Raw genomic sequence first — 57,866 nt, 5'->3', positions numbered from 1 at the left:
TTCTTCCCCAGAGATAATTGCTAGTACTGTTTTGCTGTTCATTTAGTCTTTTTTTCTATGGTCACACACAGAGACACAAACACAAACAAGCTCACGCTAGATATATTATTTTGTGGCTTGTATTTTTTCATTTAATATATCCAGGTCATCTTTCCATTTCAACAGGATTAGTTCTATTTCACTTTTGTAATGTTTACATAATATTCCTTCGTGTGGATATTGCTGAACATATTTAATCAGCCTCCTATCTCTATCTATATATATAAAAGCCTAAGCAACCAAATGACTGAACGACTGAATGACCAGTCGACTGGTCGCTATGATGCTCACTGACCACCAGGGGACAGACGCTTAACCAGGAGCTGCCCCCTGGTGGTCAGTGCACTCCCACAGTGGGAGCGCTGCTCAGCTGACCGACAGGCACCAGAGGTAAGGCTCACAGCTGGCGAGCGCCACTGCAGTGGTGTGAGCCTCTCCTGATTGGGACTGACTGGGCGCAAGCCCGCACAGTTGCAGTGGGGCTGGGATGAGTGGAAGCAGAAGGCAGGAGTGGCAGGCAGCGTTGGACAGCTGATTTCCACCTGATCCCCACAGGCCACACCAAAGGACCCCAGTGGTGCTCAAATCTGTGCACTGGGCCTCTAGTGTGTATGTGTGAATTTATATATATTTATATGCCTAAGCAACCTGCTGACCATTCAGTAGCTATGACACTCACTGACACCAGGAGGCAGATGCTCAACACAGGAGTGGCAACCACAGGCATGGAAACATGAAACAGACTGATGAAACTCAGAGAGAAGGGGGAAGGGGGAGGGCAGGAAGAGATTAACCAAAGATCTTATATGCATACTAGAGACCTGGTGCATGGATTCGTACACTGGTGGGGTCCCTTGGGCTGGCCTGCAGGGATCAGACTGAAACTGGCTCTCTGATATCTCCCAGGGGTCCTGGGTTGTGAGAGGGCACAGGACAGGCCAAGGGACCCCACCAGTACACGAATCCAGGCCTCTAGTTAATAGATACTAAGAGAGATGACTCTTGCAAATTGTGATAAGCATAACTTATATTTCCTTATCCTACCTTATAATAGAGAAACATGCAAATTGACTGCACTTCCGCTACGCCCACAGCCAATCAGAGCGAACAAGATGGCGGTTAATTTGCATATGCGGGCGCTGAGCGGACTGGGTCCAGGAAACATCCTCCAGACCCAGGCCACTCCTAGCCTGTAGGCCCGTGCTTAGGTCCTGAGCGGCAGGGGTCCCAGAACACCCCCTGGCCACTCAGAGCCTATGGGTGTAGGCGCCAAGCAACCTGGCGGGCAGGAATATCCCTGCATTGCTATAGCTACACGGGGATGTTCCGCCCCGCCCCCAGCGGCTTGCAAAGGCTCCTACACAAAGTGGCGGTTTAGGGCCATGCCCCCAGCCAGGCGCTGGCCTCTGGGGTGTGCCGAGACCCTGGCGGCCACTGCTGTGTGCTGCCCGGGGTCCCTGCAAGCCTCGAGCCTGGGGCCCATGGTGGGGCTGGCTGCTGGCCTTGGGGCGTTTGGAGACGGGGATGTTCCCACCCCGCCCCAGAGGCTTTCCAAGCTCCAGCACCAAGTGTCCATGCCCCCAGCCTAGCGCCCTCCACAGGGGGATGGCTGCTGGCCTCTGGGGTGTGCGGAGACCCCGGCAGCCACCACCGGGTGGCAGGGACACGCCCCTAGGCCAGTGGACACAACCCAGGGGCTGCATGAGCTGCAGAGGATACACCTTTTTTAAAAATTTTTTTTATTGATTTTTTTTTTTTTTTACAGAGAAGAGGGGAGAGGGATAGACAGTTGGAAATATCAATGAGAGAGAAACATCCATTAGCTGCCTCCTGCACACTCCCCACTGGGGATATGCCTCCAACCAAGGTACATGCCCTTAACAGGAATCAAACCTGGGACCCTTCAGTCTGCAGGCCCACGGTCTATCCACTGAGCCAAACCAGTTTGAGAGTAAATACCTTTTCTGACAACTCATTGGCTAAGCTCCCTGTAGGCCACCAATTGCAGTGTTCTTGGTAATTTGGGTTATAAGAATCCAAGAAGGTAATCTAGGGTTTTTCCACCACACTCTTGAAGGAAAAAATGAAGGTCCCTTGAGGGGTCCAAGATTGGAGAGACTGCAGGCTGGGCTGAGGGACAACACCTCCTGCTACCCCCCCTCCCCGCCGTGCACGAATTTCATGCACCGGGCCTCTAGTGTTCAAATATTTGGAGAAAATATATTACTAACATTGGTTATTTTCTTTCCTTTTTTTAAAGACTAGCTTATTGATTTTTTAGAGAGAGAGGAAAGGAGAGGGAGAGAGAGAAACATCCATGTGAGACATCAATCGGCTACTTTCTGCACACACCACCACCGGGGACTAAACCCACAACCCAGGCATGTGCCCTGACCAGGAATTGAACTGCTAACCTCCTGACGCAAGGGGCAATGCTCAACCAACGGAGCCACACTGGCCAGGGCTGGCATGGGTTATTTTCACATGACATTTATTAGTATCTCTTAAAATGCTAATGTTTTGCGGAGCATTGGGAAGCAAATCGAAATACTTCAAAAGCTGTAATTAGCTTCGGTTTGTGAGTCCCTCCTTTTGTGTCACAAGGCCACGGTCATGCAGCAGAACCACCTGTAGCCAGTCTCCTGCCCCACATCACCAGCTCATCCCCACACACGCAAACATCGCGCCTCCTGAAAGGCAAGACGAAGGTATCAGGCAGCAGAGAGGCAGAGGACCCACACTTTCTCCAGCCTCAGGCCCAGCGTGTTGATCTCTACGTTTTTGACCCGAGGGGACAAGACTTCAGTGGGTGGGCAAAGCATTGATGAGCCAGGAAAATTGGCTCAAGAAGACGTGAGGAGATAACTACCAGATGTTGACAGCAAGATACATGGGGACTTTGAAAATGTGCCCATCCATCAGCTTTGTCAAATCTAAATATTTTTGCTGTATTGAAAATGAAGAAAAGAAAAAGAGGAAAAAATAGTTCAGATCTGGGGTGGGGGTAGGGGGTGGGGAGCTTGTTATCTCTTACATTCTGTTAGATGGAAGTTTACGAGTAAAGCATACTATGTAACAGCAAAATTTATATATAATGCCATGTGTTAGTTTTCTTCTGTTGGTCCTTCTATGTTACATAAATCTCTAAGTGATAGAAACCTAGTGTTTTTATGTGCATTTTTAGCAGGGGGAGGGGGGAGCCATTTGAAGTGCCTAAATTCATACATAGAGCTAGATTTTTTTCTGTGATTATTTTTTAAAAGAATAGTTTATTGATTTTTAGAGAGAGAGGAAGGGAGAGGGAGAGTAAAAGAGAAACATCAATGCGAGAGTGGAACATCCATTGGCTGCCTCCTGCATGTCCTTACCAGAGATCAAGTCTGCCACTTCGGCACGTGCCCTGACCAGGAATCCAACTGGCAACCTTTTGGTGCATGGGACAATGCCCAACCAACTGAGCCACACTGGTCAGGGCTCTGTGGTTATTATTGCAAATTCTCAAAATTAGAAAATGTTAGGTTATCTATCTATGAATACTATATATATCTATATATATAAAAGCTTAACTGACCATCCGACCGTTTGACCATGTGACCAGTAGCTATGACGTCCACTGACCACCAGGGGGCAGATGCTCAGCAGAGGAGCTGCTGAGCGGTGGTGACTTGGCAGCTGTGGTTCTTGGGTGACACACCTGGAACCAGAGAGGAGAGAGCCCGATTCCGGGGTGTGTTACCTGAGAACCGCCCTGTCGCAATCCGGGACACCTCAGGGGATGTCGGAGAGCTGGTTTCAGCCCCACCCCTGCAGGCCAGGCCGAGGGACCCCACCTGTGCACGAATCCGTGCACTGGGCCTCTAGTTTAAATAAAAGATTGCAGACGTATCTGAAGCCCCTTACCAGTATGCTAGGTATGAATGTATTTGGTTGAGATTTGCATTTCTTTGAACACTAGTGAAGTTGAACAATACTTATGTGCCATTGGTTTTTAAATTTTCTTGTTTGTGAATTTCTTACCTATAACTTGCCAATTAAAAATGGCTTGGCCTTTTAATTATTTATAAATTCTGGCTACTAAACCTTTACCAGTTATATGCATTGCCTATGCCATCTCCCTGTCTGTGCCTCATCCTTCCCTTTATTCCTGGTGTCTTCTTTTGTACTCAAGTTTTTCATATGAATGGAGTCAAATATCTTACATCCCCCCTTTACAGTGTGTGCTTGTGATGCCTTGCTGAAGAAGTCTTCCTGCACCCTGAAGTCATAAAAACTCTTACATTTTTGTCTAAACATTTTATTGTTTGGCGAACGACATTGGGTTTAGAATTGATCTTTGTGTAAGCCATAGGTAGGAATCTCATTTTCTTTCCTCCCTGTGGATAGATAGTTGTGCCCTCTCCCTGGGGCAGGGGAGCAGGAGAAACCCAAGCTCTCTTATTTGAGGCCACTGGTTCATCGGGAATCTCTCCTCTTGACTCCCAGCTGAGTCAACCACACCCCTACGTCCCCTCTGGGCTCCTGGAAGCGCCTATCAGAAAAAGCTGTGATGCCCCTTCCCCTCCCAGCACCTTTACCATTCCTCCAGCTGTAGCCATGATTGCTTTGTATTGCCATTTTTTTTTCATACATTTATCTACTGTGTACATGTGTGGGAACACACACACACTGCAATGAATTCTTACAGGACCAGAGACCTAGAAGCATTGTGGTTACTAAAACTTCAGGATCTACCATTGACTAGCTGGGTGACTTTGGGAAGTTACCTAATCTCTCTGTGCAACTTCTCCATCTGTAAAATGGGGGGGAAAGTACTGATCTAGGAGGGATGTTTAAGCCACTAGAGCATGTGGAGGGAGGCGGCCCACAAGAAGCACTCCATAAATGCTGGCTTACTAGAGGGATTCTCTGTATCCCCAATCCTGAGCAGTGTCTGGCAGTTGGCAGGGACCCATGAGAACTTGTCCAGTGAATATAATTATAGGAGCTCTAGTCTGAGCACATCCTTTGGGTTTTGTTAGTTTGTGAGGAACATGACCCCTGGATGGCTACTGAGGCTGCGGCCAGAGCAATGCCAGCAAGAAGCCCACATCGGGGAGATGGTGGTGAAGAGGGGCTTTCTTGTGGGTTTGTAGACTGCAATACCGACCAAGACAGAGCGCTACCAGGAACCCGGAACTATGAAGGAGCAGAGGTCAGTGAAGTGTAATTAATGCCAATGACCTTTTCAAAGCCCGGTCAGGCAGCTGGGAGGTCGGGTACAGCAATGGCCCTGCCTCCAGCAGGCAGACCTGGTGGCAGGAGGAGGACTCGGTGGGAAGGGCGGTGGGTAGGGCAGCGCTGAGCGCCGAGGAGCCAAGGTGACGCTCAGAGTATCTGCGCCCGCCATGCTCCCGCCTCCCTCACCCCTTGGCCCTTCAGGTCTGCATGATCACACTCCCCTGGAGCCTCAGACTGAGGACAGACCGCGTCCTCCAGGCCGGGAACCTGGGAGAAGGTGATGTCAGCAGGGATGTCACAAGCGACAGGCACTTAGCCCACCTCATCCAAGAACAGACCTCCTCCTTCCACACAAGCCTGCAGACCACAACACCTCCCCCTCAACTTCTCTCCCTCCCATTTCTCCCTTTCTGGTCCTCAGGTTCCATCCTGCGGACAAGGCTGAGGTCCCATCATGACTGAAGGCGAGCAAGGTAGTGATGGAAAATTCCCAAACCAGCCACCTGAGCAGGAGGCAGCGAGCTCCCAGTCCTGGGAGAGACAGGAGCAGAGAGCACCCCGTCTGCCCACAGGGCCTGGAGTTCCCGGGGCTCAGGGTTCCCCTTTAGGGCCTGTCTCCAGAGGGCCCTGTGTGCGTGGACTTCAGGGAAGCAGGCGCCTGGCTCACCGCTCTGTCTGCCTGAGACACAGTGGGCAGAGGGGTTGCGGTTTCCGGGGAAGGCAGAGGCGCCTCGGGCAGTTCCGATGAAGCTGTGTGGGCCACAATAGGAAGGGACACTCCGGTACCACGCCCTGCCTGGCAAGGCCACGGCTGAGGGGGACCCCTGAGCAGTGGGCACTGCCAGCGTCCTGAGGGTCGTGAGTGAGGATGGATTAGAATTAGGAGGCTAAGAAGGAGGAGAGGAGCTGGGGTGGCAGATAGAACTTTGCAGCCTGGCCTGGAGGCCCTGTGAGGACAGTTAAGGGGGGCGGGGGGGGGGTGCTCATGGGGACAGTCACCCGCAGAGGAACTTTCCTAACCGTCAGGATTTCACAGCCTGCTCAGGAAGGAAGTGAGACCAGAGAGGGAGGTGAAGACTGGGTTACTCAGAAGCACTGGGTCCCAGACCTTCTCCAGTGAGAGGGGAGTAGGCCGGTATCCAGAAACCCCTTGGCCCCCACAGTCCGCCCCGCAGCCCTCAGACTCAAAGCTTCTCTCCTCTGGGTGATAAGGCTTTTCTTCCCCCGCTCCCCCTTCCTCATCTCCGCTGCAGGAAGGGATGGCCCTTTCCAGTTTGGGACCGTCTCGGCCACAAGAAGTCACCCGTCCCTGGGAGAGCAGCCCTGTGCCTCACACAGCTGCTCACCGCAAAGTGACTTCTGCCTTCAGATCCTGGATTCCTCCAGGGCAGCCGGCTGGGGCGCTGGGCTCAGTTTTTAGTGATGCTGGCATATTCCACATCCAGAAATGGGTCAGGTGTGGGCTTCGGGCTGGGGCGGGTGTTGACGTAGATGGGGTTCTCGAGGCCGAAGGGCTCCAGGTGGGTAAATGAGGCATAGTGGATGTCCCCAGTGTCCTTGCCAGAGCCTATATGCTGATCGGAGCCCTGGGAATCAAAGACAGACAGATGTCCATTGTATGGATCACAGCTGGGAGTGGTCAGTGGCCCCTGGGTGTCCAGAGTTGTGCCGAGGATAGGGACAGGGATAAGGTATGGGACAGGGTGTGGATCCTGCAGAAACTCTGGGGATGGCAGAAGGCAGCCAGGGCACCATCACTGAACATGATTAAGAAGAAGGAAGGTGAAGAACCAAGATGCCAGCGTAGGCAAACATGGTACTTGTAGCCTCCCACAACTAAATCAAAATTATAACTAAAATACAGAGCAACCATCATTCAGAACCACCAGAAAGCTGGCTGATGGAAGTCCTACAATGAGAGAAGTAAAGAAGAAAGCACACTGAGACTGGTAGGAGGGGTGGAGGTGTGGAACAGGCTGATCCAACACACACGTGCGGCGTGTTTCTAATCGGGAGGGATATCTTGGCTGTGGAGGCCTCTCGTGAGGAGAAGCCTCACATCAGACCCTTCAGCTCAGGTTTCCAGTGCCGGGAGGAGAGGTCTCCTTAACTTTGGGCTATAAAAACCAATGGGGGTTGTAGCTGAGTGACACCGAGGCTGCTGGAGTCCCTCTTAAAGGGCCAGTGCATGAACTTACTCAGATTTGCTCCCTCTGAGCTACCTCAGTGCTCGGGTAATGGCTTAGGTGTTTCCAGGGACATACAGAGAGGAACTGGATTGCCTGGCATTGGAGCAAGAACTTGGGAGTGGCTTTCTCCCAGATAGGGGTGCTCACAAGGTTCATGGTTCCTGTGCTGAGGCCGCCACAGTCACAGAGCTGACTAGCAACCACATCTGAGTCTCCATCTACCTGGTTCACACTGTTTGCTCAGGTGATTCCCTGAGACCCTGCCTCATCCAATTTGCCATCCTACTCAAGCTGTTTGCAGCTCTTTTTCCATACAATTGACCTGTCCTGGCTCAGGCTTTCCTAAACTCTCTCAAACAATCAGCAGCTGGTGTCAGCATGCTCCATATTTATCAATAAGCAGCCCAAGACCAGGCACTAGCAGCAGCCTGCCTTGCTTCACAGCTTGGCCTCTCCTGGCTACTTTCAAGCCCAACACAAGTAGCAGCCATCTGCAGATTACTCTGTAGTTCATGGAGGCGGGCAGGCAGTGGCTGATTTTGCACCTCCTGTGAGGCCCCAGAGCCAGTTTACCCAGTGGACAGCTTCAGACCACACCAGATTACAACTCTACACATCCATGAGTGACACACTAAGGAGCAGACTCAGTGGCCACCAAAGCCCCACTGAAGCAAGTCGTGCTCCACAAGGGTGTCTCCTGCACAGCAGCTCTTCTGCTGTAGTCACAGCTGGTCCTCACAGCCAATTGGCCTGGAAGTCAATTTCTCCCAGTGATGCCAACAGCAATCAAGGCTCAACTATAAGAAGACTACTCACACAGCCCACACAGGGGTGCCCCTAGAGTGCCTAGCTCAGATGACTGGGGAAACTGAGCCACTGGGTCCTATAGGACACCTACTACACAAGGCCACTCTACCAATTCCAGGAGACATAGTAGCTCTACCTAATACATAGGACAAACACAGAGAAGCAGCCAAAAATGCAGAAACAAAGAAACATGTCACAAATAAAAGAACAAAAGAAATCTCCAGAAAAAAAAACACACAAAACAACACTAAATGAAATGAAAGCAAACAAACTACTGGATACAGAGTTCAAAATAATGGTTATAAAGATGCTCAAGGATCTCAATGACAGCTTCAAGAAGCTTAATGAAAATTTCAAGAATCTAAATGAGAATTTCAAGAACCTTAGTGAGAACATAAAAAACATGAAAAAGGACCAGTCAGAAATTAAGCCTACACTAACTGAAATAAATAATAATTTATAGGGATTCAACAATAAAGTAGAGGACACTGAGAATCAAATCAGTGGCTTGGAATATCAGGAAGCAAAAAATACCCAGTCCGAAGAGCAAAAAGAGAAAAGAACCCAAAAATATGAAGATAGTGTAAGGAGCCTTTGGGACAACTTCAGCATGACAATATTCTCATTATGGGGGTGCTAGAAGGAGAAGAGAGAAAGCAAGATTTTGAAAAAGTATATGAAGAAATAATGACAAACACTTCCCCTACTTGGTGAAAGAAGTAGACTTACGAGTCCAGGAAGTGCAGAGTCTTAAACAAGAGGAACCCAAAAGAGACCCTCACCAAAGACACAACCTAATTAAAATGCTAAAGATTAAAGACAGAGAGAATTCTTAAAGCAGATAGTTACCTACAAGGGAGTGCCCATATGACTGTCAGCTTATTTCTCAACAGAAACTTTGCAGACAAGAAAAATTCAAAGTGATGAATAGTAAGGACTTACAACCATGATTACCCAGCAAAGTTGTCATTTAGAATTGAGGGTGAGATAAAGAGCTTCACAGACAAGAAAAAGCTAAAGGAATTCATCACCAACAAACCAGTATTACATGAAATGTGGACGGGCATTCTTTAAGAAGAGGAGGAGGAGGAGGAGGAGGAGGAGGAAGAAATATGAACAAAAAATGGCAATAATACATATTTGTCAACAACTGAATGTAAAAATCAAAACACACAAACAGGTAATCTAATGAACAAAATAAACTGATGAATAAAATAGAACCAGAGCCATGGAAACATGGAATAGTCTGACAAATCTCAGAGGGAAGGGGAGAGATTAACCAAAAATGTACATGCAAATATGCATTACCTATGGAAACAGACAACAGGGTGGCGAAGGCCTGGGGCAGGGTGGGAACAGGTAGAGGGGGGCAATGGGTAGAAAAAGGGGGACATCTGTAATACTCTCAACAATAAAGATATAAAATAAAATAAAGTAATAAGGAAGGCTACACAGAGTGCAGTAAGGTCAGAGGGCCAGCACCACCATCTCAGTCTCCACCCCAGACCCATTAGCCCAAAGTCTCTGGGGGTGGGACCCAGAGTGGCTGAGCCACTGGCCGTCATGACCCGCAGATGAGTCGGCATTAAAAGCTGTCTCCCACAGAGGGAAGGTCAAAAGCTTGGTCAGTCAGCTTCTCCTTCCCTCTCTGAGGAGTTTGAATTGGGAAATATGGAAAAAGAACATGCATAGACAAGGCATTAGGGGCATGACCAGTCACAAGTGAGTCCAGGTTCAGAGTAAATAGAAACTGTAAGTAAACAGAAGCCAGGAAGTTGGAAAAAGAAGAAAAAGGAGGAGGAGGAGGAGGAGGAGGAGGAGGAGGAGGAGGAGGAGGAGGAGGAGAAGGAGGAGGAAGAGGAGGAGGAGGAGGAGTGGCAGCCGCTCGGCCGGTGTGGCGCAGTGGTTGAGCGTCAACCCATGAACCAAGAGGTCACCAGTTCTATTCCTGGTCAGGGCACATGCCCGGGTGTGGGCTCGATCCCCAGTAGAGGGCATGCAGGAGGCAGCCAATGTTTTTCTCTCATCGATGTTTCTGTCTCTCTATCCTTCTCCCTTTCTCTGTCTCTAAGATCAATAAAAACATATTTCTTAAAAAGAACAATAATGAAAACAAAGATACCCAGGAAAGCTGGGAGTCCCTCTGACGTGCGGGGGGATCCGTCCGATGCACCGTTTCATCCTCATGGGTGGAAATGTCATGGATGTGATGGGCTTTGCCCTCACCTGTGAAAAAACAGGTTTAAAGGAGAGACCCCTCTCTACCTCTCTCCTGGCAATTCGGGTGGCGCTGGAGGTCCTGGCTGGGTAGAAGGGACCCTGCCTGACGGGGGAGAGGCTGGGCTTGGCTGGGAAGTGCCATCCTGCGGGAGGTCCAGCACAGATCAGTGCCAGAAAGCAGACGTTAGTGCTAAACTAAGGAGCAAGTCCGATTGGCTGTCTGCATCTAATCTGCATCAAACCAGTAAACTTGATCAATTCTAGGTCCACGGACCCATCACTGGTATGTGGTTAATAAACACAGTGAGAATGTCCTGAACAAACCAACAAAAAACAAGGTAGGAATCATCAAAAGGCACGGGTACACTCATCTTGCACAACATGCCATAGATTTCACACGTGCTCAGTGCTAAAACTTAGAACTTGGAGATTAAAAAGTGCTTAGGAAGGCAATGTTTAAATGTGATAGCAACGATTAAAAACACAGTGCCACACACCAGAAAGGCCTTCGCATCCATTTGCTTTAAAATCCTTAACTACAAAACGATGATAAAATATCTGGTCTCAAATGGATACTAGAATACCCAGCGTTAGGCAAGCTGGCGCTGGCCTCTCAGCCTGTTTCCTGGTTGGTAACGGGGCATAAGCCTGTCTCACGGCTCGCAGGCTCCTCACATGGGGGGGCGCTGGGCGGCGTGCTCAGACCCGGAGGGTTTACCTGCCCTGGCTCGTCGCCGCTGCCGGGCTTTGATGACGAAGTACAGGATCACCAGGAGGGTGAGCGCCAGCAGCAGCGGGAGCACCACCATCGCGCTGAGGATGACCTTCCAGTGGTCTGGGGAGCTGTGGAACGAGGACCAGCCAGGTGAGGAGAGAAGGAGCCAGGCTTCTGGGGGAACTCATCCCACCCCAAGCCTGTGGTCTGGACGCTCCTGCTGAGCTGGCCAGGAGACAGCCCCTCGGCCAAGATCTCTGCCCTGGGGTCGGCCAAGGTCTCTGCCCCGGGCCAAAGGCCTATCCCGCCTCTGGGCATATTTCCTTCCTCCTCTGTAAGCAGGAATGCTGAAGTATCTCCAGGTTTGCTCTGGCTGCTTTCTGTCCCCTCTCTGGCCTTCGGGCCCCCTCTTTTGGGACCTGTGCTCACCTCTCCGGCAGCTTCCCTCAACTGCTCTTGGTCCCAGCCCCTCACCCTCAGCCCTTGGCTGAGAGGTGCAGTTAGCTCTCGGAGAATACCCGTGTCCTTTGACAAAGAGCTCTGTACGCAATAAACGCATTCTGACAGGCCCTGTCTTCAGTCAAAGGAAGAAAAGGTAGACTTTCTCACAACACAGCAGGCTCCTAGGGCAGCCGCCTGGCGTGTCAGGTGTCATGGGGTGAGGCAGCAGCTCTGGGGACACCGACTACTCAGCTACACTGACAGCACCCTTAGTGCCTGGTGTAACGCCTTGGAGAGGGAACTGGAGTTTGCAGGAGCTCAGGATTTGCAGTGACAGAGGGCGGAGAGAGGGTGGGAGGGCAGAGGTGGGAAGAAAACCAGCCCTCAGGCCAGTCGCAGGGCCGGGAGCCTGGGAACCACGCGGCAGAGGTAGAGAAGTCAGGCCGTGGGCTGAGGTCACTGCGATGAGCCTTTCCCTGGACCCCGTGGCTCCCCTGAAAGGCGGAGACGGGCTGGAGCGGGGAAAGGGAACGGAGCAGGCCAGGCACTGGGTCCTTTGTGTCCCCAGAGGCAAACTTGGCACTGTCTGGAGACATTTTCGGTTGCCTGGGTACCTGGCACAGTGGGTACCCGGGGGAGGTGTGTGCTATTACGGGCTGGTGGGTAGAGGCTAGGGATGCACAGGACAGCCCCTCACAACAAAAAATTGTCTGGCCCCAAATGTCAATAGTGCCAAAGGTAGCAAACCCTGACGTACGGGGGGGAAAGTCACTGACTCCATTTTGCAGATGAGAAAACTGAGGCTCGAAGAGGTAAAGTGACCTGGAAAAGGCCCCATTTCATCCCCTGAGGGCCAGGTATCCATGGGAACATGTAGTTGGAGGGATCTGGCACAGCTGGCAATGGATGGGAGGCAATGGAGGCCTAAGAGGACAGGGAGGGGGGACAGTACCTGTCAATGACAGAGCTGGTGGCAAAGGTCCCGGTTGTGGACGTGGTGGTCCCGGTGGTCCTGGTGGTGGTCAGGGTTGTAGCTGTGAGAGACGACAGTGAGGGGAGCACTCCTCTCTGTTTGTCCCACACTCTGGGGCTCAGCCTCCTAGCCCCAGTCCTGGGCGGGAGGAGCCCATGCTGGGCCCTGGACCACGTGAGGCCTGAGAAGCACCACGTGCCCCCTGAAGGCATGGAGGCGGGCATGCCCTCAGGGCAAGCGGCTTTAGAGGAGCCGTCACGCTGTCGCTTGTATGCTGGCTGTGTGCCATGGTCTCCTGTTTCCATTGCTTTTTAACATGTCGGGCACTTTCCACCTGTAATGCCGCCCTCCTCCCTTCCAAACCCTGTGCCTCCCCTGGATAAATTCCTGCTCGCCCACCCAGGCCCCTGCAGTGTCACCTCCTCTGGGGAGTCCTGCAGGCAGGTCCGTACTCCTGGCCTTCACCAGCAACCTGGCCCCTCCCTCCTCTGGGCCTCCATCCAACATGCCTCCTTTATGCCACCCACCACCTGCATCATAACGTTTTATTTATGTCTCAGGGTTCCCATTCCCCTTCCAGGGCCTAGCCCCATGCCCTACATGGAGTGGGCAGTGAGCCCAGGCTTGGGCAGCGAATGACCGAGCAGCTGATGTGGGTGCGCCAGGCTCCCAGCTGGGCAGGCTCGGCAGCAGGGCGGGGATCTTCGAAGGTACTGTTTCACCCTTGACCATCACGGGGAAATGTAGGGGGGCTTTGCAACTCTGAAGTTTTCAGGAGGCATATGGGGGAGGGGCTCAGGATTAGGAGGAGCCTCAAGCTTCCCACACTGAGGCTGAAGATCACTCAAGTATCAGGGGCGGGTGCAGGGTGGGACCCAGGCCCCCTGAGTCCTTGGGCCCTACAGCTCCCATCCTCACCCACATCCGCCTCCCTGTGGCTGTCTCCTGCCTGTCCACATTCCTTGAGCCCAACCCAGTCACCTGTGACCCGCCTCAAGCACAGCCCTTCGGGAGAAGGTCAGGGGGAGGGTGCCCCGGAATGGACCGATAAGACAGGCTTGCTCAAGCCTGAGTCGACGGGGAGTCCTGTGAGCAACAAGTGTTCGGAGAAGTGTGTGTGCTGGGGAAGGAAGAACCGACCGAAGCTGGCAGTATGAGTTCTGGTGCTGGTTCTGCCTGTAACCAGCGGCGACCTTGGGAAGGGGCCTGGGGTTCAGCCATGGGGGCTGGGGACCTGACTTAGGTCCTTTCCGGCATCCGCATCCTGTGGTTCAGGGAACCTGGGAAGCACACACAGAGGGAAAGGACTCACCCGGAGATACCACCAGACGGATGGTCCTGAGAATAAGGATCCCGGAAGATTCCAAGGTTCCACACCAATACAGACCCGAGTCCTTCTCTCTGAGCGCAGTCATGGTGACGGTGAAGTACCCCCATCGGGGTTGATCCCTGATGACATATCGCGGGTTTCCAGGCTGGCTCCAAAGCCTGGGACTGGTGACTAATATGATACAAGTTCCTGCTGGTGTTTCTCTGCACCAGGTTTTTGTCTTCGAGCCTCTCTGGGGTGGATACTCGCACCTTACGGAGACTTCCTCCCCTTCCCGTTTCTGCAGCAGCTGTGGCCGCTGCTCCCAGGAGCCTGAGAATTAACCCTCGGGTCAGGGAGCCCCCTGCTTGCCCCAGAGCTTAGAGGGGCCCCCTCCTCAGGAAGTCCTCCCTGCGCTATACTCAGTGCCCCCCCTTCCGCCCCCTGCCGCCTCACCCCTCCTCCCCACACCCCTCATGCCACCTCACTAGCATCCCTCCTCCTCCCCCCACGCCTCTGCCCTCACCTGAGGCCAGGAGCACCAGCAGGACAAGGGGCAGCAGGTGCGTGGCCTCCCAGGCCATGGCCCTCAGTGGGAGCTGGGGAGGCAGTGGCCGCCCTGAGGAGAGGTGCCCGAGCTGGCGGGTTCAGCAGCCGCTCAGCCTGTCTGGGAAGAAGAGCTGAGGAAGGCAAAGACTGCAGGTGGGAGGTGGGGAGGGGGGCAGGGAGGAGGGGAGGCCTGGGCCTACGCAGGACCCTCCCCTGCCCCGCTGCCTCTGGGCCTGGGTGGGGGCTCTCTGGGCCAAGCCTGCCCGCTGCCTCCCTCCCATGGGCGTGGGGAAATCGGTGAAAGCCCCGGAGGAAACGATGGTGAAATAAGAAGCCATTTCTCCTCCCCCTTTCTCCCCTCTGTCCTACCAATTCCTTCCCAGCCTCAACTTTCTCCTCGCCACCACGAAAAGCAGGGCTGAGGGTGAGTGACAGAGGCGGGGACCCTCTGGAGGCCCAGTGGTCAGAGGCCTCCTGCCCAGGCCTGCTGGGAATTGGGGCGTCCTGTGGGGACCGGAGGGGCAGGAGGAGGTGGGGAGTCATTTCCAGGGAAGGAGGTGCAGAGAAGGTCCTGGCAAGGGTGGGAGAGCAAAGCAGACCTTGGCGGGGGGGGGGGGGGGAGTGGGGGGCAGGAGATGGGTGCAAAAGGAGGGGATGGGGGGAGAAAGGGGTCTCTGCCCTCTGTGTCCCCAGCTCCCAGCTTGCCACTGTCATCACGCCGTAAGCATTTGCTGAAAGGCCATAGTAACCAAGCTCTCTTAGAAAATAATTTGTACTTTACATCCCCGTGACTAAAGGGCACCTAGCCAACAATAACTCGGTGTGGTGCCAGGGCGAGAACCGCTTTGTAAAGTGTGTGACTGTCCACCTCTATGCTGTACACCTGAAAGCAACACAAAATCACAGTGAATGCACACTGTGACTGAAAAGTAAAAATTGAACTGTAAAGGAAGGGAATCTGTCATCAGAGGAGCTACAGGAAAACAATTGTCACGGCTGCTTATAGTCACTAGACAGACAACCAGGTCAGAGAGCCCTGCACACACGGGGCGTGGCCGGCGGGGCTGGCAGGGGCAGACTCCCGAGGCAGAGACTGGCATGGGGGGAGGGGGGCACAGTGCTGGGACCAGGCTGGGAGGCAAGGGCAGGAGCAGCCCTCGGCCACCAGGAGGCTCCGGCCACCCTCTGAGGACAGGCTGCCTGCCCCCCGGGACCTTAGTCCCCTGCCTAAGGAGCGTGGGCTGCCCTGGGAGGGGTCACCTGCGGAGGGCCTTCCACCCTCACTGCTCCCAGCACTGGGGTGAGTCCCTCAGCCCTGCAGGAGGAGGGGGAGGCCGGCTGAACGGCCACCGACTGCCTGGCCCGCAGCGAGGCCACCGTGTGCAGCATTTGCAAGAGCCGGTAGCCTCGGGCCGCTGGCCAGCCTCACAGTGGCAGGTGGCAGGCCCACCTGCCGGCTCCTCAAACCTCCCAACGTGCCAGGGGTGCTGGGGCCTCCTCGTCCATCCTTCCCCCAGCCACCACAGGCCACCCTCGGCAGGGTACGCCGTCTCATCCCAATGCTCGGGAAGCTCGGTTCTCACCGCCTGAGGCAGCCGCGGCCTCGGGCTGCCTGACACCCGCCCCTGCCTGCACCCCTGCCTGGGTCTGCTGGGACCTGGTCCCCTGGAGCTCAGGGACAGGGGGGAGAGGAAGACGGAAGTGAGATGCTGGGATTCGGGGGAGGGTGTCCCAGAGGCCTGGCAGCTGGGGAGCTGGGGCCGGGTGTGCACCGCCTCTAGGTGCTGTGTCCTTCCTTGCCAAGGGTCATGTGGGAGCGGGCTCTACGGATGGGCAGCGTGCACGGGTCTGCCTGGCCCTGGGGCCCCTGATCCTGGGCAAGCAGGGACGGTGGCCACCCTGCCTGACACCAGGGCACAGCCTGGCCTCTGCCTGGGTCCTGCACCTGCCACCTAGGGACCATGTCCCCCCCTCCCCCCACCTTCCCTTTCCCCTTACAACCAAGGACAAAACAGAGAAATGGGGTCCAGAAGTCTTTAAAAACATAGAAGATGACACACAATATTAAACTTGAAACGAACTTGAGGACCAGCAACCACAGCGCACGTGCTCAGTTGCATAAAGTTCACGTTCTTTCGTTTTATTCTGAAAAGTCTTGAGGTAGGAATGAGTGTCCCCTTTCACAGGAGAGGAAAACTGAGGCCCGGGAGGGTTAGTGACATGCGCAGGGTCACCCTGGACAGGTGGCGACCCTGGTCCCTGGTCCCGGTCCTGAGCCCTGTGCACGCTCCACGGGACAGCCTGCTCTCCAAGGAGACAGGGCAGTCCGGCTGCTGTCAGGCCTCCATGGAGGTGGGCTCCTGGGGACCCGTTTTCCCCACGTGACTTAAACTCCCTCCAAGTTTTATAGCAGGTAGTAGCCACACCTTCCTGTGGGGAGGACAGATGTCAGTGTGTGTGTGTGTGTGTGTGTGTGTGTGTGTGTGTGTGTGCACCAGGCCAGCCAGTTCCAGTTGAGTCTCCCTCTGGCGCCCTCTCCAGGACACAGGGAAGAGGTGCCTCCTCCCAATGGTCCCATAGGATTACCCCCAGTTCCCTTCTCTCCCCATATCCATCTTGGAGTGGCCCCACTAAGGCCCTGGCTGTGTGGGTCTCCTGACCATGACATTTGCTCTCCCGCCTGGGAGGTCCCTGTCCCAGGGCCGAGTAGAGATGCCACATCTAGACCCACGTGTTTCTCCAGTCAGTCCAGGCTGCAGAACCCTCTTCAGGGGACAAATGCATCCAGGATTGTCCAGTCTTCCCTGCAGGAGGGGCCAGGCCTGAGCCAGGAGCCTGTGAGTCGGGGCAGCCATGGCAGGCCTCTGGGCCAGGCTCCTGGGCTGCATCTGCCCCATTGGCCCCGCCCACCCCCACCCCAGTCCTGGGCTGTGGGAGCCCTGAGCTGTCTCCCTGTGTCACAGTGGCTCCTCTCTCCCCAGGGGAGGACACCCTGGGAGGGAGGGTGTGGGGGGTGGAAATCCCCTTCCCTGAGCTGTGGCCCTCCCTTCAGGGGACCCTCCAGACCTGGAGCCCAGGTGGGGACTGGGGGAGACAGTCCTGAGTTCAGCCTCTGCACCCCAGTCTGGGGTCAGGCTGGTCCTGCCGCTGAGGGGCTGCTGGTTACAGCTGTCCCAGGAGGGGCTGGCCGGCAGGTGGCAGCAGTGAGAGGGTGGATTCTGCTGGTTCCCAGGACCTGAGGGACAAGCAGCCTGGCCAGGGCACATCGGAGGTCGGTCGGAGGGTACATGGCCGCAGGGCTGGGCTGGACATGCCCCTGGTACCTCCAGCTCTTAGTCACTTTCTCCTCCTCCTCCAGGGCGGGCCGCTGGACCCTGCTGCCTCTGGGACTTTCTTCCCCAAGTTCACGGGGAAGCTGGAGGGGAGCAGAGGGCAGCTGAGGACACAGGGTCCTGTTGGGGAGAGGGCAGCTGGCCACCCCGCCCGCTCCCCTCCGCTGGATGGCAGGGTCCAGAGGCCGTGGGAGCCGAGGCTCTGTTGGTAAACAGCACCAGGCAGCTGGGCCGGGCCCTGAGTAGATTCCCCCAGGGGCTTCCCGGGCTTCCAGTGAGGTACGCTCCGCGGGCCCCTCCCCAGGCTCCTGGCAGCCGGGACTGGGCGGGTGAGGTGCAGCCCGGGTTAGGGAGGCCTGAGCCCATCCGTGCACAAGTCCTCACCCCCCAACCTGGCTCCAGTCCAGACAGGTCCCCATCTTCACTTCTGTGACCTCCTGGGGTCCCTCGGGGAAAAGCTCCCCCACTCCGTAAGTGGCCTTAAACCACGCCGGCTTCCACGGAGGCTCCGGCCTTCCAGGTGGGACCCTCCAGGGCCTGGCAGGGCTCCTGCAAATGCTGTAGCCTGTGAGGACGGAGAGGGGTGAGGGGCGGGCTCCTGGGCTGGACCCCCCTCTCCTGGCCCTGCCCCCGCTGCCGCCAGGTCAGCCAGCGGGGATGCTGCGCTGTCCCCGCCTGCCCACCCTCCTCCCTCACCTGGGGCCTTGCAGCCCTCCTGTCACTCAGGTGAGGACGCACCACCTGGGGACCCACCGCCCTCAGGAGGCCGGGAGGAGGGGCTCTACTCACTGCCTACGTGTCTCTTCTTCCAGAAGCCATAGACCGCGATCATCATCACAGGCACCGAGAGCAAGGACAGCACGCCCGCCAGCACAGTGGGGTTAGCATCCCGGGGCCTGAGGAGACGGGAGGGAGCGGGACGTGAGCACCAGGTCCCCCACCCCCTCCCTCAGCCCCCAGCCACATCTTTACACACCACACACACACACACACACACATACCACACACACCACACACACATACACACCACACACACACCCCCCACACACCCCACACACACACACACACACCATACCCCCCCCCACACACACCACACACACATACACCATACCCCCACACACACACACCACACACACCACACACACCACACACCACACACACACATACACACACACACACACCACACACACCACATACACCATACACCACACACACATACACACACACACACACCACACACACCATACACTACACACACACACCACACACACCATACACCACACACACACCACACACACACACCACACACACACCACATACACCATACACCACACACACAGCACACACACACACCACACACACACCACATACACCATACACCACACACACACCACACACACACACCACACACACACCACATACACCATACACCACACACACAGCACACACACACACCACACACACCATACACTACACACACACACCACACACACACACCAGACACACCATACACCACACACACACCACACACACACACGTACACACACACACCACACACACACCACACACACCACACACAGCACACACACACAACACACACACACATACACACACATACATATACACACACACACCTCACACACACACCACACACACACACCACACACACCATACACCATACACACACCACACACACACACCACACACACCATACACCACACACACACCACACACACACACCACACACCACACACACACATATACACACACACACCTCACACACACACACACACCACACACACACCACATACACCGTACACCACACACACACCACACACACACACCTCACACACACACACACACACCACACACACACCACATACACCATACACCACACACACCATACACCACACACACACCACACACACCATACACCACACACACCACACACACACACCACACACACCATACACTACACACACATACACACACCTCACACACACATGCATACACACACACACATTCACACACACCACACACACAAACACACAAGAGGAGCCAGGAGAGGGGAACCCTGACAGCCCGCGGGAAGTGATGGCCTCTCTTCCGTGGGGACCCAGCTGCAGGAGAAGGCAGTGAGGCATAGGGGCGGGGGGGGGGGGTTCAGGGGAGGACGTCCCAGGTGGAGGGGAGCATCTCTCCACTTTAGCACTCCTCCTCCATTTCCCCCCCAATCTGCTCATGGTTGAGGGCAGGACTCCAAGAGAGCCCACTGGTGACAGAAGAGACCAGGGTTCTTACTCTCCTCATAGTAACAGGGGTGCTGGTCCCTCCCCCATCCTCTGTGTCAGAGGCCGGAGCTGCCCGGCCTGTATTCCTGGCCATGTCACTTCCATGTGCACCCGCCCGCAGCACCTCCATTTACTTTTTTTGTTTTTAGCTGGAGGATTTTCTCTTGCCACTGGCGCCCTTCATGCCACACATGGCCGGCAGCCCTCTGCCGATGGCCAACAGGAGCGGGAATATAAACACGCCAGCTCCCTGGCGCCCCAGGCGGCTGCTGGACCCTGGCGCCCAGAGTCCCCGGTGGGACCGAGCTCCGCTGCCCACAGAGGCCGCCCTGGCTCAGCACTCTGCAGCCGCCTTCCCCTCCGTCTCACTTCCCCCTGCTCTCCCATGTCCTGGTCTCAGAGTCTGCTTCCGGGGAACCCAAATTAAACCATCCCCATTTCCCACTCCCCGAGCCACCTCCTTGCCCTGTCCCCACCGTCTGCATCCACAGAGCCTCGTGCTGACCCCTCCCCTGCCCTCATTTCCCACTGCCGTGCTTTACGTCCTGGTTGTCACTTCTCCCTATCAGCTCCCAGCCTCCCTCCTCCCATTCAACAAGCCAGCCCGAACTTCAGCAAGGAGTGGAGGTCGGCTGTGACATGTGCACCGTGAGTTCTGTTCAGGCACCAAGAACTGTTGCCATGCCTGGTAGCATGTCACTCAACCCCCTGGCCCACGGGTACCTGATGGGGGATAATTTGTTGAGGAGCGATCTGCTGGTGTGGCACATTCTCATGGTGGGCGATGTGGGGCTCAGTGGCCCGGCCTTGGTGGAGATAGATGCAGGGGCCGCCGAGGAGGCTCTGGCATTGCTGGGAGACGCAGTCACCGTCTGGGCCTTGCTCCTTGTGGGCCCCGGGGTGGAGGGGCTGGTGAAGCTGTAGCCTGTCATGGAGCTCAGCCTGATGGTCCCCGAGGCAGTAGAAGGCAAGAGTCTGGTCAAGGTGAGGACTCCGGGCGTGAGCATCCTGACGCTGGTGGTGAAGGGGGCCCCCGGGCCCGAGGTGGGGGCGTGGCCCGTTGTGAGGACAACTCCACTCTTGAGGATGCCGGCCAGCTGTGTGAGAGGCGTGTTTCTCTCGGCTGTGGGGACTGAAGACCAGACAGGGAGGAACGTTAGAGGAGTTAGGGGCTGGGTGCTGCGAGCAGATCCCTCAGCCCAGATGGCTGCCTGGATGCCGGGGTGGGGCCTGTCCTGTCTCCCCTCCTGACCTGGGGCCTAGGATCTGCTCTGCTGAGTGACCAGGTGTGTTTCCTCGGAGGGTGATGTGAGGAGGAAGTAGGCCCAGTAAAGAAGGAAGAGACTTTTAGTCTCTTCAGCCTCCCCGCCAGGCCTCTGGGGCCCAGAGGACTCGCCTCTCCCCACACCCCTCTCTCTTGTCACTTCTAGACCCTCCTCATTTCTGCGGGTCGAAGAGATTCCTCTGCTGTGACGCTGGACAGGGTCTGTCCAGCTGCTCCATCATTGGTGATGGGATCCAGAGGTGAGGACAAGGAAGCATCGGGGGCCTAGATTCCAAAGGATGATGCAAGCAGCGGGTCGGACACCTCCCTTGGGGGCTTTCTAAGGACATCAGTCATGCTACCCTCACCCACCAACCCAGTCCCTTCCCTGCCCATTTTCTAGAGGAAGGTTGGCATTTGGACGGTGGGGGAGAAGGGACTTGTAATGCTGGAGTGCAATTCTAGGGGGCAGTGTTGGGTCTTCCTCTGCAGGGAACAAGAAACTTGGAGAGAGATGGCAGGGGACAGAGAGGGCTGCAGGGGACAGAGAGGGCTGCGGCATCCCACAGTTGTGCCTGACAAGGATGCGTTCCTGAGGGCCAGGCGGTCAGCACAGAAGATGCCCTTTTTTCTGGGCAAGGGAACCCAGAGCAAGCGGCATTGGTGAGGGTGGGCATAGAGGAGGGGCTGACCTGGAGCCAGCTCTCCCACATCATCCTGCTCAGCAGTGGGCAGACCCTCAAAGGACCCTACAAAGAACTCACAGGGAGGTGCCCTGGGAGAGCCAGCATGTGGACACTCACTTCATAGAGGCTCTCAAAGGCTGGGCAGAAAAGGAGTGGCATCCAACACTAACAGGGTCAGTGAAGTCACAGCCTTCGTTCCTGCCCCAAGGAGTTGGCAGGGGGAAGACAAGGAAAAGGTGACTAAGAGGAACCCCCCTTCCCCACCTCCAGAGAGGAAGGAGAAAGACTTAGACTTCCCCCATTTCAGGTGCCCTGGCCCATGAAACCTGTCTTCAAGGGGAGTAGAAGAGTGCATATATTGCTAGAAGATTCTGGTTTTAATTGGGCTGAGGATTTTTTATTTGCTAATGACTGAAAAGAAATGCATAGCTGGAATCTCCTGAAATTGTCATTAAGAGATGCAAGTTGAGATTTGACATAGTACAATGGTGGGGGTGGGAGGGATATGCTGAGAAAAACAAAACAATTTCGTGCTTGTATCCCTATAAATTGAGACTTCAGTAAACTGGTTTCAGCTACTTCCCTGGGACTAAGTCGGAACTAGAGAGAGGAGGAGTGAGATGGGGCTCCACACCTGAGAGACAGTAGGGTCCCTAGTTCAGAGCCAACAGAAGATGGGGATGCAGGTGGGTCAGGGACCAGCGATGGGTGGGTAATGAATCCCATCATCATTGGCTACTTTTTCAGGCTCTTTCACTGGCCCCTCACCCTCTCCTGTGTACAAACGTGGGAGGACCGTGGCACTAGGTTCTTGGCCCACCTTCTTCGTTTTCTACACTCAAGGGAGAGCTTTTATAGCTCCTTGGGTTTCTAAGAACTTTATTGAGATATAATTTACATCTCATGTAACAATTCCACTTAGTGTCAATTTCCATGATTTTTAGTATACTCACAGTCATGCATGTGGTTATATTTTTGGTATAACCACAGGCAATTTTAGAAGTTTCATCATCTCAAAAAGAAACCCCTCACCCTGTAGCCATTATCAGCCCTAAGCATCCACCAACCTACTTTCTGTCTCTATAGATTTCTCTAATCCCCTTGACTTTAAACTGTCTTTACAGAGACACTTCCCAGCCTCTCATCTGAGCTTCAGGCGGATACGTCACCTGCCTGCTTCATTCCTCCATGTGAGGTTCCGGGAGGTATCTTAATGGTCATGGGACACAATAGAGCTCTTCACTTTTCTCCTCTAAACTAGCTCCCTTACCCAGTGCACAGTCCCGCCGTCCACCTTGCTGAGGAAATGGAACACCTTGGAGTCATCCTTGATTTTTCACTTTTGCTCACCTCCCACATGAGCAAATCCTGTCTTGCCTCAAAAAACGTACAGGGTGGGCAGGAGTCTGACCATCGTCGATTTGAGCCCCTCTTTTTTCCATCTCCAGGGACCACATCCTACTCCAAGACACTGTCATTTCCAGCCAGGACACCCACATGCTCTTACCCTCCACAGTCCCTCCTCCACACAGCAGCCAGTATTGTCTTAAAGACACACACAGCACACCCCGCTAAGCTCTCCAGTAGCCATTATACTTAGAATAAAACTCAAACTCCTTCATCATGGACTTCAGGGCTTCTGTTTGACTCTCCAACCTCATCTCCTATCATTCTGCCCCACACTCAATATGGACCTGCCTGTAAGGCAGGCCTGCCTTATACAGCCCTCACTCCTTCTCACCTTGGGGCCTTTGCACATGCACTGCCCCCCCCCCCAAGGAAAGACCTTCGGAGCACCCCCATTTCAACAGAGTTAGAAAGCTCTCATCATTTAGGGCTCTGCTTGTTCTCATCTGCTCCAGGAGGTCAAGGCTGGGACTTCAGCAGCTCCCCCCACCACTGAGTTACTTTCTGGTTTATCACATTCTTTTATTTTCTTAAGAGCATCTATTGTTATCTGCAATTGTTGTCTGATGATATACTATTGCCTGTCATCTCCCACAGGGCAGAATTTTTAAACATATTTTTTTTTATTGATTTCAGAGAGGAAGGGAAAGGAAGAGAGAGGTAGAAACATCAATGATGTGAGAATCATTGATCGCCTGCCTCCTGCATGCCCCCTATTGGAGACTGAGTCCAAAAAATGGGCATGTGCCCTGACCGGGAATCGCACAGTGATCTCCTGGTTCATAGGTTGATACTCAACCATTGAGCCATGCCTGCTGAGCGAGTTGTGTCTGTTTTTGCTCACCATTGTATACTCAGAGACTAGAATAGTGGCCAGCATATAATTAGGACTCAATGAATATACACTAAACTGAAGAAAACAAAGCACAGAGAGTCCTGAGTTCGAATCTCTGCCACTAGCTGGCTCTGTTGTCTTAGACAAGGTCAGAGCCACAGAGGAGTTTTTAGATCTCATTTTCTTTGTCTATAAAATGGTGACAATAATGTTCATGAAGATGTGTGAAGAACTGTGAGAGCCCTACAGTGCAGCTCTCACAAGAGGTAGAAACATCAATGATGTGAGAATCATTGATGGATTATTATTCTTGGTACATCCGATGTTAGTGCAGGGCAGAGCAAGGGGGACACCCCCACCCTCCTGGTGCCCCAGCAGGCCTGCTCACCTGGAGACACTTCCAGCTGGAAGCCCATCAGAGGGTAGAGGGTCCCGGAGCTGTTGCGCATGCACCAGTACCGGCCCGAGTCCTGGCGCCTGAGGGCCACCATGGTGATGTTGACCACCTTGGCCTGGGCATCGTCCTGTAGCAGGTAGCGTGGTCCTGGCGCCCAGACCCGGGTAAACCCAGGCTCACACTTCTTCCTCCTGATTTTGCACCAAACCTTGCCCTCCACATGTTTCTTGCGGTTCTTGTAGGAGCACTGCACAGACAGAGTCTCCCCTTCAAAGTGATGCACTTTGGAATACACGCTCTCAGCGGGGACACCTGGGGAGACATGGAGTGTTGAGCAAGGCCCAGTGGGGGGCGGGGGGCATCATGAAACTTGGAGGGAGAGGAGGTGGGTGTTGCCCTGCCGATGTGGGACTCATGGTCCCAGGGAGAAGCAGCCCTTCCCTGAGGGAGCTTCCCAGTCTGAGGGGGCAGATGCAGGCCCTGCCTTCAGGGAGCCCCCATCAGACACAGCCCCTTCTTCATGGTATTTTCCAGTCTGAGGGAAACATGGCAAGCCCCATGTCCAGAGTCTTGTGGGAAAGACCCAGGACATGTCCTCAATAAGAGACACGCAGATGCAAGCACAAGTCATCAGGTTATGACATTCCAGAGCACAATAACTTAAGTAGAAAGAAGATCCAACCTTAAGTTGTGAAAACATTGAGTAGTTATTTATTTTACAAACTAGAGGTCCAGTGCACGAATTTGTGCACATTGAAAAGAGATTAATTATAAGAAATATTTTAATATCTCTATTTGCCCTTTCTCTATAATAGAAGTGTCAACCAAATTCACAATCGACAATGACAGATGGAGACACACATGCAATTGGTGCCAGTAAGAGTTTTACATATATAGATAAACTTGCTTAATTGGACCTACTTTCTGATTTAGCTAAACTTTTTCCAGCCCAGTGAAGTCCCCCAACTTCTCTTTCAGGTAATTGTCAGCAACACAGCAGTAAATATCAACATGAAGCAGATTATTATTGTAGGTCACGTAGGGAGAACAAAGGGTGAAATGTTTAACTGTAGCAGTGTTTGACTACATTCTGTGCAGTGAGAAAACCTTCATTTTCAAGTTCCACCATTTTTTACTTCTTTTCAGTCATGTCAAGTTTCTAAACTTTTTCATCTCCATTTTCTGGCTAATGAAAAGAAAATAGGATTCTACCAAGTCTCTTATCTACCTACTCCAGGACTTCTGTGAGGATCAAATGAGATGAGGCACATGAAAACACTTCACAGACATTTGGTTAAAGTGTAAAATGTTTGCACCTGGCTATAAAGCAAGTCGTGTTCCTGGGATGAAGAAACTCCAAGGAGTCTAGTCACTAGGGAGAGGAAGCTGGGTGTTGCTACATGACATCATTAACCAGCACCCACAGACACTATTTTTGGTCTGGGCTGTGGGCCGCATTTTGTGCCATGAGGTCTCGGCAGCATTGGCTGTGATTTGGTGAGCTGTCCCTCTGGGTGATGGCAGGGCCTGTGTCCCACTTGGGGGAAGCTGAGTGTTGCTTTGTTGGCACCAAGCCCGCAGTGCCATTTCTTTGTAAATGACCAGTGCGCATCACAGCAGCTCCTGCATTGAGCATCTGCCCCCTAGTGGTCAGTGCATATCATAGTGACCGGACGGATGGTCAGAGGGACACTTAGCATATTAGCCTTTTATATATATACTAGTGCTAAACGGGCAGTCGGACATCCCTCTCACAATCCAGGACTGCTGGCTCCCAACTGCTTGCCTCCTTGCCTTCCATATTGCCCCTAACCACTTCTGCCTGCCAGCCTGATCACCCCCTAACCACTCCCCTACAAGCCTGATTGATGCCTAACTGATCCTCTGCCAGCCTGATTGCCCCTAACTGCCCTCCCCTGCAGGCCTGGTCACCCCTAACTGCCCTCTCCTGCAGGCCTGGTCACCCCTAACTGCTCTCCCCTGGTCCCCCCCAACTGCCCTTTTCTGCAGGCCTGGTCGCCCCCAACTTCCCTCCTCTGCCGGCCTGGTCACACCTAACTGCCCTCCCCTGCAGGCTTGATCGCCCCCAACTGCCCTCCCTTGCAGGCCTGGTCCCTCCCAACTGTCCTCCCCTGCTGGCCTGATTGCCCACAACTGCCCTCCCTTGTAGACCTGGTCCCTCCCAACTGCCCTACCCTGCTGGCCATCTTGTTGTGGCCATCTTGTGTCCACATGGGGGCAGCCATCTTTGACCACATGGGGGCAGTCACCTTGTGTGTTGGAGTGATGGTCAATTTGCATATTAGTCTTTTATTAGATAGGATAGATAGGTTCGCTATAGACATCTTTTAAATAGCAAGGTGTCTTGGTTCATTCTAGGTGGTGTTTAACTTTAAAATAGCCTAGCTACATAAAACCCATGGATTAAATATGCCCCAAAGTGCGGCTCAGTTGGTTTCGCATCATCCATGCAACAAGTGGGTGCAGGTTCGATTCCCGGTCAGGGCAGGTACCAGGGTTATGGGCTCAATCCCCAGTAGGGGATGTACAGGAAGCAATTGATCCATGTTTCTCTCTCATTGATGTTTTTTTCTCTCTCCCCCTCTCCCTTCCTCTCTCTCTCTCAGGTAAAAAATAAATAAATAAATAAATAAATAATGCATAGAAACTCCCACTAGAATATAAGCCAGAGTGCAAGCATGTCGCACACTGTGCCTAGGGATGAGACATGGTCTTTATGATCCACGGTCCGGTGGGGAGGGAATAGGAATAAGTCAGATGTGTCGAGTCAGGGGACAGGAAAGAGAGCAAGCTGGGGTCGGGTCCCTCCACCCCTCTGCCTGCTGTAAGCTCAGCACTTGCCCTTTAATACCCCAAAAGCCTTCTGCAAACAAGCACAAATACACAAGTTACTCCCAGTAGGACAGAACAGAGCACACATTTGGAGTCTAAATAAACATGGTTAAAACTCTGATTCTACCACGTGAGCAGATCAGGTTGGTAATGAGAACTATGCCCGAGGACAGTGCCTTAAATACAGTAGGTGCTCAATGAATGCTTCCTTGAGTTGCTCCAGATTTCTCTAGGGCTATGATAACCAAGGGCCTGGCACCCAAGTCATCTGCCTCAGTTTCCAACCCAGCTGCCACAGCAGTTAAGGCTGGGAGTAAGGTAACACACCATCTCTGAGCATCACTTTGTCCCACGCAAATTAACACAGTGACCCAACTCAATTATATGGTAGGTGGGAGGTTTGGGGGCCCCAGGATGGTTCAGCACAGGAGACACTCTTCTGCCCTGGCAGACGGGGGGCCTCCCTGGGGGAGGTGCCTGGATGGGGTGACCTTGGAAGGGGTCTCCAGGGTACTGGGTTCATTCGTGTCCACCTTCCACCCCTCTCACAGACGGTGATGAGTGGGTTTTGCCAACCCCCTCCATTCCCAGAACTGAGCAGGAAGTGGTAACTTGGTTGCCATGGCAATGAGGGAGGCAGGATTGGGTGAGCGCCCACCTTAAGGAACATTGGTGCCTGTGGGTGGGGAAGCCCTCAGGGATTGCTTTCCCTCGGGACAGGGGGCAGTGGCATCAGCATTCTGAGAAAAAACGAGTTCAAAGCACACACGCATGATGCAATGATTCCCGTAACAGCCAACAAGGCTTTCCTGACCGAGGGCAGGGGCGCGGCTTTCTGAGTGAGGAACTAGAGTGTCCCCGGTCAGAGGTCCCGAGGGAGCCCTGCAGAGCGGGTCTGAGCTCAGCAGACCTGGGGCAGCTTTGCCTGAAGCCAGGTATTAGGGTGGAACCAGGCTAACCCAACCTCCCCTTCTCCTCCTCCAACTCCACACAATATTATACAAGGTCATTGGGCAAGAAAAAGCCAGGTGGGAGGGTCCAGCAAAAGGCCGTTCCCCCACCCTGGCGCCCCCACCTTCTCACCTGAGACGCAGCCCTGGAGCCACAGCAGGAGCAGCAGCAGGAGCAGCGTGGGGGCCATGGCTCCATCCAGCTGCGGACAGTCACAGGCCAGAGGGGCCGACACCTGGGGCCCAAGGTCAGGGCCCCCGGAAGGTGCAGGATGGACCCCTTGGGTCAGCCAGGGGAGAACCTGGGCTTCTAAACGTGAACTTGCCCATTTAGGGAAGTGAGGAAGTCACGGGACCGCTGTGACCAGCAGACCGCAGGAGCCCGCAGAGCCTGGGAGGGCGGTGCCGCAGCTGTTTCCGCCCCTCTTCCTCGAAACTTCAGGCAGCTGTGGCTGCACCACCCAGCCTGGGCCCCCAGCCCAGGGACGACTCACGCTCTCTGGATTCCATCCTGGAAACTGGTCCAATAGTCGTGCTTCCTATTCTGAGACCAGAGGCTGGTGTGAAGTTTCTAGAACCTCAGGTACAGACTTCCCTGGAATGCTCTGGGCTAACACCCAGGGGTAGGGCTTATGTGGCCAGGGCCAGGCATCAGGCATCTTGGACATTGCATTTTTCACAAACACACATTCAAAGGAGGCTCTTATAAACTCACATTCATTCATTCATTCATTCATCCCTGCTGGATGCATTCATTCTGGTTCTCTCTCTCTCTCCCTCTCTCTCTCTCTCTCTCTCTCTCTGACTCTTGGCTGGTCAGATCAGAACTGTCCCGCTTACACTTACAAATAATCTACATGCTCAAATGCAGTCTTATTTTTGTCACGGTTAGAGTGACAGGAAAAAAAATTCTAAAACTCAGAGCCCAAGCTTTGGGTTCAGGGAGGGTCCTCTGTGCCCTCACACGTGGGGGCACATGCACACACTCACTCACACATACACTCACACACATACACACACTCACATATACACACTCTCTCACATACACAACACGAACACACAAACAAGCTGCCTTTCCTTTTCGCTACATGTCTCCCTGGCCCTACCCTTCTCTCTACCTGTCCTGCCGTCCTGCCTACTCACCACCAGCTCTCAGGAGACTCCTGCTCCCTCTTGCAGGCCTCCTAAAGCAACCCTCCCCCACCGCCTCCCCAGAAGCCACACCCCCAGCCCCTTCTCCCCCAGCTCTGGCCCCAGCCAGCACACAGGCAAGCCCACTCCACTTCCTCGGCTCAACCCTATCTCACCGGTACAGCCACCCAGCTCCAGCTATAATGACCCAGCATTTGGCCAAGACCCCGCCCTCCACCTAGTCCCCAGGGCTGAGAATCAAAGGCCACACTACTGACAGCCAGGCGCTGTGTCATCTGCTCCTCCGGGTGTGAGCCCAGGACGATGCGTGCTCCCCCACTCACCTGTGCCAACTTCCTTCCGCTTTGATGGGATCAGAGCAAGAAGCCTCCAGTTTGCATGGCCAGACACAGTCTGGAACTGAGTTTGAGCCTCCAAGTCCCAAACCAAGGAATTTCTTATCTTTGCTGACCCTAAACTTTTAGTCTCTTAACTTACTCCTTGGTTCATTCCTTCATTTGTCTGTCCTAACGGTCTTACGTGCCATGGTGGTGCCAGGCGTGGGGTAGAGGAAGGAGACTCCGTTCAGCTCCCAGAGACCTGTCATGCTTTCCTCAGCCGCCCTTCCTTTCAACATTCTGCCCCAAGCCTCCGATCCCTGGATCCCCACTGGGAGGCTATCTCACCTCCCAACACACACGCTGTTTTCCTTCCTTCCTTCCTTCCTTCCTTCCTTCCTTCCTTCCTTCCTTCCTTCCTTCCTTCCTTCCTTCCTCCCTCCCTCCCTCCCTCCCCCCTCCCTCCCTCCTTCCCTCCCCCCTCCCTCCCTCCCTCCCTCCTTCCTTCCTCCCTCCCTCCCTCCCTCCCTCCCTCCCTCCCTCCCTCCCTCCCTCCTTCCTTCCTTCCTTCCTTCCTCCCATCAGCAGAGTCAACACTTCAGGGGAGGGATCATTTATCCCTGCTGGGAACCTCACAGGCCTGCAGTCGGCATTGCTACAAGACCCCTGCCCTGTGCCCCGTGTGCCCGCCCAGAGTGAGGCACTGTGAGAAGAGCCAACACAGCGGTGTTGAGGAGGGAGTAAGAACCCAGACACTCTCATTCCTGACAGAGGTGGTGTAAACTGGATTGTATGTTCTCTAAGGGAAATTTGGAAGAATTTATCAAAATCTCTAAAAATGTGTATACTTCATTCAGGCTTTCACTACAAAATAAAATTTTGAAATATTTTTTAAAATTGATTTCAGAGAGGAAGGAAGAGGGAGAGAGAGATAGAAACAACAAAGAGAGAGAGTCATTGATTGGCTGCCTCCTGTATGCCCCCTACGGGGGATCAAGCCTGCAACCAGGGCATGTGCCCTGACCTGGAATCGAACTGTGACCTCCTGGTTCATAGTTGACACTCAACCACTGAGCCACACCAGCTGATCATACAAAATAATTTAATACAGCATTATATTTTTCTGTTTCTTTCTTCCAGGTGGGGCAAAAATAAACTCTGTGTTTCATGTACAGTTGTGAGTACGTGAAACACAGAGTTTATTCTTATATTATTACTAGAGGCCGATGTATGAAATTCATGCAAGGGTAGGCCTTCCTTCCCCCAGCTGCTGGCACCAGCTTCCCTCCAGCACCCGGGACCCAGGCTTCCCACACAGCCCCGGTTTCATCCGGAAGGACAGCCAGTCTAATTAGCATATTACACTTTTATTATTATATACTAGTGGCCCAGTGAATAAAATTCATGCACATTAAAAGGGAATTAATTAGAGGAAATATTTTAATATTGCTATTTGTCCTTTCTCTATAATAGAAATGTCAGAGATGAAAGAAAATTAGTAAAATGTATATGAAAACCTTCCTCCTGTCAGAGTCTGAGGCACGCCGCGGGACTCTGAGTCAAGTCCCTGCCCACCCGCGCGCCTTGAAATCATGCAAGACCCAGACCCGGCCAGCCTCACCCCCATTGGGCAAGATCCAGACCTGGCCGGCCCCACCCCCGTCAAGCCCCGCCAGGCATGGGCACAGCCTCAGGTTCCCCAGTGTACCCTCAGGTCCCCCGGCCCAGTGTCATGGCAGGGGCCACTGCCTGAGGTCCCCCATCAAGCTCTGCCAGGCGGGGGGTGCAGCCTCAGGTCCCTCTCCCTGGCCCAACACCACACAACCTCAGGTCCCTGCTGATCGCTCCTTAAGGCTCCTTACAGGAACCCCGCCTCTGCTGTGAGCGCAGACATCTTGTGACAGCATGGGAGTTAATTTGCATATTACCTTTTTATTACATAGGATGTATTACTTATTGTATTGTCTTCCATACTAACAGGTATAAACCTACTTTTGCCCCAGCCTGTATTTCAATTTTTTTAAAAAGTCTCATTTACATGGAGTAAAATTCACTCTTTCCAGTTGGAAGTGCTGGGAGATTGGCATACCTGCAGGGATGTGTAACCACCACCATAATCAAGACACAGAAACATTCTGCACCCCCTAAAGTTTCCTTGGTAGTCATCCCCTCAGCCCACCCTCAGTTCCTAGCAAACACTGACCTGTTTTGGTTTTTTCCCCTCTATAGTTTGCCCTTTCCAGAATGTTATAAAAATGGATGATACTAGCCCTGCCCAGTTGGTTGGAGAGTCATCCCGTGCACTAAAAGTTTGTAGGTTCTGTTCCCAGTCAGGGCACATACCTAGTTTTCAGGTTCCATCCCCTTAGGTTGGGGCAGGTACAAGAGGCAACCAATGATGTATCTCTCTCACACCGATGTCTCTCTCTCTCTCTCACTCTCTCCTCTCTAAAATCAATAAAAGCACATCTTCAGGTTAGGATTTTATAAAAGGAATGCTCTGGACGGCATTGCTCATGGTTAGATCATTGCCCTGCATACTGGAGGGTGGGGGATTCGAATCTCCATCAAGGTCATGGGCAAAGGCAAGTACCTGGGTTGCAGGTCCAATCCCCGTCCCCAGCAGGGGTGCATGTGGGAGGCAACCAGTCAATGTGTCTCTGTCACATCGATGACTCTTTATCTATCTATCATCTCTCTCCCCCCACTTTTCTCCCCCTCTTCCCCCCCCCCCCCGCCTTCTACTCTCTAAAATCAATGGAATAAAATATCCTAACTCCTTGAGTGAGGATTAATAAAAAAAAAAAAAAAAAGAATGATACCATATGGCTCCTTTCACTTAGTCTAATGCATTTGAGATATGCGCTGGGTGTTTTAGTAGTTGGTTCCTTTTTATTATGAAGTAGGATCCCATTGTATGGATGTACCACAATTTGTTTATCCATATCCCACTTGAGAGACATTCAGGTTGGTGTCTAGCTTTGAATTATTCCAGGTTAAACCACTATAAATATTGGTACACAGGTCTATACAGGTTTACATTTCACTTGGGTAAATAGAGTGGAATTACTGGGTTGTATGGCAAGATTATATTCTTCTTATTAAAGTTTGAGTGTTCTTTGTATATTCTGATGTATTCTTTAATTGAATATGTTTTTTGCAAATATTTTTCCAAATTTATTGTTTGTCCTTTTATTTTTTTTACTAGAGGCCCGTTGCACAAAGATTCATGCAATAGGCCTTCCTTCCCCTGGCTGCCGGCACCAGTTTTCCTCCGGCACCCAGAACTCAGGCCTTCGTTCTGGCCGCAGCGGAGAAGCCAAGCCTTGAGGCTATGCTTCTCCGCTCTGGCCGCAGCGAGGCTTGGATTCTGCTCTGGCCACAGGGGAGAAGCCAAGCCTCTTCAGTCTTCAGTCTTCAGTCTTCGGTCTTCGTTCCGCGCCTGCGTGTACAAATTAACCCACCATCTTTGTTGGGTTAATTTGTATACTCACTCCTGATTGGCTGGTGGGCGTTGTGGAAAAACGGTCAATTTGCATTTTTCTCTTTTATTACTGTAGATTATACTTAGTATACTTCAGGAGCAAAGGCTTTTAACCTTTTGCACTCGGATGTCGAGTGTGACTTGACACGGTTAGCATTAGGAATCAAGAAAAAAGCAAGCGAGTGCAAAGGGTTAATTTTGATGAAGTTCAATATGTCATTTTTTGACTCATACTTTTCATATCATCTATATATATAAAAGCCTAAGAGACCATTACAACCGGAACTACCGGAATGACCGAGTGACAGGTCAACCAGTTGCTATGATATACACTGACCACTAGGGGGCAGACGCTCAAGGCAGGAGCTGCCCCCTGGTGGTCAGTGCGCTCCCACAGCCAACCTCCCACGGCTCCTCCCCTAGCCAGCCAGCCCCCATCGGCCCCTGGTGCTAAACCATTTGTAGAGACCTGCTTCTGGGTCAAGGTTTCACACGTAGCAGAGCAGCTCCCTCACTGCGATCTATTAAAAGTCAGCTTGTGACCCAAAGGTTTGTCTTGTTCCTGTCCTCTCCCTTACCTGGGGGCTGCCCACCCACTGCAGTGGTGGCGCTGCGGCGAGGGAAGGAGGAGGGGGGGGAGGCTGTTCCTTCCGTGCCTGGCCCAGCGACCCTAACCTCCTCTCCTGACCCCACCAGGGCCTTCAGGCCTGGGCTGGGACAGGGAACCCATGGTGGGTGGTAGTGGATGTGGCCCTTTTCCCAGGGGGGCCAAGGGCTGGCTCCCTCCTTGGCGTGGGCAGCCAACCTCCCACCATTCCTCTCCCTGCCCCTGCATGAATTTGTGTACCAGGCCTCTAGTATCTAATAAATCTTTGCTTAACCCAAGGTCAGAAATATTTATTTAACAGCCTTACGGAGATATAATTAGCATCATATAAAATTGACTCATTTAAAGTGTACAATTCAGTGGGTTTTAGTATAGTCACTGAGTTGCACAACTATCACCACAATCCAAATTTAGAATATTTTGCCCAGCTGGCGTGGCTCAATGGTTGAGCATTGATCTATGAACCAGGAGGTCATGGTTCAATTCCCAGTCAGGACACATGCCCGGGTTGCAGGCTCGATCCCAGTGTAGGAGGCAGCCGATCAATGATTCTCTCTTATCATTGATGTTTCTATCTCTCTCTTTCTCTCCCTTCCTCTCTGAAATAAATAAAACTATATTTAAAAAAAAAACACAAATTTACAACATTTTCACCACCAAAATGAAACTCCGTATCCAGTAGCAGTCACACCCTGTATTAGTTTCCCATTACTGCACACTTAGGGACTTAAAACAACATAAATTCATTTTTTCACAATTCTGAGGCCAGACGTTTGAAATAGTATCACTGGGCCAGCATCACCGTGTTGTTGGGGCTCTAGGGAAGAACCCACCCTTTGCCTCTTCCAGCTTACGGAGGGGCAACATTCCTTGGCTTGTGGCTTTGTCACTCCAACCTTCAAGGCTACATCTCCAAACTCTCTCTGCTTCATCTTCACATCACCATCTCCTCTGTGCGTTCAATCCCCCTCACACTTGGTCTTATAAGGGTGGATGTGATTGCATTCATGCCCAGGCTCATAATCTAAAATAATCTCTCCATCTCAAAATCATAACTTAATCTCATCTGCAAAGACCCATTTTTAAAAAATACATTTTTATTGATTTCAGAGAGGAAGAGAAAGGGAGATAGATAGAAACATCAATGATGAGAAAGAATCATTGATCGGCTGCCTCCTGCATGCCCCCTATAGAGGATCCAGCCTGCAACCTGGGCATGTGACCTCCTGGTTCGTAGGCCAGTGCTCAACCACTGAACCACACCAGCCGGGCTGCAAAGACCCATTCTTTATTTCACTAGAGTGGAATCTAAAGAACAAAATAAACAAAATAGAAACAGACTCATAGATACAGAGAATAGACTGACAGTGGTTGGGGAGGGGGAAGTTGAGCAGATGGGTGGGAAAGGTGAAGGGATTCAGCCGTACAAATTGGTAGTTTCAGAATCACAAAGATATAATTACAGCATAGGGAATATAGTCAATAATATGGTGATAACTATGGTTGGGGCCAGGTAGGTACTTGAAGCAGAGGGGGGACCACTCTGTACAGTGCACGATTTTCTAACCACTTTGCTTCACATCTGAAACTAATACAGAATCATACTGAATGTAAACTGTAAGTGGTCTAGTTGGCTTATCATGTTGTTAAGTCTTCTATCTCATTGTTGATCTTCTGTCTAGGTGTTCTATCATTTATTAAAAGTGAGGTATTAATTCTCCAATTAATATTGTTTTCTATTTCCCCTTTCATTTTTGTTAGTTTTTAATTCATGTATTTTTGGAGGACTGTACATATCTTTGAATCTAAAACGTGTCTCCTGTAAACGGTATATAGTTGGTTCATGTCCTTTTTTCCATTCTTCCAATCTCTACTTTTTGATTGGAGTGCTCAATACACTTACATTTAATGTAATTACTGATAAATTAGGCTCTATGTCTTCCATTTTGCTATTTCTTTTCTACCTGTCTTATGTAATTTTTGTTCCTGTATTCTTCCATTATTGTCTTCTCCTGTGTTAAATAGCTACTTATTGGGTACTATGTTGATGCCCTTATTGTTTTTATACCATTATTAAAACAAATAATTTTTTATTTTTATATTTTTGTTACTCCTCACCCAAGGATATTTTTCCATTGATTTTTTTTAGGGAGAGTGGAAGGGAGGGGGAGAGACAGAGAGAGAGAAACATTGATGTGAGGGAGACACATCAATTGGTTGCCTCATGCCCCAACTAGGGCCAGAGATTGAGGTATGAGCCCTTGACTCAAATAGAACCCAGGACCCTTCAGTCCACAGGGTCCACAAACCCTTTAGCCCTAGCCAGTTTGACTCATTGGATAGAGCATTGGCCCATGGACTGCAGGGTCCTAGGTTCGATTCCGACCAAGGGCACGTACCTCAGTTGGGGTGCGTTGGGGAGGCAACCAATCAATGTGTCTCTCTCAATTGATGCTTCTGTCTCTTCCTCTCCCTTTCACTCTCTCTAAAAATCATTGAAAAATATCCTCAAGCCGAAACTGGTTTGGCTCAGTGGATAGAGCGTCGGCCTGTGGACTGAAAGGTCCCAGGTTCAATTACGGTAAAGGGCATGTACCTTGGTTGAGGGCACATCCCCAGTAGGGGGTGTGCAGGAGGCAGCTGATCAATGTTTCTCTCTCATCGATGTTTCTAACTCTCTATCCCTCCCCCTTCCTCTCTGTAAAAAATCAATAAAATATAAATAAAAAAATATCCTCAAGTGAGGATTAACAAAACAAACAAAACAAAACAAAACAATTTTTTAATGGTTGTCCTGAGGATTTCGTTTATGTTCCACTATAGCTTCATTTCCTCCCCCACTTATTTTTGCTATTATTGACATGTAAGTTGCATCTTTAAATATTATAAGCCCATGCAGTTTTATGGTTATTGCTATATGCAGTTGTCTTTTAATCAAATAGGAAAGGAGTTATAAACAAATAGAATATTTAGAGTGTCTATTATATTTGCCTATAACTTCATATGGATTCGAGTTACTGTCCTTTCATTTCAGCCCAATCGATTCATTTAGTATTTCTTATAGGGCAAGTCTGCTGGAACAGAATTCCCTCAGCTCTCTTTTAATTTCACCCTCATTTTAGAGGGATAATTTTTAGCTACACAATCCTTAGTTTCAGTTTCTTCCTGCTGGAATAACAAATTCCTAAGCATAGCTGGAATTATTTAACACTCCTTTATTGATTATGGGCAAAATATATAAACCCCAAAAAAATCAGTAGAGATATAAAATGTTTGAACAAAACTATCAATCAACTTGACTTAATTGACATTTACATAGTTAATAACTGAAAATACACATTCTTTTCAAGTACATATTTTGTAACATATGCTGGACCACACTATACAACTCAATAAATTGAAAAATATTGAAGTTATATAGAGTGTGTTCTATGACCATACTGAAATTAAATTACAAATAAAAAGGGATAAAGTTTCTAACTACGTAAATCATTGGGAATTAATCAACACATTTATTTCCAAATAAACCCATGGGTCAAAGAAAAAATTATGGGAGCAATTAGAATGTATTTTGAACTTAAAAACACTATTAAAAAGTTCAGGATATAGATAAAGCTGTCCTTCTACAGAAACATGAGGTTTAAATGCTTATATTAGAAAAACAGAAAGGAATTCTTTTGGGTAGTATGCTAAGTGAAATAAGTTAGTGAGAGAAAGACAAATACAGTATGCTATCACTTATATATGAAATGTTAAAAAGCCAAACTGAGAGGAACAAAGAGTGGCAGTTACCAGGGGGTGGTGGGGAATGGGGAGATACTGGTCAAAAGGTACAAACTTTCAGTTATAAGATTAACAAGTTCTGAGGATATAATATACAGCATGGTTATTATCCTAATATATAAAGAGCCAGGTGCTGTCACAACCAAAATGACTGAATGGACGACCGGTCACCATGAAGTGCATGGAGCACCCCGGGCCCCTGAGCTGCTCACCATGAGGGGGGTGGGTGGGGAGTTGGGGGCAGGACTGGGTACTGTTGAGCAGCAGCAGTGGCGGCGGGCTGCTTCGTGGGGCAGCAGCGAGCTTAGTGAAGCAGTCACCAGGCAGCAGTGAGTTTTGCAGAGCAGTGGCGGGGCGGGGGAGCCTCGTGGAGCAGTTGAGGGGCTGTGAGCATCGAGGAGCGTCCCGGGGTGGGGAGCTTCATGTAGCATCACAGGGCGGCCGAGGCCAGCAATGGAGGCCAGGCTAGGCCTAGGGACCCTAACTGTGCACGATTTCGTGAGCGCTGGGCCTCTAGTAGCTAATAATACTGTGTCATTAATGGAAGCTGCTAAGAGCATACATCTTAAATGTTCTCACTGCAAAAAAGAAATGGTTGTATGTGGTGGGATGAAGGTGCTAGCTAATGCTGTGGTGGTACTCATATTGCAATGTTTAAGTGTAGGAAATCAGTTGTTAAACTCTAGCTAGACTGATTAAGAGGGGAAAAAAGAAACAAAAATGATAAAGGGACATTTCTACAGATTCCTACAGCTATTAAAAGAATGTAATGGTATGAAGTTCTTTATGCCAATTAATTTAACAACTTAAATGAAATTAATTGAAACATACAACTTACCAAAACTAACACAAAAGGAATTTAAAATCTGGATAACCTCATATTTATTTTATACAGTTCTTTTTGTTCTTTCATATGTTCTTGTGTAATATTTATCTCTGTAATCCATTTAGAATTTATTTTAGATTACAGTGTGAAGAGAGGGTAAAATATAATTTTTTCCAAATACTTAAATATGCTCCAATTCCATTTGTTAAATAAACACACTAATGTGGCCCTAGCTGGTTTGGCTCAGGAATAGACCATCAGCCTGTGGACCAAAAGGTCCCTGGTTTGATTCCGGTCAAGAGCACATACCTTGGTTGCAGGCTCCTCCCCGGCCTGGGCCCTAGTTGGGGCTCATGCAGGAGGCAACAAATTGATGTGTTTCTTTCACATCGGTGTTTCTCTCTCTCTTCCACTCTCCCTCAAAATCAATGGAAAAAATATCCTCAGGTGAGGATTAACAAAACAAAACCAATAAACACACTGATGTGGATGGCTCTTTGTAAGATATGAAATGTGACATCTACACACTTGGACTGTTTCTGGTAACCCGTTACCTCTTTTCACCTCTGAGGCTGCCTTAAACAGCGGAATTTAGAGAGATTCACTAACCTCCAAAAACAGAGGGCGCTGCAGGGGGACGCACACAGTGGAATTTGCTGCGGCACTGAGAAGCAGTGGGCTGGGTGTGCGCCCAGCAACGCGTGAGGCAAGCGCAGGAGAAAAGCATGTCACAATTCCTTTTACAAAAATGAAAAGTACCATCACAGGAGCAATACCGGAGGTTTTACGAGGATACATTCAAATTCAAGGTTAAATGTCAAATGCATTAGAGCGGTTGCCTCAGAGCCGTAGGCAAGTGGGGAAAGGGACAGGGGATTAAAAAAACAGAGTGAAGAAAAGAAGCAAAAGTGGTGCCTCACAGACAGGTGACGGCCCTGTGGCTGAGCGGAAAGGCACAGAACGTGGTGTGATCACAGCTCCGTGCTCTGCGCGGTGGCCTCCCTCCGGGCTGGGGCTCAGCGGGCTGCCCTGGGACCACCACGTCGGAGGTTCATGGGGGACACGATTCTGAGTGGGCAATGCCAGGCCTTACTGGATGTTAAACGTTCAGAATATGACGCTGGACTTTTCTTCTTTTACGCATGTGAGCTCCTCTTCTGTTCCCTAAAACATTTATCTTTCACTCTCGGTCAATTATTCTGTTTGTTCAACTTGCTCTTCTCTTTTAGGCTGTGAATTTCCTCACACATAGAGCATAGTAGATGCTCGTTGTTCCATCTTTTTTTTTTAAATTGAGTTTATTGGGGCGACCTAGGCTAATAAAATTTTATAGGTTTCAGGTGTACCATTCTATAATGAGCATTTGCATATTGTATTGTGTGTTCATCGCCCCAAGTTAAGTCACCATTGATCCCCCTTCTTCTACTTCCCCCACCCACCTTTCCCTCTGGTAATCACCTTGCAGTTGTTTGTGTCAATGAAGTTTTTTGTTTTTTCGTTTTTGCTTAATTCTTTCACCTTTTCACCCAGCCCTGCAGCTCCCCTCCTCTCTGACAGCTATCAATCTGTTCTCTGCATCTGTGAGTCTGTTTCTCTTTTGTTTGCTAGTTTATTTTGTTCATTAGATTCCACACATGAGTGAAATCATACGGTGCTTGTCTGTCTCTGACTGGCTTATTTCCCTTAGCCTGGTGCTCTCCAGGTCCATCCATGTCCCATCTTCTTTGTGGACAAAAAGTTTTGGGGTAATTGTCTTCTGCTCATGTTTTGAGCTGCTGAGTCATCTGTTCTTGCCATTTTAATTGCATCTGACTTTTCCCCAACTTCTAGGAATTCCTCAGTTTCTGGTCTGCCTTTCTTATTTTCAATTTTAGGGTTTATTTTTAAGTCATTTTGATCTCACTTTAAGATGTCCAGGGTGGGAGGAGGAAGGCCAGTGGGGTTCCTCAGCCATCTTGCTCAGTTTCCCCTACACATTTCAGTTCAAGGGCTTGGATTTGAGCAAAAGAGGAAATGCATAGGGACTCGTAGGTAGTGCAGAGGCGAGAAGCGGAAACCGTGAGGAATCAAGGTGTCCAGCTGAGGTGGGGTGAGAGAGCCCGGGAACCCTTAGAGGAGCTGGGCAGAGGAGCGGGCAGGTGCTGAGTAGGGCTTTGGCCCACAGCGTGGAGGTGTTGAGCAGATGCAGGTAAACCTACCGGGGGTGGGAGGGGGGGGGTTGGTTTGTGGGAAGGTCAGGGCTGGGGAAGCAGACCTCAGGTACTCAGTACCTGGATGAAGGGTCACCATGGTGACCTAGGAGCTGTGCAAGGCTGTGGGCTCAATGGTTAGGGCGTCTCTCGGTAGCTGGGCAGGGGAAGGAGAAGGAGGGTGCATCCTGAATCCATGGATGAGGCCAAATGCACCCAAGAGACCTGGGGCCCGGGCTGGGCGGGCTCAATCAGAACTCTCCATCACTGCTGTCCCCACCGAGTCCTCGTGACCCTGAGGAGGGAGGAAGAGGAGGAAATTAACAAATGGAAGTGAATCCTTTCCCACCATCTTTCCCGGCCCTTTCACCGACTTCCAGCCACGCCCCTTCGTCCCCTAAACCTTCTCCCCAGCTGTCCGCTTTCTCCTCCTGCCCTCCTTCGCCTTAGGATGGAGAACGAGGCAGAGCCTGCCATGGGGGCTCTGGGAATGTGTCTGTCTCCTAGGCCCATTCCTTTAGAATGGGAGCAGTGAGGCCGAAATTGTGAGAAACAAGGACTATTGAGATGAGACACAGTTATAGATTGCCCCACCTCCGTGCTCTCTGGTTCCTGGCCATCTTTCCGGAGGCAGAAGCTGTCCCAGCTCCGTTGCCCCGCACCCCAGCCAAACCCCACCCACTCACCCTGCGCCCAGCGCCTGTAGCTCCGGAGGACAAACAGGACTGACAGCACCAGGCCCTTGGCCACGAAGAGTCCACACAGCACAGCCACCAGGACGCTGGAGGCAGCCCAACAAGGGGCCAGGGGGGCACTTGATTTCCTGGTGGGAGGGGAGAGGGAGGATGGGCCTGGGCTGGGATGTCCGTGGCTCCTACAGCGTCCCGGAGCCAGGTCCCTTGTGGCTGGAGTGGCTGGTATGTATCAGGACCCCCTGAACGGACTGTGCACCCAGGAGAAGGGAACCGGGTTCCAGGGGTGTCTCTGAGCCTGGGAGGAGACCGGTCACAGGGAATCCAGCAGTCTGGGGTGGAGGAAAAGCCTGGCTCTCAGCAGAGATAGGGACCCACCTCAGTGGGGTGGGAAGGACAGAGCCGGGTGAGTAGGAAGAAACCAACCAGCTTGGCAGGGCTGTGTGGCTGGACCATCAGCAGGAGGCTACTGAGGCCAGAACAGAAAGGCAGATTTGGGGGTATGGGGTGTGGGAGAAGGCTCCAGAATCAGAGTGAGGCAGACCAGGTGTGGGAGAAGGCTCCAGAATCAGAGCGAGGCAGACCAGGTGTGGGAGCCACGCAGTGGGCCCCAGGGAGGACTCTTGGGTTCCAGCAGTCGGGAGCCTGGGTCTGTGTTGCTGAGCGGCTGAGGGACAGTTTGGGACCAGCTGGCTCCATGCGACCTCTGGGCCTCATCCGCCCTGTGATGGCTTGGATGGTCCCTACGATGCTGTGGGAATGCTAAGTGCCCCCTCCTCACTCTGTGGGGCGGCCAGGGAGGGAGGGAGGACTGTGGCCCTCCCTCTGCACTCGCATCGGAGTTCCTATGTGCAGTGCCCGCACCATGCTGGGTGAAAGGTGTAAACGGACACTTCCTGGTTGTTTTAACTGCTATTTCTTTTGATTTTTAATAAGTGTGAACATCACTTGGGTGCCTTTTGGATTTCCTCTTCTGTAAACTGCCTGTCACGTGCTTTACCCATTCCCAGTGGGATGCCTGTCTTTCTCTTGTTGCTTAGCATAGCTCCTTGAGAATGCATTACCATGGTAGTTGCAGGCATTCTCAGTTCATTTTTTCCTGGCTTGTCATCTGCTTAAGAGCTTTTCCCATAGTGTTGTTCATTGAATAGAATCCTTCAAACTTAATGTAATCATTTAAATTCTTTTTTTTTTTCCTTATGATTTGTGCTTTTGAACTTTGTATTAGAAGTCCTTCCTCATCTCTAGATCACATCGGCAGTTTCTTTGTTCTATTAACTTAATAATTTTATTTTTCATGTGTATATCTTGAATTCATTTAGAGTTCATCTTTGTATTTAGTGTTAGGTAGGGATCCTGTTTTTTTGGTTGATTATTTTATTTTTAATTGATTTTAGAGAGAGGAAGGAAGAGAAAAAGAAAGAGAGAGAGAGAGAGAGAGAGATAGAGAGAGAGAGAGAGAGAGAGAGAAACATTGATCAGTTGCCTCCATCACATGCCCTGACTGGGGATCAAACCTGGGTATGTGCCCTGATTAGGAATCAAACCCTAGACCAGTGGTTCTCAACCTTCCTAATGCCGCGACCCTTTAATACAGTTCCTCATGTTGTGGTGACCCCCAACCATAAAATTATTTTCGTTGCTACTTCATAACTTTAATTTTGCTACTGTTATGAATCATAATGTAAATATCTGTGTTTTCCGATGGTCTTAGGCGACCCCTGACAGCAGTTCTCAACCTGTGGGTCGCGACCCCTTTCACAGGGGTCGCCTAAGACCATCGGAAAACACAGATATTTACATTACGATTCACAACAGTAGCAAAATTACAGTTATGAAGTAGCAACGAAAATAGTTTTATGGTTGGGGGTCACCACAACATGGGGAACTGTATTAAAGGGTCGCGGCATTAGGAAGGTTGAGAACCACTGCCCTAGACCCTTCGGAACATAGGATGATGCTCCAGCCACTGAGCAACACCGGCCGGGGCGATTGTTTTAGTTTTTAATGTGCTCTGTCAGTTTTCTCGAGGGCGTCTACGAAGTAGTGGGCACTTTGCCCGCTGGTTCGTGGTGCTTCCTCCTCATAAAGTATGTTCCTGTATGACCAGGCATCTGCAGGGAACTCTTTAGCCTGTCCCCTATTCAGTCGTCAGTTCCTGCAGCAGCACCTCTGTTAGCAGTCATATTGCTTCTTGGTACATCTTAATATTTGGTAGGACAAGTCCTCTCTTCTTATTTTTATATTTTCATGGTTGACATAGCTATTCATGCATCTTTATTTTTCCATATAATTGTTCTGTAAGTTTATCAAGTTATTCAAGTAATAATTAAACTGAAATTGTGTTTGGGATTCCATTTAGAGACTTTTCATTTGGGGGAAACTGACATCTTTAGAATATTATTGTCTCATCCAATAGCATAAATTATTTCTATTTATTGAGATTACCTATGTCATTAATTGGCATTCAAAGTTTTCTCCATAAAGCTCTTGGTTAAATTAATTATTTCTAGATACGATATAGATTTTATTTTTATTATGAATCATACTTTAAAAAATTTTTTTAATCCTCACCCAAGTATATTTTTTCCATTGATTTTTAGAGAGAGTGGAAGGGAGAGAGGGAGGGAAGGGGAGAGAGAGAGAGAGAGAAACATTGATGTGGTAGAGACACATCAATTGGTTGCCTCCCACATGTGCCCCCAATCGAGGCCGGGGATCAAACCTGCAACTCAGGTACATGCCCTTGCCCAGGAATTGAACCCCCAGCCCTTCAGTGTGCGTGCTAACTCTGTAACCACTGAGCAACACCAGCCAGGCAATTATACCTTATTTTGATTAGATTTGCTAAGTGATTATTTCTAGTGTAGATAAATTACTTTTGGTTTATGTCATTTGATCTTGTATTTAGAAGCCTTGTTGACGTCTCTCGTGAGATTAGTGGTTTATGGATCCTTCTTATTTTTTTCTAGGTGGGTGACACTTCCGTTTAATCTTCTTTCCCCTTATCTGTTTTCCTTTTCCTATAGCAATAGCCTGGACCTCTACTACTATCTTAAGCATTAATGGTGACTGTGAAAATCCATGATTTGAATTTACACTTTTTCCACTATGTAATATTTACAGTAGTCATGGCTATACAGTCTTTACCAAGTTATTTCTTATTATTTCTAGTTTATTAAGGCTTTTTTCTTATCATGATAAATGTGTTAAACTTTTCCAAATGCTACTTCTGCATCAGTTGACTTTTTTCTTGTAGTTGATTAATTTGGTTTCTTTCATAGGTAGATTTTCTGAAGTGGAACAATCCTTTTGGCCCTGGGACAAACTCCCATAATATAATACGTCCTTCTTAAACACACTCTTGACTTCAGTAGCTGATACTTATTTTCATCTTTTACTCCATGTTAATCAGATAATTTACCCATAATTTAATTTTCTTTTCTTCTCCTCCAGTGGTTTTGAGGCTAAGAGGACATTAGCCAATTAAAATGAGCCAGGCAGCTTTTGCTTCTTTGTTATTTTCTGCAACATCTCCTATATTGTAGGACCTGTAACGTGTGAACCAAATGGGAGCGTGCTGGTTGGTGAACACGGAGTGCTGAGGTGGTGTCGCCAGGAGAGGGCGTGGACGCTGGGCCCTCCCATGCCCACGGCTCCCTATGCCTCGCTGCCACTGGGCTCTTCCCGAGGTGCATCCTTTAGAATAAACCTTGAAACGAACTTACAGACTTTTCCTGCTAAGACCTCAGTCTAGGTTTAGGAAAGCAGAAATACTGCGAAAGATCGAAGTAGCCCAAGGCATACATAATGAAACAACTTTTAGTACTGCATAGGACAAGGACGTGATCTTGTAGACATTGGAAAATCGGGATTTGAAGCAGTTAAGACTGCCTCTGCCAAGTAGACAAACAGGTGCTACTGTTAACCCTCCGCCAGCAGAGTATACGTATAAATACTAAGAGAAACAGGGATTGGCAAATCAACTCAGTGTCTACAAAAGGCTGTCCCAAAGACTTTGTGGAAGCATCGTTTTTCCTGGCCTTTTCAGCAGCCTGTGGATGCCGCGGACCTAAAGCTGCCTGGGTGTTATTCCCTCGTGAGAAGCCCAGTGGATTTACGTGCAAGTAAGAGGCGCTTCAGAAAGTACAGAACGAAGACTTCAATACGACGTTCTCAAATTGTTATTTATACAACAAGCCTGGAGATGGCATTGTTCTTATGACACAAGCCCTACAGAGGTTGTTTACACAGAAATATTAAAGAATAAAGTAAGGAACGAATAAAGAAAGGCACTCAGCACAAGGCAGCAGTTTCCTCTGTTAAAGAAAAAGTGTCCCAAAGCGTTAGGAAAGGCATTTAAGCAGCAAGTGAGTCCCTCTGTATTTCCTGAAACATCTATTTCGCCTTTAACTATGGCACAAGGTGCTCCACCCAATGCTTCCTCACAAATGGTGGCCGGGGTTACAAGGGGTGTGCAGAGGAAATCAGATACAACAACTCCTACAACTTCAGTAGTTCAAGCAAGTGGTGAATCGTCCCCAGCACTTACGGGGGGGCGGGGGGGGAGGGGAGGGCACAGAAAAACCTCCTATAAAAGAAACTGCTGAAGACTGTGTTGCCAGATTGTCAGCAACAAAATTAAGTTGTAAAGAGTGCTAAATAAGGCACTGTAGTGAGATTCTTAAAGAAGTCCTTGCAAAGAAGCACTTTTCACATGCCTGGCCCTTGATGTTAATGTGTTGGGATTCCATAACTACCATGATATTGTGAAAAATCCAACAGCTCTTGGACCTATCAAGAGAGAAATGGACAACCAAGTATGTAAGGACGCATGTGAATTTGCCGCAGACGTCAGATTAATGTTTATGAATCGCTTGCTACGGATCATGAGGTAGTGACAATGGCAAGAGTGCTCCAGAGTGTTTCTGAAATGAATTTTGCAATGATCCCAGATGAACGTGCCTGTATGTAACATCAAAACAGACACCACAAAATCCCCCGGTAGGGAAGGCGATGTGACGCTCCCTCTGAAGAGGACTCTTCTGTGAGTCTGAAGATGCATTCGGTCAGCGCCTGGCAAAGCTCCAGGAGCAGCTTAGAGCTGTTCATCAACAAGTACAGGTTCTGCCCCAAGTACCTTCCCATACGCTGAAGAAAAGGAATGAGACGTCTGAAAGGGAAAAGAACAGGCTAATAGCAGAGATGAAAATCCAAGAGAAAAAGTTTAAGCAAATGAAATGAAAGGAAAAGCAATGAGCCAAAGAGAAAACAGCCAGTGCTGGCGCTGAACTCTGATGAAGAATATGATACTGAACCTCTGAGCCATGGTGAGAAAAGGCAGTTAAGTCTGGAGATAAACAAACGCCCTGGAGATAAGCTTGGGAAAGTTGTTCATATAATACACTCAAGAGAGCCTTCACTGAGACCTTCCATCCCGGATGAGGTAGAGACAGGCTTTGAGACCCTGAACATGACGCTGAGAAAACTGGAAAATAGATTGCTATGTGTCTGAGAAAAAGACCACGAAAACCTCGTGGTAAGGAAATAATGATGTCCAAGGACTTCATTCAGAGGAAAAAACAGAAGTTGGAAAAGTGATTGCCGGATGTCAATAATCAGTTAAATTCCAGAAAACGTGAACCCAAATCTGAGAAAGCTCTGTCTTCTCGGGTTAGAAGTGGCTCCTGACTGAGTGGCGTGGCGGCAGGTCCTCAGAGTCTGGAAGCAGCAGGGTGAGTCAGTGCTCCAGACACAGTGATGCCCAATCAGGTCGCATCCCTTACCTGCACCTCTGATTGTGGGGACATTTTTTCTTGTAATATTGAGACGTATTTTGAAGAAATGTTTGCTATGTACCCAGAACATATGGCTTGGATGCCACACTTATTATTTAATGGCATGTAGATGATCTCACTTTTTTCCTTAAGAGATGCTGTGTAAAATGAAACTTCATACCATATGTACATGACTTATTGGCTTGTAATCCTATACAATAAAAGCCTAATATGCTAAGTGTCTGGTCATCCAACATTTTCTATTGTTTTAGAATGTGTCCACTCCTGGAATTTCAAAGAGTATTCGTTCAGGATTTATTTATTTAAAAATCTTTGTAGAATGTGTGCTTATTTTCTTCAATTTAATGTTTATTTATATCTTATATGTTCATCAATCTTGTCAGAAGTAGGCCTACCTTATTAAACTTCTCAAAGAACAAATTATAAGCTTTTCCATCTCCACGTTTTAAATCCCTTTAGTTGATTTTAGGCCCTCACCGTTATTATTTTTCTTCAGGCTTGTTCTGTTGCTCACTTTCCATCTTCTTGAGTTAAGTGCTTAGCTCATTTATTTATATCCTTTTGTTTCTGACAAATGTATTTAAAGTTGTTAATTTTCCCTCTAAATATTAGCTCTGCCTCATAATTTTTATATGTAATGTTTATGCTATCATGATATATTACTATATACTTAATTATTTATATATAATATATCAATAACTATTACTTTGTTTCAAAACATGCTATTTTAGCTCCAGTTCTATGCATTCTCAATTTTATTGCATTAAATTTGGAGAATTTATTCCATATCATTTTAATTTTTTGGAATTTATTCAAGCTTCTTTATTTCCTCATACAAGGTCCACTTTTGTAAATGGTCTCTCTGTATTAAAGAATGTATATTATTTGCTTTTATTTACAAAGAGTGTTTTATATATGTGTGTACACATGTATATTTATAAATAATGTTTTTATTAAATACTCATAATACATTTATAAGTTGAAAACATTTTAAACATTTAAATAGATATTTTCAATATTTGAAAATAGTATTTATTTTAAGATACAGTTTATTATATATTATAAATATGTGTTTTAATAAATATAACACTTATAAGTATTATATAAATATGTCTGATACCCAAAATTCATTAATCTTCTGGTTTAGAACTTCAGATCCTGTTTATTTTTTGCTTCTTTGATCTATATGCTCTTTTGAGGGGGATGTGACTCTCCAACTACAATTATTTACTTTTCCTTGCAGGTGTGATAGTGCGGCTTGGTATACTTTATGGCCATACATGTAGGTACATATATATTTATGATGGATCTATTTTCTTATTGAGGTGTGCCTCTTATCAGTACTTATGATAAATCTCTGCCTCATAATATTTTTCTTAAATTCTATCATTTTGTTCAATATTAAGATAACTTTTGCAGTTTATTTTGTTTTATATTAGCCAGGTATGTCTTTCTAACTTTTTATTTTTAACCTTTTGAAATCTTTTTTTTTAGTGTATCTCTTATAGACAAATTTTTAAAATCCAACTGACAGTCTATTCTTTTTTTACAACTACACTTCATTTTTACAAGAACTGCACTTCTGTTCCCAGTGGTTTCTGTTCCTTTGGTGTGATGCCATTCTCTTAAAGTGTAGTTCTCCCAGATGCAATGCCATTTTGGCTTGTAAATTCCGTTTCCCCGAGTTAGCATATACCAGTATGGTCACAGGTAATGGGAAAGAACAGAAGGGTAAACCCTTCTATCTAGGGAGTAATAAAAGTGGGAAGGATAAGCCCCAGAACACAAGGGCACCCCCTTGGGTACCCACGTTGCTGCTATTTCCATCTTCTAGTCCAGATTTCAACTTTAAACTCTTTGGGAAATACTCCTCTAGTTTCTAACCCACCTGCCTTGGAGTTTGGAGAAGAAAGGAATTAGGGAGCAAATATCCATGGCAATTTATAGTCATCAGTGCTCCACTGCTTTTGCTGCGCCTCATGGCCCCCTAGCGCACCTGTGACCTGGGCTGCTGCAGCCTACTTCTATGGCGAAGGGGAGGCCATGACAGTCTCAAGGCGCATGACCAAAAGAGTCAAGAGCAGAAATCAAAAGTTTCCTCTCACCTGTTTCTTGCTATGGCTCCAGCCACTGTTTGCCCCAAACATACCCACCATTCAATACACACCAACACAGCCTCCAGCACCCACATTGTTTTAGTTCCATTTGGTCTCATTCCAGAAATCCATGGCTAGCTTTTTCTATAATTCCTCCAAAGTTCATGACCTGTATCGTCCTCCCCATTTCTCTCTCCCCAACTTTGTATCTGAGCCCCTGAAGCTTCTCTGCAGCACCCTGAGCCTCAATCATCTTGGAAGAATCTTGGGTTTCCTCTTCGTGATTCTGATGCTGCATGAGCTACCTGGCCATCCCTTCCAGGACCCTCCCTCCTGGCGAGACTCCTGACCTACCTGAGTTCAGATCCATTGAGGGAAGGTGGACCAGAGGTTCCCTCTGGAGAAGTGATCCGAACTGGAAGGACATAAAGAAAACAATGGCTGCTCAGGAGACCAGAATATAGCATGGGATTAACATCCAAACCCTTGGAAGGAAGTATAGAGGAGGCAGCACCTCAGGGCCCGGTAGGCCAGGGGTAACTGGGGCTTGAGATCATTACAAGTGACTGAAGCCAGGCTGGCACTGAGCCCAAAGAGAGGAGTTTCTCCCAGAGCTGGAGGTAAGCAAGGGGCAGAGCTGGGACAAGCAGATACAGGGTCTTTTAGGACAGACTTGCCTCTTGGGACACCCTGCCATCCATGGCTGTCTTCCTGGTCAGATCAGATGGGGCACATTTTCCTCCCTGGGTCTTAAGCCCTGAATCCAGCTTCCCACCAGCCTAGGCCCAGGGGCTCCGCTCCCAGGAGCAGGCCTCCATGGTGCCCCCTTTCCTGAGTCTGAGGTTCCCAGGCTACCTGGCCACCCTTTCCTCTCTTTTCACTGAGACCTTTGACCTACCTGTACTTCCCAAGGGCCAGGTGGTGGTCCACATAGGAGAAGGGGTCAGGGCTAAAGAGAAAAGAAAGTAGGCAATGACTTTCCGGAGGCCAGAGGACAGAATGGGGTCTGGTCCCAAAGCTGTGAGAGGAAGTAGACGACCCAGAGATAGTCCCTTGGGGTCCCTTCGGCCAGGGGTGACTTGTGACTACGGTCTGTACACCAGAGGTGTTGGTGTGTGTGTAAGAAAAAGAGAGTCATAGAGAGACTCCTGTCCAGTGAGTCCTGGGCATCTCTTCCCACCAGCGAGAGCCGGAATGCGCAGAATGGAACGAAGGTGACAGCCCTTCTCTGGAGACAGGGGGCTCAAGCCCCTTGGGCATATGGAGTGGTGTTTCGCCCAGGCCCTGGGAGCGAGGAGCCATTTCCTCAAGAAAGGAGCTTACCTGGAGACACCAGCAGGCTGATGTTTCTGAGAACAGTGATGGTGTTTCTGGAAGAGTTGTAGGGTCCACACCAGTAGGGCCCAGAGTCGTTCTCAGTCAGCTGAGCCATGCTGATGTTGAAGAAACCAGCATCTGGCACATCCCAGATCGCATATCGAGAATCCTGAGTTACTGTTCGGGGCGCAGAGCTGGTGACTAACCTGGTACAGAGATTTGGAGATGTCTGCCGACACCAGGTTTTCTGCCTGTAGGATCCTCCCTCAGGAGAGTACTGGCATCGCACGGAGAGTGTCTGCCCCACCACGTCATGGAGCTCCTCAGACACAACTTGCTGTCCCTGGGAACCTGGAGAGCAAGCCCTCATGTCAGGGCCCTGGCTGGACCCAGCCACCCCTGTCACAGGGTGTGGAAGGAGAGAAGGACCAACTTCTGATGCCCACACCCAGAAAATGGTCCCCAAAGCCAGCCCTCTGGTCACAGAGCCACCCTGCTCCCTGCCCCAGCTCTCTCCTTTACTTCCTACATCTTACCTGAGGCCAGGAACGCCAGCAGGACAGGTGGCAGAAGGAGGCATGGGGCTCCCCAGGCCATGCTACCCCGAACCTGTTTCTGATGGTGGCGGACAGAAGGAAAGGGGAGGCCTCTGGGGAGAGGGAACCAGAAGCTGGACCTAATTCTGCCCCAGCTTCCCAGCATCTCTGAAATGGGAGAATTGAGAAAGCCCAACACCTTGATTGGGGAAGTGGTTGGCCCGAGAGGCAGGCTCTGTGGGCGAGGGGAGGGAGGAGCAGCAAGGCCTGGGTGGGGGGCCACCAGCTGAGGGTCTGTCTCTGGCCTGGAGACCTCAGCTCTGACTCAGGTGCTTCTTTTTGCCAAACTTCTCCCCATCTTTATCGCTCCACACCTTCCACCTGTCACACTCCTTCATTGTTGCTGGTGGAACCTCTGAGAATGTCCAAGAAGAAACCATGGTGCAAAAGAGGCTGTTCCTCTTTTCTGTCTCTCTGTGCAGCCTATGAATGGCTGGGGGCCCTTGGTGCCTGACCGCAGTCCTGAATCCCTCTGGTGCCCAGGGTAAGACAGCGACCCCACTCCCAGACATGGTAGGTCAGTAATGTGCTTTTGCTCTAGGAGGTTGGGGAGGGCAGAGTTTCAATTCCAGAAACTGTAAGGATGGTCCCTGAGAAAGGTGGGGTCCAGGGGAGGTGGGAGGGAGGAAAGAGAACCCTGAATGGGGATTCTCAGAGGGGAGGGGAGGAGGCAGTGGGTCAGTTGGGTTGGAGGAGGAGAAGGCAGGGAAGGGGGCTCAACATCGTGTCCATATCTTCAGTTCTCACTCCCTAGTGGTGCTCAATCAATTAGTGTTGATTAAAGGAATTTGTGAGTGGGTGAAAAGAGGAAACATCTTTTTGTTTTAATAATGTGTGTGTAGCTCTAACCAGTTTGGCTCAGTGGATAGAGCGTCGGACTGTGGACTAAAGGGTCCCGGGTTTGATTCCGGTCAAGGTCATGTACCTTTGTTGTGGGCACATCCCCCGTAGCGGGTGTGCAGGAGGCAGCTGATTGATGTTTCTCTCTCCTCGATGTTTCTAACTCTCTATTCCTCTCCCTTCCTCTCTGTAAAAAAAATCAATAAAATATATTTTAAAAATAAATAAAAATTAAAAATACACAACCATTTCTTTTTTTAAAAAAATAATGTATGTAAAACTGTATGGAGGGGAAAAAATGGCCAATGTTGGAACAGCCTGAGCAACAAAATAAAGTGGCGTTGAATTATAACCCAAAATATAAAATAAATACACATGAGTTTGTACTAATATAAGTAAATGGTTGAATAAATAAGTGGGGAGAATAGACAGATCTCCCATGCAAAAGAATCCCAATAATTTATGTAGACACTCAGCCCTTAAAGAGGAGCAGCGTAACTCCTCATCCGTTAAGTATGGGCTGTCCTTAGTGACTTCCCCCCAAAGAACACGGAATGGAAGTGGGGGGAAGAGTAGCTTACAGTGGAAAATCCTGGCACCAGTTCAGCCTGGTGGTCAAGGGTAAGATCAACAGTGATTATTGTGTTGATAGCACGTACCCTTGCTATGATGTGATGAGAATGGCACTTTACTCTATGATCGTCCTCCCTCAAACCCCTAACCCTAAGAGAAAAAAAAATCAAACAACTCTCAAATGAGATATATTACAAAAATATCTGACCAGTACTCCTCAAAACTGTCAAAGTCATAAAAAAATAAGGAAATTCGCCCAGCTGGTGTGGCTCAGTGGTTGAGCATCAAACCAGGAACCAGGGGGTCAAGGTTCGATTCCTGGTCAGGGCACATGCTTGGGTTGTGGGCTCAATCCCCAGTAGGGGGCATGCAGGAGGCAGCTGATCAATGATTCTTTCTCTCATCATTGATATCTCTATCCCTCTCCCTTCCTCTCTCTGAAATTAAAAAAAATAAATATTAGTAAATAAAAAGGAAATTCTGAGAAACTGGTTTAGCCAAGGGGGGCCTAAAGAGACATGACGACCAAATGTCACCAGGTATCCTGGATGGGATTCTGGAATAGAAAAAGGGCATTAGGTAAACGTTAAGGAAATCTGAATGAGGTCTATGTCATGATTGACTGATTGATTGTGACAATATGCCATGTTCATGTAAGATATTACTAATAGTGAAAACTGGGTATCTAGAAACTCCCTTTAATAACCTTGCAACTTTTCTGAAATCTAAACCTATTCTAAAATTTTTAAAAATGTAGCCCTAACTGGTTTGGCTCAGTGGATAGAGCGTCGGCCTGCAGACTGAAGGGTCCCAGGTTCGATTCCAGTCAAGGGCATGTACGTTGGTCTTGGTTTCAGGCACATCCCCAGTAGGAAGTGTGCAGGAGGCAGCTGATCGATGTTTCTCTCTCATCGATGTTTCTAACTCTCTATCCCTCTCCCTTCCTCTCTGTAAAAAATCAATAAAATATATCTAAAAAAAATAAAAATGTAGACAGACTATTTGTATAAAACCTGTTTGTAAATACTCGATTACTAACAAACAAACAAAAAAAGAAAGTATTGTTTAAGAATGTAGTTTGGTCGGGCATAAAGAATACTGATTGGGGGAAGGTCAATGGGGGAATAAAAGGAGACATATATACTACTATTTGTAATACTTTAAACAATAAAACAAAGAAGGAGGAGGAGGAGGAGGGTAATAATACTGATTGCAGCCCTGTCCAGTTTGGCTCACTGGTTGGAGCATCGGCCTGCCTACCTAAGGGTCACAGGTTCGATTCCCAGTCAAAGGCCCATACCTCAGTTACAGGTTCCCCAGCCCTGGTCTGCGCATGCAAGAGGCAACCGGTGTTTCTCTCTCTCTATCTCCCCGCCCCCCTCCTCCCTCTCTTCCACTCCCTCTAGAAATCAATGAAAAAAAATAACCTCGGGTGAAGATTAAAAACAAAACAAAACAAAGAACCCAATTGCAGCCATGAAAGGGACCAGCTAGCGAAGGTCCGCTGGCTGCGCTGCACCCAGACTCCAGGTGTGTCCCCGCGGGTGTGGGACTCAGCCGCTCCTTTCCCAGATGGTTGCAACCTCGCTCTCCTTCGCGTGATCAGTCTTCAGAGCATCCTGTTGGGGCAGGGATTGCTCCCTAAAATGAACGGACACTCCCCTCTGCTCAGGACCCCACCTGTCCCGGAACCTCCCTGCCCTGGTCCTGCCGCACACCTGGGCCCTGGGAGCCCCAGGGAGGAGGGCGGCCACAGGAGACAGGAGGTGGGGAGCTGGAGTTTCTGAGGCCAATGACCAGATGGTCTGGAGCCCAAGCTGTCACTAGGCACCAGGACGCTGCGGGTTAGAGGGGAAATGGGAGGGGGGTGCGGTGTCTGCAGCTACTGCCTGTCTGTGACCATGTGTCCTCGCCATGGAGCTCAGGCGAGTGCTCAGCTACCCTGACCTACCCGGATGTCTTGGCTGGGTCAGAGGCCCCGGCCTGAGCTCAGACCCCAGCATCTGTACCCACCCAATGTGCCCAGTTTCCATATGGCCCCACCCTGACTGCCATTGTGGCTCTGCCTCAGACTGCGCTGGAGCTCGTCCCTCCCCCAGCCTCTGGAATGCCTCCAGGGCCCGCTCCCCAGCGAGTAGTCTCAGGGTGTGGAGCCACAAGGGGGACTTCTCAAGAAGCTGGTGCAGAGGACTGGAGTGTGCAGCCACCTTACCCCACCCCATCCCACCCCTGTCACAACCCCCACCACCACCCCGTCAAGGGTGCGCAGCGCCTGGCTGCACTCTAAGGCCCTGATCTTGCGCCGTTTTGCCACTACCCTATCGTGGGCACTCTTTGTTCCTCTGCGGATAGACTGTGAGAGCCAGGCCGGCTGCTCTCATTTAGTGTGTGAGCCCTGTCTGGTCAACGCTACACCCGGCAGCGCTGTCTGCGCATGCTCCTTGGTCTGATGGGGAGGGGGCTCCAGAGCGCATCGCCAGCCTCTAGCGTTTTTCCTTATGGAGGCTGAGCTACAGTGAAGGCCGGGGCCTTGCCCGGGGTTTCACAGAGATGTCATAGCTGAGGTGGGCGTTTGAATTCTGCCTTCAACACTCCTCCAGGCTTTGCCCACTGCGGAGCAGCTCCCAGCCACCCCAGCTCCCTCCGAGTGTCCCCGTCATCCATCCTATGGGCCGAACTTGCCCTCGCTGAGGCCCAAGGACAAGGTGGCAGCAGAGGAGACTCCAGAAAAAAGGCAAAAGGACTGAGGCACCAAAATAACTGAGCCCTTTTAAAAGTATATTTTTCTCTTTTAAAAGTATATTTTTATTGATTTCAGAGAGGAAGGGAAAGGGAGAGAGAGAGAGTAATATCAATGATGAGAGAGAATCGTTGGTCGGCTACCTCCTGCAAGGCCCCTACTGGGGATCAAGCCCACAAACCGTGCATGTACCCTGACCAGGAATCAAACAGTGACTTCCAGGTTCATAGGATGACCACTGAGCCACACCAGCCAGGCATGAGCCCTTTCTTTGAGAAAGGAATATTTAAAAATCAGAATGTGATTCTCTCTTTAAGAGGAAAACCTGCTTTAATTAAATGGGAACTATAAGTCAAACTACCCAGGGGTAAAAGTACCATGTGCTCTAAAAAGTTTTCATCCGTGTTGAGAATCTAAGTTTATCACCAGGAACTGAAAGCTTTGCAAGCTGACCAGATAATGCATGAGAATATCTTTGCACACTGGCTAAAGCAAAATATTCAAAATAGGACTGTCGAACGCCGGCTTCCCGACACAACCTGTTGCTAGGAGAAAGCTCCGTTTCTGATATTTGGGAAGCCAGCATTCGACAATGTAGGTAAACCCGTCCATTTTCCCTTTATGACTTACGTTTTGGGATGTTTTTAAAGTGTCCTTCCCAATCTGAAGCACAATCATGTTTTGAATATTGTACTTTAGACAATGTACAGAGATGCAGTTTTGACATTCACAAACACAACACGGAAATCTGCAAACTCTGAGGGGGCGAGGTTTTGTTAAAGTTCACCTCAGTCATCTAGAGCTGCGTCATCTGATAGTTAGCCATTAACCACATGCGCCTATTTACATTATAGTCTATTAGGATTCCTGAGAAAGATTCAGTTCATCTCGGTCAGATGCTCACAGCCTCTCGTGGCAGGTGGCTGCCATGTTGGACGGGACGATGCAGGACATTTCCATCTTCCCAGGAAATTCTTTCTGGGGGCACTGCTTTCTAGATTGTAGTTTCAACACAGTTGGTCGGCTAGCACAGCTTTCAGTTCCTTGTTGTAAATTTAGCCTGAGAATTTAGCCTTCTTAAGAATACACATGAAAACTTCTTATATGGAGTAAAGGAATGTAGAAATGAATTGCATGGGGAGACTCACCAGTGTGGGGTTTTCGTCCCTCCCACAATAGAGGAAGAAAGACAGAATGTGTATGTCTAACAATTACCTATGATTTGCAGAATCCTATATAATAAAACCCTAACATGCAAAAAATCAACCGAACAGGGGAACAACCAGCAAAAGGACTGGTTGCTATGATGTGCACTGCCCCCTGAGAGGGAGGTGACCTGTGGCAGCAATCAGGGGGCGGGGCCGACCAGCAGGCAGCACCAAGCCACCAGCCAAGGCGGGTGCCAACGGGGGAGGGGGGGGGGCTGATCACCCCGCTCACTGGTGGCCCCACAGATGGCCCTGATTGCTGGCCAGGCCTAGGGACCCTACCCTATATATTGGGAACAGTCTCTTAGATTTAAAAATTAAAACCTGGCAAGGCTACTCTAACACTGAAAAAAGAGGATGATGCAGCGATGACATGCATGGACTCTGGCTTGCACATTTTGTGGTCAGCCCTGATTCTGACACTTATAACTGTGTGACAAAGCCAATTACTTAACTTCTCTCTGCTTCAGTTTTTCCACCCATAAGATGGGGAAAATGGTACTACTGCCTCAGACGGATCATGTTATGTACTACTTTTTATAATCAGGGCAAAAATATGTAGCTGCCCATACAACAGCAAGATGCCTTTCACCTGTATAAAAGGTATGGTCACTGGTGCATGCAGCATCCCGGATTGCAAGAGGGATGTCCAACTGCCAATTTAGGCCCGACATTGCCCAAGAGGTCCCAGATTGAGAGAGGACATAGGCCGGGCTGAGGGGACCCCACCCCATGCATAAATTTCATGCACTGGGCCTCTAGTTATAAAATAGTTCTCATTGAATCAGAATCAGAGAACCCAGGCAGGATGTTGCTAGAGACAATGCAGTTTTCCATGGAAGTGCACATTTTTTATGGAAAAGTGGCTTCAAGAGTCATTTCCAGAAGCTCAGAGGGAAATGCAGATAAAATAAAGCACATGAATCACTTCTATGTGTCTTCAAGGACCTACACAAATGTAAATACATTATGGAAAGTAGATTGAAAGGACATATGCATTAAATATATTAAGAGGATACCTATGGGGCAACGGGTAGGAAGTGCAGCTAGGGGATGGAGGTGGAAAAAATAAAAATAAAACCCATAAAACCGGACGAACGGTGAAGTGTGTCCATGGATGACTGTGCGTGGACTAGGATGCTGATAGTGGGGAGGCTGTGCATGTGTGGGGACA

At 49.9% G+C, this 57,866-nt stretch overlaps 2 protein-coding genes and 1 pseudogene across 3 annotated transcripts; 1 reads left to right on the top strand and 2 right to left on the bottom strand.

The window, feature by feature from the left end:
* Positions 1–6,665: 6,665 nt before the first annotated feature.
* On the bottom strand, positions 6,666–14,016 carry LOC307105756 (uncharacterized protein; the record flags this gene model as incomplete). Its single annotated transcript, XM_079781646.1, has 5 exons — positions 6,666–6,842; positions 10,375–10,478; positions 11,191–11,315; positions 12,581–12,662; positions 13,914–14,016. 5 exons carry the CDS (start codon positions 14,014–14,016, stop codon positions 6,666–6,668), a joined length of 591 nt encoding a protein of 196 aa, XP_079637772.1.
* A 2,609-nt stretch (positions 14,017–16,625) lies between these two features.
* TREML2 (triggering receptor expressed on myeloid cells like 2) lies at positions 16,626–28,686 on the bottom strand. Its single transcript, XM_079781207.1, has 5 exons — positions 28,608–28,686; positions 24,663–24,983; positions 20,806–21,214; positions 18,581–18,687; positions 16,626–18,356 (listed from the first exon to the last, which is right to left on the bottom strand). The coding sequence occupies exons 1-5, from the start codon at positions 28,663–28,665 to the stop codon at positions 18,172–18,174; spliced, it is 1,080 nt and encodes a 359-aa protein (XP_079637333.1). The 5' UTR covers positions 28,666–28,686; the 3' UTR covers positions 16,626–18,171.
* A 17,253-nt stretch (positions 28,687–45,939) lies between these two features.
* Positions 45,940–47,215, top strand: LOC307105755 (bromodomain testis-specific protein-like; annotated as a pseudogene). Its single transcript has 2 exons — positions 45,940–45,949; positions 46,232–47,215. The product of its transcript is annotated as a bromodomain testis-specific protein-like (transcript).
* Positions 47,216–57,866: the final 10,651 nt, after the last annotated feature.

Source organism: Cnephaeus nilssonii, assembly GCF_951640355.1.
Source record: "Cnephaeus nilssonii genome assembly, chromosome: 9".
Lineage (NCBI taxonomy): Eukaryota > Metazoa > Chordata > Mammalia > Chiroptera > Vespertilionidae > Cnephaeus > Cnephaeus nilssonii.
Note: the sequence above shows the minus strand (reverse complement) of the source record. Positions and strands in the feature narration are given on the sequence as shown.

Coding starts and splice junctions, on each gene's coding strand:
- TREML2 (XM_079781207.1), bottom strand. CDS start 28,665: ATGGCCCCCACGCTGCTCCTGCTGCTGCTCCTGCTGTGGCTCCAGGGC. Junction 21,215..24,662: donor CCAGCTGGAAGTGTCTCCAG/GTGAGCAGGCCT, acceptor TCTGGTCTTCAG/TCCCCACAGCCGAGAGAAAC. Junction 18,688..20,805: donor AACAAATTATCCCCCATCAG/GTACCCGTGGGC, acceptor CCGTCTCCTCAG/GCCCCGGGATGCTAACCCCA.